The sequence below is a fragment of the Bos indicus x Bos taurus genome, chromosome 6 (assembly GCF_003369695.1).
Source record: "Bos indicus x Bos taurus breed Angus x Brahman F1 hybrid chromosome 6, Bos_hybrid_MaternalHap_v2.0, whole genome shotgun sequence".
Classification (NCBI taxonomy): Eukaryota; Metazoa; Chordata; class Mammalia; order Artiodactyla; family Bovidae; genus Bos; species Bos indicus x Bos taurus.
The window spans coordinates 47,118,572-47,190,660 of NC_040081.1; positions in this window are offsets into that span (position 1 = coordinate 47,118,572).

The window sequence follows — 72,089 nt, forward strand, 5'->3', positions numbered from 1 at the left end:
GAGGAAACTATTGCTAGTGAAAATCGGGTCTCCTGGAGACTTCCCTCCCTACAGATGACAAAGGGAGATTGTAGTTGAGGTCAGGTTGCCCCTGTTTGATTAACCATGGAGATGTCCCCCCTTGATGTATAATCATTGTTCCCCTCCTTTAAGCTTAATTGTTTGTTCTCCTAGCACCTACTTGTTGTAAAACTCAATCATATATACAACAAAGAGGTTGCTAACATGTAACCGGTCATGTAGTAGTGGGTATAAAACTGGGCCTCTCAGAAACATCAGGGTCCTTGTTGGGAACTGATTCCCCTTGGACCTGCTGGCGTAATAAACTGTTCTCCACTGCTTTGATTGTCTTCTAAGGTGTGTTTTGCGATTCTGGATTCCACAACATTTCTACTCTCAGGTATACAAGACAATGATTGGATATATGTATTTATTGCAAAATAATCACCACAGTAAGTCTAGTTAACATCTGTCACCATATAGTTTAATTTTTTACTTGAAATGAGAATTTTTAAGATCTCTCTTAAACTTTAAGAGAGATTTCAGGTCTCCTGCATGACAGGTGAGTCCTTTACCAACTGAGCTATCAGGGAAGCCACACAATCACTATACATTGTATGCGGTGCTCGGTTGCTCAGTCATGCAACCCCGTGGACTGCAGCCCACCAGGTTCCTCTGTCCATGAGGAATTCTCCAGGCCAGAATACTGGAGTGGGTAGCCTTTCCCTTCTTCAGGGAATCTTCCCAACCCAGAGATCAAACCCAGGTCTCCTACAATGCAGGCGGATTCTTTACCAGCTGAGTCACAAGGGAAGCCCAAGAATACTGGAGTGAGTAACCTATCCCTTCTGCAGTGGATCTTCCCAACCCAGGAATCCAACTGGGGTCTCCTGCATGGCAGGTGAGTCATTTACCAACTGAGCTATCAGGGAAGCCACACAATCACTATACATTATATCCCTATCGATGGTTTAATTATTTTGTAACTGGAAGTTTGTACTAGAATCTTTAATTTTAACATGTTTTTTCTCTCCAAGTCAGTGTAAATGTATATCCCAGACTCTAACTCATATATCAAATCGAGTATTTCAAAATCATGTCCAAAACTCAACACTTGATTTCTTTTCCGAAACTAACCTACTCCACTCACAGGTCAGGTCATATCCAACCAGCTCATTCTCTTGAGTAATTCTCATCCCTTTCATTGCTGGTGCCTAATCCAAACCACCATCTCTTAGTGAGATGATTGCAGAAATGACCTAATTGGTCAACTTGTTTCTACCCTTGCCCCTACATTCAATTCTCATCACTGAAGCAAGAATAATCTATGTAAAGCATGAGCTGGATTCTACCATACTGCACCTTTTTCATGAGTTGTTCCTTGTCCCTCAGGTAGTAAAGGCATATGCTGTTTTGGAAGGGAATAATTACAATGTGCTCAACCTCTGTCAAGATTTGTAGACCCAACTGGATCACTCCTTTTCTTCCTCTCACATTCTGTGTTTCCCACTTTTACTCCACACATAATCAGTAATGATTATATAGAATAAGAACAATTTCTTTTTCCTTTGTGTCATTGGGAATTCACTATCTTCTATTCTCTATAGGAATATTATAAATTGTAAGGTATGAAATAAATCTTAAGACATTGAATAAGTCATGAAAATTGAGAAACACCTCACACTTTAGTTCTCATCTTTATTGAAACTTACATTGTTTACTATTGAGAATGCAGGAGCTCAAGCCTTATGGCACTGCTGCTGCTAAGTCACTTCAGTCGTGTCCGACTCTGTGCGACCCCAGAGACGGCAGCCCACCAGGCTCCCCCGTCCCTGGGATTCTCCAGGCAAGAACACTGGAGTGGGTTGCCATTTCCTTCTCCACTTACGGTACTAGGTTTTCCTAATGGCAGCCTATGAAGTGAAAGTTGACGTCATGGGGAAGTGGCTATGAGTCTGTCTTACGTCTTTTCCCATTGTACTTGGGTACTCACACAAACACACCCATACACACTTGTATGAAAGCTGCCTCCTTTCATTTACATATGTGTGTGCATCTCTAATAACTTTCTATTATATAGTATTGCTGACTTTTAATATTTCTGTGATACACATTATTTTAATATCTGCAGATATTATTTCACCATTTTCCTTAAAAATTATTTTAATCATATAATGAAATATTCTTTTTTTAAAAATTTTATTTTATTTTTAAACTTTACATAATTGTATTAGTTTTGCCAAATATCAAAATGAATCTGCCACAGGTATACATGTGTACCCCATCCTGAACCCTCCTCTCTCCTCCCTCCCCATACAATGAAATATTCTTATGTATGTGTATTTTACTGTATTTTTTTCCTTTTCAGTTTACTTTTTCCCTTTATTACATTTATCAAAGTGATGTTTCAAAGACTATAAGATTGTACTACAGTAGTAGAGAAATCAAATACAATTGCTTGCAAATATCAAATATTGTTTACTTTTATCAAATTTCAACCTTTAAAATTGCCAATATATTTTTATATTTGCCAATTTCATTTGATATTTGCTACTTTTTGTAAAATAGAACTGATTTTACCATGTAACTTCTAATTTTTTTTTTTTTTAAAGTCAGAGTAAGCCTTGTACTTGATTTAAAAAAAAAACACATAGTGTGTGAAGGCTTGTAGCAGTGTTATTCAACATTTCCCAATCTGAAGAATAGATATAGATAGGTTAGGCAGGAGTCAATTTAATCATCATTTTCTTGTGAAGCTAGTAAGGAATGCTTTTTCTGATTGTGGAGCATTTTTCTATTTATACACGTAGAACTGTGCTGAAGCATTTGTCATATATGTTGGAAGACTGTGTTTCTAGCAAAGCCGTTGTATTTGCATGCAAGTCAGAGTTACTTTCGAGTTTATGCAGCTATTCAGTAGATATGTAGGGTGTCTTGCGTGAGTAAAACTTTGTATAGAGATTTACTGAAGGATAAAATGACAGTTTTGACTTTGAGTTTGTCCTCAATGGGTTGTAGTGTAGAAGAGAGACATTAAAGGCAGTAAATTCCAAACATGAAATCTTGGCCAGTCTGCCTCTTTCCATTGGTTGATCTCTTTCATTTGTTTGTCATTTTGCCTCTTCCTCTTGAAAAACAGTGTTCTACATCATTTTGGCATCCTTTACAAACTTAACACCTGAAGGTAGTTAAGGGTTATATTTGATTATATACAGTAATATCTGCCACTATTTGTATATTCAATAAGCATTTGTGGAGTCAATGAATGGTGCATTTATTCAAAAGATCTGTGTATACTTATGAAGATTCTGATCATGTGCAGTGTGGTATTCTGATTCATAGAGGGATCTAAGATTATTGGTATCTTCATAAGAAGAGAAAAACTATTTCTTTCATTTGATGAAATGTTTTCATTTTTCATTCATTAAGTATTACTAAGTAATGCTAATCCATTTTCTCTATAGAAATTTTTCTCTGAGGATTCTCTTGCTCTCTCATGTTCTCTTTGCTTGTTGGTAACCATCTTTGAGATAGTTTAGTGGTCAGCTTGAACCACCTGTACACTGAGACTTTTCTACTGGGCAACCATTATGGATAATATATTGTTACATAAAAGCCTGTAAGTACAGTTTCCTCATTTATTACATTCTTTATGAATAAAATTTATGGGCAAGAACATCTCTCAACCCAGTTTAGTCTAAATAATTTTGTAGATGTACTAAGGACCAAATACATTAATTGACAAATAGATCAATTTGTTTCTGAGTTTTCCTTCTGGGACTGACAAGAAGTTTTGACGAATAAGTATGTCTGTGAATAGACTCCATGAAAAAGTCCCCTAGGTCTAACAGTACGCTTTCTTATTTCAGTGATCTTCACATAAATACTCAAGGTGAAAGAGGCAGCCAAATGATGTTCCATCATACTAATAGCCACTTGAACTAGTTTGGACCTTGGATAATTAGTGGCAGGTATTATACTACTGCTGTTGCTGCTGCTAAGTTGCTCCAGTTGTGTCCAACTCTGTGTGACCCCATAGACAGCAGCCTACCAGGCTCCTCTGTTCCTGGGATTCTCCAAGCAAGAACACTGGAGTGGGTTGCCTTTTCCTTCTCCAATGCATGAAAGTGAAAAGTGAAAGTGAAGTTACTCAGCCATGTCCTACTCTTAGTGACCCCATGGACTACAGCCTACCAGGCTCCTCTGTCCATGGGATTTTCAAGGCAAGAGTACTGGAGTGGGGTGCCATTGCCTTCTACAAACCTTAAATGAAATCTGTGAATTTAACTGAAAACCTGAAACTTTTTAACCATTGTTAATTACTCTCTTGAACAACATATTGACCTTTTATGGTGAGGTTTTCTAATGTGATCATCAGCATCATGATGATATGATGAAATGACAGCATCTAAAACAGAATCTGGCCCATGCAAATTGTTCAAGCTTATAATAATCATCATGGTTCTCCTGTTATTATGATTATTCACTTACATTCACTTTCAGTTCAGTTCAGTCACTCAGTCATGTCCGACTCTTTGTGACCCCGTGAACTGCAACACGCCAGGCCTCCCTGTCCATCACCAACTCCTGGAGTTCACTCAGACTCACGTCCATCGAGTCAGTGATGCCGTCCAGCCATCTCATCCTCTGTGGTCCCCTTCTCATCCTGCCCCCAATCCCTCCCAGCATCACAGTCTTTTCCAATGAGTCAACTCTTCACATCAGGTGGCCAAAGTACTGGAGTTTCAGCTTCAACATCATTCCTTCCAAAGAAATCGCAGGACTGATCTCCTTTAGAATGGACTGGTTGGATCTCCTTGCAGTCCAAGGGACTCTCAAGAGTCTTCTCCAACACCACAGTTCAAAGCATCAATTCTGTGGCACTCAGCCTTCTTCACAGTCCAACTCTTACATCCATACATGACCACAAGAAAAACAATAGCCTTGACTAGATGGACCTTTGTTGGCAAAGTAATGTCTCTGCTTTTCAATATGCTATCTAGGTTGGTCATAACTTTTCTTCCAAGGAGTAAGTGTCTTTTAATTTCATGGCTGCAGTCACCATCTGTAGTGATTTTGGAGCCCCTAAAATTAAGGTCTGACACTGTTTCCACTGTTTCCCCATCTATTTCCCATGAAGTGATGGGACCAGATGCCATGATCTTCATTTTCTGAATGTTGAGCTTTAAGCCAACTTTTTCACTCTCCACTTTCACTTTCATCAAGAGGCTTTTGAGTTCCTCTTCACTTTCTGCCATAAGGGTGGTGTCATCTGCATATTGGAGGTTATTGACATTTCTCCTGGCAATCTTGATTCCAGCTTGTGCTTCTTCCAGCCCAACATTTCTCATGATGTACTCTGCGTATAAGTTAAATAAGCAGGGTGACAATATACAGCCTTGACATACTCCTTTTCCTATTTGGAACCAGTCTGTTGTTCCATGTCCAGTTCTAACTGTTGCTTCCTGACCTGCATGCAGATTTCTCAAGAGGCAGGTCAGGTGGTCTGGTATTCCCATCTCTTTCAGAATTTTCCACAGTATATTGTGATCCACACAGTCAAAGGCTTTGGCATAGTCAATAAAACAGAAGGTCTGATGCTGTAAAGAGCAATATTGCATAGGAACCTGGAATGTCAGGTCCATGAATCAAGGCAAATTGGAAGTGGCCAAACAAGAGATGGCAAGGGTGAATGTCGACATTCTAGGAATCAGCGAACTGAAATGGACTGGAATGGGTGAATTTAACTCAGATGACCATTATATCTACTACTGCAGACAGGAACCCCTCAGAAGAAATGGAGTAGCCATCATGGTCAACAAAAGTGTCCAAAATGCAGTACTTGGATGCAGTCTCAAAAACAACAGAATGATCTCTGTTTGTTTCCAAGGCAAACCATTCAATATCAGAGTAATCCAAGTCTATGCCCCAACCAGTAACGCTGAAGAAGCTGAAGTTGAACGGTTCTATGAAGACCTACAAGACCTTTTAGAACTAACACTCAAAAGAAGATGTCCTTTTCATTATAGGGGACTGGAATGCAAAAGTAGGAAGTCAAGAAACACCTGGAGTAACAGGCAAATTTGGCCTTGGAATACGGAATGAAGCAGGGCAAAGACTGATGGAGTTTTGCCAAGAGAATGCACTGGTCATAGCAAACACCCTCTTCCAACAACACAAGAGAAGACTCTACACATGGACATCACCAGATGGTCAACACCAAAGTCAGATTGATTATATTTTTTGTAGCCAATGATGGAGAAGCTCTATACAATCAAGAAAAACAAGACCAGGAGCTGACTGTGGCTCAGATCATGAACTCCTTATTACCAAATTCAGACTGAAATTGAAGAAAGTAGGGAAAACCACTAGACCATTCAGGTATGACCTAAATCAAATCCCTTATGATTATACAGTGGAAGTGAGAAATAGATTTAAGGGCCTAGATCTGATAGATAGAGTGCCTGATAAACTATGGAATGAGGTACATTCATGTTAGATTTCTCTAAACCTCAGTTTTCTTATTAGGATAATTAAGACTATACTCTCTACATTAAAGTACATTTTGTAAGTATAGATTGGTTATGGCTAGCTGATAGAAAACATTATACAAATTGTGACCAACAATTTATTATTATTATAAATGCTATTATTTTATAGAATTTTATTTACTTACCAGTTAGGTAAAATTTTGGCAAGATTATTTAGTTCTTCTAGGCTTTAATCTCTTCATCTGGGAAATTGGAATATTATTACAACATAGGGATTTAAAAAAAATAAGACAAATAGAGCTCATAGTAAGTACTCAATAAATAAGGGCTCCAATTATTTTCATATTGTTAATGCAGGTTATTTTGATAATTTGCTATGAAATAACTACCCATAATATAAAATAATCTGATTTTCATTCAACTCAATGAAATTATATCCATCATTTAAAGAAATCTAGAGAAGGCAATAGCACCCAACTCCAGTACTCTTGCCTAGAAAATCCCATGGATGAAGGAGCCTGGTGGGCTACAGTCCATGGGGTCGCTAAGAGTCGGATACGAATGAGTGACTGCACTTTGACTTTTCACTTTCATACATTGGAGAAGGCAATGGCAACCCATTCCAGTGTTCTTGCCTGGAGAATCCCAGGGATGGGGGAGCCTGATGGGTTGCCGTCTATGGGGTCGCATGGAGTCGGACATGACTGAAGCGACTTAGCAGTAGCAGCAGCAGTGATTGAAGAGACAAGATTCTTCCATTATCAAATAGTTTTAATGTTAGACTATGAAGTATATTTTATAAATCTAGAAATGTTTGCTCATGGATGTGATGGAAATATTTTTCTTATTTGCTATAGGAATTATATGGTACTTGTACTATTTTTTTTAAAAAAATGTCATCTTCCATGGGAAGATGAAAATTGAAGCTTCAGATATCATAATTGTTAGAGTCATAACACATTAGTTAAAGATTAATAGATGAACTGGAAGGTAAGGGAAATATGACCTTAATTATCTCATGAATAATTCAATTTACTGGCAAATAATGTATGTGTGTTGTTCCAGTGGCTGGTTGAGTCTCCTTTATGTTACCTACCAAGCATCATTTCCTTTAGCTAAAGACACTGAAGAACTCTTTTTGAAGTTTTAAATAGAACTTAATCAATTTTAGATGAAATAATTCTTTTGATCATATATCTTAGTATCTAGGACTGATATTGAAGAACCAATTCAGAAAAAAGATACATTATACATGTTATGTTTTTAATTTTCATTGATTTTTACTGATAATGTGAGCCCTTTTCCATTTACACAGGCCTTAACATTGCTCTTGTTTAATTCTAAATTTTGATGAATGTACAGGGAAACTGAAAGTAAGCTACCTTTTTTATTCTGGAAATGAAAAACTATAGGTTTTTTTTTTTTAATTTAAATTCTCTCACCTTAAGCACATCTGTATAAAACTAGAATAAATAATGGACAATTAAAGTACAGTAATTTGAAAGGTTTATTCATTGAGAAGACTATTGCAAGAAGAACTGAGGTAGTTATACTTCTTACCTGTAATCTATTGTGCTGTGAAGGAAAATAGACAATGGTGCCTTCACTTTCCAGTTTGCCTGGGATGTGTGCTGCTCAGTTGTCCTACTCTTTGTGACCTCATGGACTGAAGACTCCAGGCTCTCCTGTCCATGGAATTTTCCAGGCAAGAATCCTGGAGTGGTTTGCTATTTCCTCTTCCAAGGGATCTTCCCAACCCCTATTTGAGCCCATGTTTCTTGTGTCTACTGCTGCTGCTGCTAAGTTGCTTCAGTCGTGTCCAACTCTGTGCGACCCCATAGATGGCAGCCCACCAGGCTCCCCCATCCCTGGGATTCTCCAGGCAAGAACACTGGAGTGGGTTGCCATTGCCTTCTCCAATGCATGAAAGTGAAAAGTGAAAGTGCAGTCGCTCAGTCGTATCCGACTCTTAGCGACCCGGTGGACTGCAGCCCACCAGGCTCCTCCATCCATGGGATTTTCCAGGCAAGAATACTGGAGTGGGGTGCCATTGCCTTCTCCGTGTGTCTACTGCACTGGCAGGTAAATTCTTTACCACTGTGCCAGCTGGGACAGTCCTAGTTAAAAGTTATTATGTAATCATTAGCAACATGTCCCTCCTGATTTAGATTGTCTTACTTTGAATGACATATGGTTACTCTACTTAAAGGAGACAAAATCTGATCTGCTTTTGGAAAGATGAATAAAAGTTAGAAGAAGGCTGCAAAGCAGGGAAGAATACACACAAAGAGGGAATCACATGTTCTAAGACCTATAAGAATGAGAATTTTTGATGAACTATAAATTCAGGGTGAATGGAGTATGGCATTTGAGGGGTATGTAGTGTAAGTATAAATGTCAGGTCACGATCATCCCCATTCCCTCTTCTTGGGGAAGACTTTAGTTATTCTTTTTTAAATTAATTTTCTTGTATTTGAAATTTATATTTGCACCAGATCTTCTGGCATTGTGGTGCTGATCACTCAGCTGTTTGCCAACAATAGACATACTGTAAAGACACTGATTCTGTCATAAAAGAGATTTTCTACATGGTTCTCCATTCTTTTCCCGTGAGCTCTATATAACCATGAAGTGAAATGAAATTTGTTCAGTCATGTCTAAATCTTTGTGATCCCATGGACTGTAGGTCACCAGGCTCCTTGGTCCATGGGATTTCTCCAGGCAACAATATGGGAGTGGGTAACCGTTCCCTTCTCCTGGGGATCTTCCCAACACATCGATCAAACCCGGGTCTCCTGCATTGCAGGTGGATTCTTCAACATCTGAGAGACCAGAGAAGCCCATATAACCGTGAAGATGTACCTTTATATAGACTGACTGTTTCAGTTCAGTTCAGTTCAGTCACTCAGTCATGTCCGACTCTTTGCGACCCCATGAATCACAGCACGCCAGGCCTACCTGTCCATCACCAACTCCCGGAGTTCACTCAGACTCACATCCATCGAGTCAGTGATGCCATCCAGCCATCTCATCCTCTGTCATCCCCTTCTCCTCCTGCCCTCAATCCCTCCCAGCATCACAGTCTTTTCCAATGAGTCAACTCTTCACATGAGGTGGCCAAAGTACTGGAGTTTCAGCTTCAACATCATTCCTTCCAAAGAAATCCCAGGGCTGATCTCCTTCAGAATGGACTGGTTGGATCTCCTTGCAGTCCAAGGGACTCTCAAGAGTCTTCTCCAACACCACAGTTCAAAAGCATCAATTCTTTGGCGCTCAGCCTTCTTCACAGTCCAACTCTCACATCCATACATGACCACTGAAAAACCATAGCCTTGACTAGACAGACCTTTGTTGGCAAAGTAATGTCTCTGCTTTTGAATATGCTATCTAGGTTGGTCGTAACTTTTCTTCCAAGGAGTAAGCATCTTTTAATTTCATGGCTGCGGTCACCACCTGAAGTGATTTTGGAGCCCCCCAAAATGAAGTCTGACACTGTTTCCACTGTTTCCCCATCTATTTCCCATGAAGTGATGGGACCAGTGCCATGATCTTCATTTTCTGAATGTTGAGCTTTAAGCCAACTTTTTCACTCTCCACTTTCACTTTCATCAAGAGGCTTTTTAGTTCCTCTTCACTTCCTGCCATAAGGGTGGTGTCATCTGCATATCTGAGGTTACTGACTGACTGTTTATGTCCCCCTCAAATTCATATGTTGAAATCCTAAACCCCAATGTGATAGTATTTGGAGGCAGGGGCCTGTGATCAGTGATCAGGTTCAAGAAGTGGCACTTTTGTGAATGGGATTAGTGCCTTTAGAAAAGAAACCTCAGACAGGTCTTCAACCTCTGCACTAGACACCAAATCTGTGGGTAACCTGGTCTTGGACTTCACTGTCTCCAAAACTGTGAGAAATAAATATGTGTATAGCAGCCAGAACGGACTAAAACACATGTGAAGTGCAGTTTTTGAGTGTTTTTCCTTCAGCAACTGTTATCCTATTACTAATGAATTTATTCCTCCAGCAGAAGGGAGTACAGATGTTCCATGGTCCACTGGCATGATCTACATAGTATATGAAATCCTCATTTAGCAAAAATGTGTTTATGTTAGGTGCCCTACAGAGAATTTTGAAAATGGAAGAGAAGTTAAGTGGAGTTTATGATTCTTTTGTTATTTTATGGATTCTCTGCATAGAAACTATACTCATATGTTCCATCATCTCCATAAAAATAAACTTCTCTAAATGGGGCCCTATCACAAGGCATTTTGAAATGAGGAGTTAGGAATTAAGATTCTACTCAGGGGTTCTTATATGTGACCTTGAGCTAATACTAACCCTTTCTTAGCTGCAAGTTTTTCTTTTCCAGTATAAGTGAGTTGAATATATAATGACTTAACCCCTCTGGGCTATAAATTTCTGCAAGATTCAAAAATCTCTTTAAATGTCCTGTGCCCTGGGAAGAGCCTCAAGCGCAAGACTGTGTTTGGCCTGCTGAACCAAGCACAAATAATTGCCTGAGGCTTTTGGTCCGGGACTTAGTGTGCTTCTCTGACAGCTTTCAGATGAATCATGAGACTGTCTCAAAGCTTCACTGACAGTGCTGACCTGTACTACAGACAAGGAATTTGTCCTGTTCAGCCCCACAGGGTGACAACTGCTGCTTCTGTGTTAAATTCACAGTTTGAGCCGAATTCACACAGGGCAATCAGCACAAGTGACTTTGGATTTGAGAATCTTACATGGAAAAACACCAGCACCAAACAGGTAACAACCTTATCGATGTTAAGAGTCAAGTTCTTCAAGCACCCATGAAAGACAGAAATTGAAAAAAAAGTTTATGAGATTGCTTTTGTTCCAGAGAAGAAAATTAGAACATTCTGAAAAATTCTGAGACTTTAATGACTCCTTTTTTGGTGTATTTTGGGAATTGTTACTGATGTAACCAATGTGTAAACTTGTTGGCGAGCATATTTTCCACATAGCTCTTGTTAATTCCTAATATGACATAGATGTTTTAGAAAAGGAAAAATCAAGATCAGACCTGTTTACTGACTGAAACTATTTAGCAAATGGAAAATTAACAGAAAGAAAATATTGTGTGTGGTAATGAATACTGTTCTTTACTTTTATTTATTTTTAATTAGAGGATAATTACAACATTGTGGTGGTTTTGGACATACATCGACATGAATCAGACATATGAATACACATGTCCCCTCTCTCTTGAACCGCCCTCCCACCTCCTTCCCTGTCCCAGCCCTCTAGGTTGTCACAGAGCACTGGCTTTGGCCTTGGGCTCCCTGCCTCCCAGGTCGCTCAGTGGGTAAGGAATCCGCCTGCCACGCAGGAGATGCAGGAGATAAGGGTTTGATCACTGGGTTGGAAAGATCCTCCAGAGGAGAGCATAACAACCCATTCCAGTATTCTGCCTAGAGAATCCATGGACAGAGGAGCCTGGCGGGATATAATCTATGTGGTCGCAAAGAACTGGACATGACTGAAGCAAATAAGCACACAAGTACGCACTCCCTGCTTCACACAACAAGCTCCCACTGGCTATCTGTTTTACATATGGTAATGTATATGTTTCAGTGCTATTCTCCAAAATCATCCTTCCCTCTCCTTCCCCACTGCATCTAAAAGTTTGTTCTTTAAGTCTGTCTCCTTATTTCTTTTTAAAAACTTTGATCTTGGAGGTTTTGTTTTTAACAAGTTTTGAGGAATTGTAAACCAGGACTTTTATGAATGATTTCATTAAGGATATTTTTCAGGATTTAAATCCAAGTCTCAAAAAATGTATAAAATATCTCCTCTATCTCACAGTGTTTTATTCATATGTGATAGTGGAGAAATAGAAATATTCTTTGTAGCAAATTTAATATTAAAAAGTATAATAATGTTAATGATAAATATGTTGGCACATTTAACAAGTGATTAATTTTTTAAAAAAAATAAGAATTATATGTGTTTATATAGCATAAGGAATCATTGGGCTAATGGTATTGATCTTAAAGACATGAGGTATGGCTAAAAATTAAGAAGGGTAGCTAAACCTCTTCGTTGTAAAAATTCTCTGCTATGTACTCATAAAAGCTACCATCTCAGTTCTGTCAACAGCCTCTCTTTCCAAAGAGATTTCTGCTATTGGAAAATAGGGTTTTTACTTTGCAGTTGTTCTGAAAAGTCATGGCCAAAGATCTGTTCCATACATTGCTTCACCTGTAATAATTTCTCGTAAAACTGCTTTACTTGACAACTTAGGGAATTCTTCAGGTATGTCAAAACATTAGAAGTAAACATAATAAACCATATTCATTCATTTGTTCATCCAAAAAGTATTAATTTCACACAGGCTAAACGACACTAGCAACCCTGTGCAGGGCCCAGGGAATGCTTAGTTCCATCCAGCATGGTGCACATACTCACAGAGCTTGCAATGTAGTTTTTATTTTTCTGTTGCCCATTCTACCTGTTTGCATCTCCAGATTTTAGGATAATGCTTGGCATGTAGTGTGCATCTAATACTCACCAATTAAAGTTGAATCATGCTGACTGTTCTCTGATACCCTGCTTCACCAAAATAAAATGCTCAAATTAAAAAGGACTTAATTGTTCATTTACCCAGATGCCTTAATTCTATAGAAGAAAAAGCTATCTATGGAGTGAATAAGCACAAAGAGCCCCGTTATATTCAGGGTCACACATTTAGAGCAGAGATGGGACAGACATATTCATTCCTCTGTCCCATATCTATTACCTAGTTTCCTTTCGATATGATCTGCTTTCTAAACTAAAGATTAAGTGCAGTGCAAAATTAGTAATAATAAAAATTTACAACTCAAAGTACCTTATGAATTCTATTTACTAAAAAGCTGAGATAATCTAGTGCTAGGCTTTCATACCATAAGATTTCATTTGATACCCATAGCAGGTATAATACAGGCAGAACTTCAGTTATAATTCTGTAGGTGTCAACTGACACCTGTCATCATGTCTCAGCAAAATGACTGTCACTGGGTATCGACAGAAAAATGAGCTTTACAATGAATCTCTTTATCAACAGTAGGATAAATGACTCCTTCTTATGCCATCTCTGAAAATGTAACCTGGAGATATTCGCATTTTGGGTCAAAATGATGCGTTTGGGGGAAAAGGATTGTTATTTTCTTGAGACAAGAGCAGAACACTTGTGCTCTGAGGGAAATATATTTAACGTGTGAATTAGAGAGATTGAAAAACAATGATGATAATTGTTCCGTGTACTTAAAAGTTTACTCTTATGGCTATATACCTGCTTTGTTTTGTCATACTTTTTTTTTTTTCCTGGTTGTTTTTTGGTTTTAAGTGGTCTTATCTGTATAGCATTTCCTTGTCCCTGTGGGTTGTGGTGTGTTATTCAGTAAAGACTGTGACATTTCTGTGTCAGAATCTAACCCTGGGCATGGTTTATTCTCACATAGAAAAAGCCTTCATGGCTTATTTCTGAGTACGAATAGCTGTAGAAATCTGTATGAGAGTGAAAAATTGAGTACACTGGATTTCGCAATGATATTAATAAAATTAAAATATCACATTTATTAAGGATTTACTCTTTTCTAGATTTTATGTTAAAAACTTAAATATCAATTTGTATATTTAATCCTCACAGCAATGTAAGATAAGTTATATTATCATATGCATTGCACATGCAAGGAAAACTATATTTAAAAAGTCCGAACTAAAATATATTATTCACTTGCTGCTGCTGCTGCTAAGTCACCTCAGTCGTGTCCAACTCTGTGCTACCCCATAGACAGCAGCCCACCAGGCTCCCCTGTCCCTGGGATTCTCTAGGCAAGAATACTGGAGTGGGTTGCCATGGGCAGCCAGCAATTTGAAATAATAACTAACCCTTATTATATGGACTGTTTTACACATTCAGACAAAACGACTCTATGGATTAGTCTTTATTATTATATGAATCATTTTAATTGAGAAATAATGGAACTTGCCTAATCTGCTAGAAAATAAGGCAGCTGGTGTGTTGAGCCCCGTGAGATCTGCTATGTCATGTTATTTCAACTGACATAATTGGCAGACATTGACTAAATATACTGCCATCCCAAAGACTGAATGAAGTGCTAAATTACCTCTAATGTAATAAATAAAATATAAATAGATATGATGTATACTAAAACTTTATCATAAATTACTAGTTCAATTTTTAAATTTAAAGCTGGAATATAAAAAAGAAATTAGTTGTATTATTACTCAAATTCTAAGTTAATTTTCTTCCATCACTAGTGGAGATTACTATATACTTTTATGAGATTATTTACAGTCATTTCATTATCATGTTGAGTATAAAACCTATGATTTGACAATTTAAAATGACTTAAATTTGCTTTGAAATAAACTTCAAAATCTTTAATAAATATTCATTTGATAGAAATAAAAGTCAAATAATACATGACTTAGTAATAATCTCTATATTTATTAATATAATAATATTATTGTTAATATTATTAATAATACTTCAAAATCTGTAATAAATATTCATTTGATAGAAATAAAAGTCAAATAATACATGACTTAGTAATAATCTCTATATTTATTAATATAATAATATTATTAATAAATGTAATAATCTATATTTACATAAATATATGTTTATATACATAATCTCTATATTTATAATCTAGGTATTTCTAGATCTTGAGAAATATCCATTCTTAGAACTCAGATATTCTGCATTGAGACTCTAACAGAAAGTCTGTTTCCCTTTATTTTATGTAGGGAAAAATATAATACATTTAAACATCAACTCAAGCCTCCAATCAACATAAAATATAGCTAAAACACAAGACACTCTTGCTTATGTATAAGTAGCAAACTGTTACCTTAAAGCATAAAATTCTTAAAATATTATTTTCTGATCACCAATTAATTGTGTGTTATTTTTTTCTTCTTTTGCTTCCTTCTTACAGTTTTGTTTAGGACCTTCTCTTTTTTGGGACCCATGAAACACTAAGCTAAAACAGGGTTATGTGAGAAAGGCCCTGTAGAAATACATTCAAGATGAGCACATGATAATTGTTTTCCCTGATTATGAGACTGTGATGCCTCAGACTCACTAATATCTGAGTGAGACACATACTGATTTAGGCACTCAGTGATCTTTTAAAATGTCTAGATATAATTGTGTCTTTTGACTAATGGTGCTTGGAATTTAACTTGAGGTTTTACCACAATAATTTGTGATAAATATTGTACTGAATTTTGGTAACAAAAATACAAAATGTTCCTATATGCTAGCTGAGTAACATTTTTTAAGATGTAAGAATGTTCTGGAATACTAAAACGCCTTCTACTAGGAAGATGTTTACTTGGAAGAAGTTCTCCAGAGCATGCCTGTATTTCATTTTGAAAATTAGTTGGCAGATATTAACACATATTTATGCAGAGTGTTTATATTTCTATCCTTCTAGCTGTTTGGCAGTGAAATAGAACCAGAGAATGTGGCAGTCATACATTTGCTGTAGTGTTCTCTTAAATTTTGTCACTATAGAGAAGCGTTTTCTCTCTGCAAGCTAAATTCTGAAATTGCTTCGAGAGTTTTTCAGTTGCTTCCCCAAAGTTTGAGCAAAACTCTCTTTGCCCTTGTGTGAGTTCAGATGAGGAAGATAATCTAAATGGGCAATAAGAGAGGGTAGGCAGTGCTTATTTCTGAGCCTACAAATAAGAATGCCACATTTCCTCATGTTCAATGAGGTCACAGTCTCCACATTTTGAGGATTAGGGATATTTAACACTGAGGATGTGGTAAAGGTGGAATAAACTAGATTTTCAAGGTGCTTCATGTTTGTTTATGTAATCTTTGCACCACAGTCTTACAAGGAAGTCATATACCCTTTCATATCAGCAAAGAAGCATAGTAAAATTAATACAGTAATTATAATTGACCATGCTTTCAAGGAGTCCAGGAAATATTATTGTACCATAAGTGGAAAATGTTACCACATGTGCAAATTTTACTTAAGGTTTGTCTGATGCTCAAATTGAAGCAAATTAACAATGAGCGAATGCTTAATGAAAGCATGAACAGAGATGTGTCTGTTTTCTGCTTTCCACTGTGGCTCCTACTATGAATCATGGAATCTGGATTGTCATCCCATGACAGAATACATAGATTGACTGCTTTAGAACTAGTGTTTCTTCACAGTCATTCCTAGCTGTAACTGCACACTGAGAAAGTTTTGATTTTTTTTTTCTTAATCTCAAAAGATGGTATTAGTGAGCAATGATCACTGTGAAATGGGATTGAAATGCGATATTGACTTTTATTCATATATTTTGGGTTTACTAAGTATAATTATATAGGTAACCAATATTAAATTTAAATTTAGAAATGCTTCTGGGCCTTTTCTTATCTTTTCAAGAAATAGAGTTCCTGAATATTTTTAAGCTGTTGCTCTTATAATTATTAGAAAATAGTTCCTTTTATCCTAATTACAATTTATACTTCAGATCTCAGGGTTTACAAATTTTGTGGAATAAAACAGACTGTTATCAGTAGCTCTATTCATCACTCACTGTTTGCTAAGGCTAAATAAAACAGCCTCAATGCCATGGATCACTAATTCTAAACATAAGGAAATGTTATGAATTTATACATTCCTTGTTAGTGCGTGAACCGTGCTCCTTAAAGAAATTACCAGAGTAGATGATTGGGGATTTAAGGTTTTAAAAATAACACCAAGAAGCAAAGAGTCGTAGGTTATGTTAATGAAGTCTTTTTGATGACAATATATTTTCATAAAAGCCAAATTCTTAGGCACATAGAGTTATTTCTTTTTGGTAGTATTAAGTAGTATAACCATTCCCATAGAAAAGAAATGCAAAAAAGCAAAATGGCTGTCTGGGGAGGCCTTACAAATAGCTGTGAAAAGAAGAGAAGCAAAAAGCAAAGGAGAAAAGGAAAGATATAAGCATCTGAATGCAGAGTTCCAAAGAATAGCAAGAAGAGATAAGAAAGCCTTCTTCAGTGATCAATGCAAAGAAATAGAGGAAAACAACAGAATGGGAAAGACTAGGGATCTCTTCAAGAAAATCAGAGATACCAAAGGAACATTTCATGCAAAGATGAGCTCGATAAAGGACAGAAATGGTATGGACCTAACAGAAGCAGAAGATATCAAGAAGAGATGGAAAGAATACACAGAAGAACTGTACAAAAAAGATCTTCACGACCCAGATAATCACGATGGTGTGATCACTGACCTAGAGCCAGACATCCTGGAACGTGAAGTCAAGTGGGCCTTAGAAAGCATCACTAAGAACAAAGCTAGTGGAAGTGATGGAATTCCAGTTGAGCTATTCCAAATCCTAAAAGATGATGCTGTTAAAGTGCTGCACTCAGTATGCCAGCAAATTTGGAAAACTCAGCAGTGGCCACAGGACTGGAAAAGGTCAGTTTTCATTCCAATCCCAAAGAAAGGCAATGCCAATGAATGCTCAGACTACCACACAATTACACTCATCTCACACGCTAGTAAAGTAATACTCAAAATTCTCCAAGCCAGGCTTTAGCAATATGTGAACCATGAACTTCCTGATGTTCAAGCTGGTTTTAGAAAAGGCAAAGGAACCAGAGATCAAATTGCCAACATCCACTGGATCATGGAAAAAGCAAGAGAGTACTAGAAAAGCATCTATTTCTGCTTTCTTGACTATGCCAAAGCCTTTGACTGTGTGGATCACAATAAACTGTGGAAAATTCTGACAGAGATGGGAATACCAGACCACCTGATCTGCCTCTTGAGAAATTTGTATGCAGGTCAGGAAGCAACAGTTAGAACTGGACATGGAACAACAGACTGGTTCCAAATAGGAAAAGGAGTATGTCAAGGCTGTATATTGTCACCCTGTTTATTTAACTTATATGCAGAGTACATCATGAGAAACGCTGGACTGGAAGAAACACAAGCTGGAGTCAAGATTGCTGGGAGAAATCTCAATCACCTCAGATATGCAGATGACACCACCCTTATGGCAGAAAGTGAAGAGGAACTAAAAAGCCTCTTGATGAAAGTGAAAGTGGAGAGTGAAAAAGTTGGCTTAAAGCTCAACATTCAGAAAACAAAGATCATGGCATCCAGTCCCACCACTTCATGGGAAATAGATGGGGAAAGAGTGGAAACAGTGTCAGACTTTATTTTTCTGGGCTCCAAAATCACTACAGATGGTATGGTGACTGCAGCCATGAAATTAAAAGACGCTTATTCCTTGGAAGGAAAGTTATGACCAACCTAGATAGCATATTGAAAAGCAGAGACATTACTTTGCCAACAAAGGTTCGTCCAGTCAGGCTATGGTTTTTCCTGTGGTCATGTATGGATGTGAGAGTTGGACTGTGAAGAAGGCTGAGTGCCGAAGAATTGATGCTTTTGAACTGTGGTGTTGGAGAAGACTCTTGAGAGTCCCTTGGACTGCAAGGAGATCCAACCAGTCCATTCTGAAGGAGATCAGCCCTGGGATTTCTTTGGAAGGAATGGTGCTGAAGCTGAAACTCCAGTACTTTGGCCACCTGATGGGAAGAGTTGACTCATTGGAAAAGACTGTGATGCTGGGAGGGATTGGGGGCAGGAGGAAAAGGGGACGACAGAGGATGAGATGGCTGGATGGCATCGCTGACTCAATGGACGTGAGTCTGGGTGAACTCTGGGAGTTGGTGATGGACAGGGAGGCCTGGCGTGCTGTGATTCATGAGGTCGCAAAGAGTTGGACACGACTGAGTGACTGATCTGAACTGATCTGATCTGAAGTAGTATAACAGTTCTAAAATATGATATTAATTTACAAAGGTGGATTGAGTAGGAAGTAAATTGGAATTACAGCTAGCTTCCTGGGAATTTTATGTATCATAATGATTATCTTATGAATATAGCACCCCATAGTGAAAAGTATTGAACATATGTCACACAGGTGAATGTGATCTCTGGTCTATCACTTGAGGAAAAGCAAGTTTGAGACCCACTTGTGCAGCAAATTGGCCTCTTCTCAGAAGGGTCTTTTTTTTTTTTTTTAAATCCACCCTTCCAACTTAAGTATTTATTACAGAATAGCAGTATGTGCTAAGTACTTCAGTCATGTCTGACTCTTTGTGACCCCATGGGCTGTAGCCTGCCAGACTCCTATGTCCATGTATTCTCCATGCAAGAATATTGGAGTGGGTTGTCATGCCCTTCTCCAGGAGAGTAGTAGTACAGTAGAAGTTAATACAACATTGTATAACTAAACTACTTGAATAAAAAATAAACCTTATGCTGATGCTGTACTACAGAGTAGCTGTCATTCACACAGATCATATTATAGCTCTAATTCTGCATTAAACTGTGAGATCCTTAAAGTCTTATAATATTTCTGATCTTTTTTCCATATTTGTATGATTTGAGAGTATACTCAGGTGATCAAGATTCTCTGGCTAGAAAGACCTGTACATTCTGCTGCTGCTAAGTAGCTTCAGTCGTGTCGGGACTCTGTGTGACCCCGTAGATGGCAGCCCACCAGGCTCCCCCGTCCCTGGGATTCTCCAGGCAAAAACACTGGAGTGGGTTGCCATGTACATTCTACGTAGGCTCAAATCAGTTGCTTCAGCATTTTGAGAGCCTCATTTATTTTCCTATTCTTGCCCTTATATATCATTTGTTGCCCTGAAAAAGAGCTGGATCGAGAGCTTTCACTGGAAAATTAACTCTTGTAGTTTACTGGCCAACAGTATTTTCAGTCTTAGTAAATGTGCGTTCTGTGAGCTTAAAAGAAAGCCATCTAGGCAGCAATATTGGAAAAGCAGGGGAAGCTGCTATATATCACATTCCTAATAAAAGAGCAAGATATATTCAAAGTAGTAAACAACCAGAAGCATAGGCATTGACCAGTCAAGATGGAAACCTAACCAGTTCAAGCACTCATGGGTCAGTATGCTGTGTGGGTACCTAATGACCAAGGGCCAGCCCTAATTTAAAAAAATATAGTACTGACATTTAAAAAAATACAAAATTTGTGTGAATGATTATATTTACAGTGTAGCTTTTATATCCTGCTAAACAGTTGTACATTGTTTATTCTCAGTCTGTATTAGGCAGAAACTCTGTGGCAATCAAGGTTTCTGCATATATAGCCCTTTTTTTTTTGAAACAGCAATTTTATGGTTGTGGGCATGGCTTTACCCATGGTGATTTCATCTGGAGCAAGGTGCAAAACAGAAAATTAAACAGAAAACCTGCCCTGAACTTTGCAAACATCATCAGTGAGTTTTTGAAATAGAACATATTACATGATGAAATATATGTTCCCAGAATATTCGTTTTTTAGATTGAATGGCAGTCTGTGTCAGAGAAATGACTAAAGCTTTTAAATACTGTGTGCTTCACCATTAATAATTATTTAAAACATTTTAATAATATAGGATAATTACCGTTCTTCAGTTCCAGAGAAATTGGGCACTAATATATTTTACTATAAAGTGCTGTGTTTTTAAATTTATTTGATTATTTTCACTTTTGGTATTAAGATTTATGCCCTTATGATGTTATCCATCAGATATATAGCCTTATTTTATGTTGTATACAAATCAATATACAATTTAGAAATTGTCTTTTAATTTATTCATCAAGCTCTCATGCATACTGAAAGCATATTACCACATATTTAGAGGAAGGGAAAAAGGATTTTCCCCTCTACATTGACCCATATTTTTTCATTTCATAATGATATTTGGCCTCTCAAGAAACTAAGATATAGGGAAATAAAGTCTATCGTAGAAACCAAGACATAAGAGAAAATCCTCGTAAAGCTTGAACCAGAAGGTGTTTGAAGCTGAATGTTTATAATGATTTAAGGTTTTCAAATATAAACATCAATTGATACTGCAATTTTCAAACATTCTAGGTTTTACAGATTTTTCATAATTTGAGCAGTTTGAGCAAATGACCAATTCAGAGACTTGAAGTATTGAATTCCAGGAATTAAGAGTAATGAAGCCAAGCCATGTGCTGAGTGGGTCTCTGTACTTTTCCAAGTATTATTTTACTGGGTCATCTAGGCCACTGGTCTTCTAAAGTCAGCCCTTGTGCTGGAGGCATGACTCATTGGATTATTTATTAAAGAGGTGGGTTTCTGGACCTCACTCAAAATTGACTGGCTCAAAATCATCCATGATAGGCTCTAGATCTTAAAGTTTTTAAGAAGCTTTGTAGGTAACCTGTTCTAGATGCCCTGCAGCATGATTTTTACAAAGTCTCTTATTGTGTATTTCAGCTTTGTTGCTTTCCCTTAATGGATACATAATGCATAGACATAACCGCACAAAGCTTCCTGCCAGACACACTTCCCTCAGAGCTCTGCACCATTTGTTCCTGAGCCATTACTCTTTCTAGCCATCATTTGTTACCTTTTGGTGAACTCATCCTGTGATTTGAGGGCACAGAGAAACCCCAAACTTGTGTGAATAACAGCTTTAGAAGTTTTTAGCTGTTTTTCTATTTGTTGGAACAGCAGAATTTCTCAGACCCCTTGACTGCTCTGTGCTTGACAGAATGACACAATAAAGAAGATTGATATCAAGGTCTTTCAGATAATTGTGCAGGGAGAAGCTTCAGGAACTGCACATTAGCTCAACTATATTTGTCAACAGTAGATAGAGTTAAGTGATCCATAAGAAGTCATCTAAAACAAATGACACTAAAATTTACTTTAACACCAATGTTGATAATAGCATTAAACACTGACTTGGCTTGGCACCTTAAATAGACTTTAAATCTTAGATAGTACATGACTGTTAATCAACAGCAAAGAAATTTGGAAAAGAGACAAAAAGACTCACTTAATTTTGATTCTAATATATGCATAGTTTAGAATAGAATAGTTTGTTATAAAGAAAAACACATTCAAAAGCCTTCAATCCTGTTCCATTGAACTTCTCACAAACTAAAAATCCATTTCTTTCTAGAGAGTCCATCTGAAATATTTGCTATTTTCTTTCTTGTATGTCTTAACTTTGCAGGCCAATATCCTACATGTCAAATAGGTGGAATTAAACCAAGTTACTTATCACACTTTGACTGTTGCTTTACTTTTTATCATCCTGGAATATAATTAGTTAGGAAAGAAAGGCAAAATGGTTTCTCTTCACATTAATTTTTTTTGTCTCTTAAGTCTATGAAATAGAATTAGACTTCAAAGGTACTTATATTTTTAGGGCTACAACTGTAAATTGTACATATCTGAAAATGTGTGTGTCACCAGGAGTATAGTGAAAAAGTTCAGAGATGACTTGGTTATTACCTTTACACTTGAGGGAACTACTTGTTTTGACTTTACATATAAAATATTACTATTATAAAGGGCAAGCATCAGTTTGACTATTGAAAGGAAACAGACTAGAAAGTACAATGAAATAATTATTTTTTAATAATTGACATACCATAATATTGTAGTTAGGCTTTTGAGTTCCTCTTCACTTTCTGCCAGAAGGGTGGTGTCATCTGCATATCTGAGGTTATTGATATTTCTCCCAGCAATCTTGATTCCAGCTTAAGCTTCTTCCAGCCCAGCATTTCTCATGATGTAATCTGCATGTAAGTTAAATAAGCAGGGTGACAATATACAGCCTTGACATACTCCTTTTCCTATTTGGAACCAGTCTGTTGTTCCATGTCCAGTTCTAACTGTTGCTTCCTGACCTGTATATAGGTTTCTCAAGAGGCAGGTCAGGTGGTCTGGTATACCCATCTCTTTCAGAATTTTCCACAGTTTGTTGTAATCCACACAGTCAAAGGCTTTGGCATAGTCATCTGGTCCCATCACTTCATGGGAAATAGATGGGGAAACAGTGGAAAGAGTGTCAGACTTTATTTTTTTGGACTTCAAAATCACTGCAGATGATGATTGCTGCCATGAAATTAAAAGACGCTTACTCCTTGGAAGGAAAGTTATGACCAACCTAGATAGTACTCTTGCCTGGAAAATCCATGAACAGAGGAGCCTAGTAGGCTGCAGTCCATGGGGTCACTAAGAGTCAGACACGACTGAGTGACTTCACTTTCACTTTTTACTTTCATGCACTGGAGAAGGAAATGGCAACCCACTCCAGTGTTCTTGTCTAGAGAATCCCAGGGATGGGGAAGCCTGGTGGGCTTCCATTTATGGGGTCACACAGAATCGGAGATGACCGAAACGACTTAGCAGGAGCAGCAGATGGCATATTAAAAAGCAGAGACATTACTTTGCCAACAAAGGTCCGTCTAGTCAAGGCTATGGTTTTTCCAGTGGTCATGTATGGATGTGAGAGTTGGACTGTGAAGGAAGCTGAGCGCCGAAGAATTGATGCTTTTGAACTGTGGTGTTAGAGAAGACTCTTGAGAGTCCCTTGGACTGCAAGGAGATCCAACCAGTCCATCCTAAAGGAGATCAGTCCTGGGTGTTCATTGGAAGGACTGATGTTGAAGCTGAAACTCCAATACTTTGGCCACCTCATGCAAAGAGTTGACTCATTGGAAAAGACTGTGATGCTGGGAGGGATTGAGGGCAGGAGGAGAAGGGGATGACAGAGGATGCGATGGCTGGATGGCATCACCAACTGGATGGACATGAGTTTGGGTAAACTCCGGAAGCTGGTGACAGACAGGGAGGCCTGGCATGCTGTGATTCATGGGGCCGCAAAGAGTCAGATACGACTGAGCGACTGAACAGAACTGAACTGAACTGATTATTGTAATTTGCACAATTAAAAATATATTTTAGATTTCCTATGGTTCAGGCTGTCTGTTAATTTCTAGGATTATAAAGTACTAATAAGAGTGACTACAGCTTAAAAAGACCTCACGATAGAATACCGCTTTATCCTTTCATTTCATTGTTTACAAGTTCCAGAAGATTGTATGAGGCTTGCCCTTAATATTTGAGAGATAGGAGTAGGAAAAATATAAATAAAATATTTAAAAGTTACGTTTAAAAAGTGTTTGAATGAAGTTAATGCTTTCCTCTTATCTTGAAAAGTACCATTATAATAACCTGTACTTTGGGTGTGAATTTATACTTCTCTGACTTTATGGACCTTCATGATGAGAAATATGGCCTAGGGAGAGCTGGCCCTTGGGTTCTGGAGCACACTCACCATCTTTCCAAGTCTGGTTTCCATCTCTGCTACCAGAGTGGATGCCCAAGACATTATGTCCCACTTAGTAACAGCTGTCTCTCAGCTACTCTAAGTCCTAGAAATTCAGACGTTGACAAAGACCTATGAGCCTTGGGAAGTAATGTCTGTGTGTAATGTGTAATGTTGGATTATGATAAAAAAGATAAGGAAGGACAGAAACAAGTTCTTAATGTTAGTTTAATATTCAATAAGAAAAGCAAGGTAATAAAGAATGTCAGTACAAAATGAGTGATTATAAATTGCATGTGACAGAAAATTAAAAAGCATGATATAATTGAATTATTAAAACTTTAGAGGAAACTCCCAAGATGGTGGAGTAGAAAGACCCTGAGATCACCTTCTTTCATGGGCACACCAAAATTACAGCTATTTATAGAACAGCCATCAATGAAAAAGAACAGGGTTCAACTGTTGGTGCGAATATAAATTAGTTGATTTTAAAACTTCCTTGCATATACAAATATATTTTTGACCTTTAATGTAATGAGCATGAGTAATAATATATTTTTATGGTTGCAAAATAGAGTATATTCTTTATAATTAAATATATGTGGGTCCTGTGCTTACTAATGCTAGATTTAAATCAATTTTAAAACCTCTCTTAGCCTTTCTTATCTCTTGTGTAGCATGAATGTACTGTAGGTATCTTTCTGATAGAATTGTTGTGTATGTTAGCTAAGCAGGCACATATCACAGAATCTTGCATACGGTAACCAAAAATTAAAAGTATGCTGCTATCATCATCATCATCCTATCAATTAAATGGTGAGAATTTTAATTCTTCCTCTTATTATCAGCATATCTTAGAAATATTAGTGGTGACAAACTAGCCAGTTTTCCTGTTTGAGTCTATTTTCCTGAAGTTAAGCCTGAATTAGGAACCTAATGAGCAGAGCCATAGTTCTGCCACGATCTAGCTTTGTGATCTTGACCATGACATGAACTCTCTAGTCTTCCATTTCCACATAGATAAAACACAATAATTTGAATAGGTTAATTCCAAGCCCTTATCAATTATGGTGCCAATTTAAGTTATCTGTATGTGTTCTAAATGTGACTTCTATAGCTACACCCCACTCAGAACATCTAGATCAGTATCATTGCTTCCCTGAAGTCTTATAGAAGCTTCCTGCCTAATGTCCTTGCTTCCCCCTTGGTCTCTTGGTAACCCACAATCTATATACAGCAGCCCAACTGGTAACTTGAAAATGGAAATCTGAATATGCTTTTCTACTGCTTACACCCACCAATGCACTTGGAATAAAATTTAAATACCTTATCACTGCCTACATGTTCTGACAAACATAACCTCTAAGTTTCACTACCATCTTGTCTAGAATCATTGTCCCATCATTATACATGGTCCAGTTACATGGATGTTCTCATTAACCAAATAGTCCAGTTTATTTTCCAACTTAAGATCTTTGAGTAACCAAATTCTTTTAACAACAATGCAGTATTACTGATTCGTATTTGACTGGTTCTTTTTCAGGCATCCAGATCTCATCTTAAATGCTATCGTCTTAAAGGGGTATTTCCAGCTGCTTTATCTATAGAACTGCCTCTGCTGCTGGTGGCTGCCACAGCTATTATGGATTTTAGTTCCCTATTAGGTGGAATAAAACTAATTTTATAAGTTCAAAAAACACTTTAATCTATTTTAAATATTTTCTTGGTTTATTCATTGAGTTTAAGTTCTCTGAATTTAGATATCTTAATATTAACAGACAAGGAATCATTTTAGTCCAGATATCTTTTCTGTTTCCAGTATCTAGAATGGTGACTGGTGATAGAAGATGTTAAGTAAATATTTGCTGATGAGTACAAATAAACTATATATGAATTCATGGGTAAACAAGTGAGTAGTGAGTAAACTAGTACATGTGTGATGTGTGTGCATATGGTGAAGTTTAGTAATAATCCAACACTATCATTTAATTTGGTTCTGGCACTGCCTTTCCCAGAGAGTGGATATCAATAGTGTCATAATTGTCTATTACTCAAATGGAAAGTTTCAAATAAAGTAGAGTCAACTGTACTCAGTGTTCTGTAGTGATCTAAATGGGTTCAGTTCAGTTTAGTTCAGTCGCTCAGTCATGTCTGACTCTTTGCGACTGCAAGAACTGCAGCACACCAGGCTTCCCTGCCCATCACCAACTCCTGGAGTCCACCCAAACCCATGTCCGTTGAGTCGGTGATGCCATCCAACCACCTCATCCTGTGTCGTCCCCTTCTCCTCCTGCCCTCAATCTTTCCCAACATCAGGGACATTTCAAATGAGTCAGCTCTTTGCATCAGGTGGCCAAAGTATTGGAGTTTCAGCTTCAACATCAGTCCTTCCAATGAACACCTAGGACTGATCTCCTTTAAGATGGACTGGTTGGATCTCCTTGCAGTCCAAGGGACTCTCAAGAGTCTTCTCCAATACCACAGTTCAAAAGCATCAATTCTTCAGCACTCAGCTTACTTTATAGTCCAACTCTCACATTCACACATGACCACTGGAAAAACCATAGCCTTGACCAGATGGTCCTTTGTTGACAAAGTAATGTCTCTGCTTTTTAACATGCTGTCTAGGTTGGTCATAACTTTCCTTACAAGGAGTAAACATCTTTTAATTTCATGGCTGCAATCACCATCTGCAGTGATTTTGGAGCCCAGAAAAATATAGTCAGCCACTGTTTCCACTGTTTCCCCATTTATTTGCCAGGAAGTGATGGGACTGGATGCCATGATCTTCGTTTTCTGAATGTTGAGCTTTAAGCCAACTTTTTCACTCTCCTCTTTCACTTTCAAGAGGCTCTTTAGTTCTTCACTTTCTGCCCTAAGGGTGGTGTCATCTGCATATCTGAGATTATTGATATTTCTCCTGGCAATCTTGATTCCAGCTTGTGCTTCTTTCAGCCCAGCGTTTCTCATGATGTACTCTGCATAAAAGTTAAATAAGCAGGGTGACAATATACAGCTTTGATGTACTCCTTTTCCTATTTGGAACCAGTCTAGGTTGGCAATCCAGAAAAGAAAAGATATATATAGTTGATTCACTTTGCTATACAGTAGAAACTAACACAACATAGTAAATTGTTGTTGTTTAGTTGCTAAGTTGTGTCTAACTCTTTGCGACCCTATGGACGGTAGCCTGCCAAATTCCTCTGTCCGTGGGATTTCCCAGGCAAAAATACTGGAGTGGGTTGCCATTTCCTCTTCCAGGGGATCTTCCCAATCCAGGGATCAAACCCTCATCTCCTGCATTGGTAAGTGGATTCTTAACCACTGAGTCACCTGGGAAAACTATACTCCAATTCTAGTTACTTTTTAAAAAGGAACAATATTTAGAGCAAATGGTGACATTAGCTCATCTGGCCTCTCTCACCCCTCTTTCTCTTTCATATATGCATAAATATGTAAAATATGTAATTTTTTCTCCTTGTCAATTTAAGCTGTGATACACTTATTTTTGTTTTGAAGGCTAGAAACTTTCCTTTTTAAAAAATTGTTACCGTGCAAATTTCAATAAAAATTAAATCAGTTATACACATGCTGTAAACTCAACCTGTTTTAAATTCTTGGATTAATTACATTAACAAAATTATTTATAAACATGTTAAACACACAAAAAAGAAAATCAGAATTGGGAGTTTCATGAGGATAGAGACACTATTTGATTTTGTTCCGTACTTGTAAATAACAGTATGTCTGACATATCCCAAGGGCTCATAACTGATTGATGAATTATTTACATATAGAAAACAGGATTGTGATATTTCTGCATAAAATCATCAGCTATAGATATTACTCAGGATGGTTTTACAAGCGATCTAATGCCTAGTCAGCAGTGATTTTTATTTTACATTCCATAAATATTCTCAAACAAAAAGTTCTAGATTTTGCCATCAGTTTACATAATGAAACAAGAATGAATTTCTGATTCAATCAGACACAAATTCTAAGATCTTGACCTTGAGCATATCATAAAACTTGTAAAATTCAGTTTTCCCATCAGTAAATTGAGATGAACAAATCTACATCCCATAATTTTGTCATACACCTTAGCAGGTACCAGAAATACATCTCACTCCTATGAGACTGAAAAGGCTTCCCAGATGGCTCAGTGGTAAAGAATCTGACTGCCAATGCAGGAGTTGCAGGTTTAATCCCTGGGTCAAAATATCCCCTGGAGGAGAAAATGGCAACACATTTGTCCTCTTGCCTGGGAAATTCTATGGACAGAGGAGCTTGGCAGGCTATAGTCCATGGAATCATAAAGAGTTGGACACGACTTACTGACTGAGCACCCATATAAGACTCAAAGTTTAATAAGATTTAACATTACCCTTTAGTAGACATATGGCCCATGCATATCTCTTTGTCTTTAACCTACCTCAAAGCATATACAAGTTTTACTTCTTTTATATCCATATTACACCACTTACTAGCTATGTCATCTGGAGTTAACTGTGAGTATGTGTTTCTCATGTGTTCTAAATGTTATCTGCATTAGTAAACTCAGAGGGCTATTTTGAGAAGTGAAGGAGAGTATTCCTGTAAAAGTGTTTTATAAATGCTAACATATATAAAGGACAAGCTGAAAACAAGATTGCCAGGAGAAATAGCAATAACCTCAGATATGCAGATGACACCACCCTTAGGGCAGAAAGTGAAGAAGAACTAAGAGTCTCTTAATGAAAGTGAAAGAGGAGAGTGAAAAAGGTGGCTTAAAGCTCAACATTCAGAAAACTAAGATCATGGCATCCAGTCCCATCACTTCCTGGCAAATAAATGGGGAAACAGTGGAAAACAGTGGCTGACTTTATTTTCTTGGGCTCCAAAATCACTGCAGATGGTGATTGCAGCCATGAAATTAAAAGATGTTTACTCCTTGGAAGGAAAGTTTTGACCAACCTAGACAGCGTATTAAAAAGCAGAGACATTACTTTGCCAACAAAGGTCCATCTAGTCAAGGCTATAGTTTTTCCAGTGGTCATGTGTGAATGTGAGAGTTGGACTATAAAGAAAGCTGAGTGCTGAAAAATTGATGCTTTTGAAATGTAGTGTTGGAGAAGACTCTTGAGAGCCCCTTGGACTGCAGGGAGATCCAACCAGTCCATCCTAAAGGAGATCAGTCCTGGGTGTTCATTGGAAGGACTGATGTTGAAGCTGAAACTCCAATACTTTGGCCACCTGATGTGAAGAGCTGACTCATTTGAAAAGACCCTGATGTTGGGAAAGATTGAGGGCAGGAGGAGAAGGGGATGACAGAGGTTGAGCTGGTTGGATGGCATCACTGTCTCAATGGACATGAGTTTGGGTAAACTCCGGGAGTTGGTGATGGACAGGGAGGCCTGGTGTGCTGTGATTCATGGGGTCACAAAGAGTTGAACGTGACTGAGTGACTGAACTGAACTGAACTGACTCAACATACATAAATAAAAGGCTATTGATTTGCCTGTAACTCTCAAAAGATAACATGATGTAGTATGAAGATCACAAGTCTAGGAGGCTTCTTATTTATTGTGAAACCATCAACAAGTTATTAAGCTCTTTTTTTTTTTTTTTTAACAAGTTATTAAACTCTTGATCGTCAGTTCTCATGCTGTGGATACTTCAGTCATATCTGGTGCCATTCTACCTTTAGAAGATATACCCACTCTGTCCTTGGTTCTGTTTCCAAGAAACTGAGATATTACTTGCCTCAGGTCTTTTGCACCTACTTTTCAGAATAGCCTGGTGGCTATAGCCCATGGGGTTGGTAAAAGTGGGAAACAACTGAGCAATTAACATTTTCATTTTCACTTTTCACTGACCCAGAAGACTCTTTTTCCTACTAATCCCATCCTTTGTCTCTTAGCTTAAATGTCACTTCAGTAGGGTGACATTCATTGACCATCTTGTTAAAAGTACAATCCCCCAGTTTTCATTCCTGTTTATTCTTCCAACCTTGCTCTGGGGTTTACTCTTCCAAAGTACCTACATCTTCAAAATAATGAAAAAGTAGTTTAAGCACAATAACAACTGCCAATTATTTATTTCTTATTATGTGACAAGGACTGGAATAAGCTGTTTTGAGCAATATCTTGCCTGACCTTTAAGACGTTCCAAAGTAGCAACAGTAATTATCTCCATTTCATAGTCAAGAAATTTGGAAGTTAGGGATGATGTGTAATTGATCAAGATCTTACAGTTTGTGGATGGTGAAGCTAGAAGTCAAACCCAGTGTGTTTTGCTCTTATGGTGAAACAATTAGTTCCTAAAGTAACTCCTGAGTTTCCTTCCATTTCCCAATCTTATTTAATTCTTTTTTTTGTTTGTTTGTTTTTAATATAAATTTATTTATTTTAATTATAGGTTAATTACTTTACAGTATTGTATTGGTTTTGCCACACATCAACATGAATCCGCCACAGGTATACACGTGTTTCCCATCCCGAACCCCCCTCCCTCCTCCCTCCCCGTAAATTCTGGCAAGTTAGAACATGAAAGAAGGTGAGTTTTATCACTTCCAGCCAGATGTATTTGTTAGGTAGAAGAGAGATCCCACTAAACCTTTTGGGATTTTCATGACTGAGAAATAAAATTGTATATGTCAATCCACTGAGATCTTTTCTGTTGTCACTGGTATTACTCACTCTGACTAATACGACTACTGAAGTTATACTGTCTCCTCAGGAAATGAGACAGTAGAACGTGGTCTTCAGTTCATTGGAGGTACTTTCTACTGTAGAAAAACTTGTGATGTCATTTTATTTTTGAACATTTTATTAGGGCTACAAAAACATTTGCTTTTGTGAACAAGCAAATTTTGTTCGGGTAACAAGATATACTTTATAATTCCAGGTTTTTCAACAGTGCTTAAAAGCTTTATAATGTTAGGTATGTTCCCTTATTCAAGGATATTGGAGGGAAAAATGTACAAATTACACTTTAGTAATCTAGAAGAAAGTAATGAAAGAAGACATCTTTACATGTTATGTATTTTTCTTCTACTTCTGCCTTGGTCAATGGTAGGTTAACTGTAGGTGGGCCATATTCCACATCCATTCTTCTACCTTTTTTTTTGAATAGGAGGGAGATCATTGCCTAAAGAAAAAAGATACTAGCTCATATACTTGCTATGTTTCACAGGATATTCTTGTGCCTTAAGAAACTGATCAAATTCCTTCTGCAAATATACAGCTATTTATAAAGGGATAGGAAAATGGGAAACACAAATTCATGCTTAGGTTTTTGTTATTAGAGGTACATTAAGTAAAATCAGAAGGCTATCTAACTTATTCAGAATTAACTCTGTGCTACATATCAGAACACGTGCTGCTTTTAATTCTACAGTTCTTGGAGAATACAATTTGTCTCATTTCTACCCAGAAAAGATTAGAGAAGTTAACTCACTTTCTAAGGAGAGCAGAGCCAATTAGTGACAGAATTTAATATAAGCTCATGGAAATGAGGAATGATGCTGGAAAATTCCAAGATTTCTGCTCTTATATACTGACTCCCAAGTGATCCATGTGCCTATAAAGTAAAATTGACTGTTCAGAATTTTGTTAGTGCTATATTTAAATAAATATTCCTTTCTTTCCTTTCTTCTGTCTTGAAATGATAATTAAATGAGATAACACACACCGTCGAGCACAAAAAATTGATAGTCCTTCTCATTATACTCTCTCATCATTGTTATTTCTTTTTTAAAAAAGAACTGTAATTCTTTTCTATCTTAGTTTTCCAGTAACTACAAATCCAATTTCTTCTGTACTTTAGGTATTTAGGACTACCTAATCCTTTCCATGGTCTTCTCAAGTAACTTAACTGGTAAAGAATCTGCCTGCAATGCAGGAGACCCTGGTTCAATTCCTAGGTCAGGAAGTTCCCCTGGAGAAGAGATAAGCTACCTTCTTCAGTATTCTTGGGCTTTTCTGGTGATTCAGACGGTAAAGAATCTGCTTGCGTTGCAGGGTTCAATCTCAGGGTTGGGAAGATCCCCTGGATGGAGGAAGGCATGGGAACCCACTTCAATATTCTTGCCTGGAGAATCCCCATGGATGGTAGCCCAGCAAGGTCCTTTTGTCCATGGGGTTACAAAGAGTTGGACACGACTGAGCAACTAAGCACAGCACAGCAATCCTTTACCCAGAGCACTTAGAATATATTTTCCCCCTTCTATCTACATTGTTTTATTTTCTCCTCACAACCACCTTATGACTAGGTATTTTGCCAATCCTAGTTTAGATTGGAGGAGAGGAGAGGGAAAAGATCTCAAGAGATAAAATTACTTGTTTCAGGTTATAAAATAAGTGGCTAATCTGGGAATAGAATCAGACATTAAGATTTTAATTCTTCTGAATTCTAATGAACTAACTATATTAAAAAGTTGCTCAGCTTACATTATTCCCCAGAAAGATACTAAGGTGCTTTCTTCACTCACACAACTACGCAAGCAGAGTCTTGAAATGCACTTATGTGGTTAGTCTTGCTCTCTTATACTTTTTACAGCAACACTTTATCTTGGGAAACCATTGGCCCTTTAGCTTTGGTCCTAGAAAAACATGCTTGGAACAGACCTGAGCCCCACCCTTTGTGAAAAACCAGGCCCAGCTCAAATACCAGCATCTTGAAGAGACCTGCCAGCTGTACATGGGCAAGATTACCCAACCTGCTGAGTCATGCATGGGTGAACAAGAATAAACGATTGCTGTTTTATGCTACTGAGTTTTAGGTCATTTATAAACAAACACTGTCCTGGCAAGTCTTAGCAGTGACTAAGCTTTGAATAACAGGAGAAAAAGACTGCAGTGCTTTTGGGCCAGGAATGCTAGATTCAGTACCTTCAGTGTGACATAAAATACAAAAAAATTTAAGAGCCACTGTATTTCAGGATCATTTTTCAGTTTTAAGCTCTGGAATGCCTAGAATTATCTGGTTTAGCAAATAATGATACACAGAACAGAACAGAACAGCTCAGAGGGGTCTCTAGTTCTCAAGAGAACTTGGTTGGTATCCCAAAGATGCCAAATAATATTGTTTAATGGCTCTGTTTCCTCGGATAATACCTAATCTTCAGGCTGCACATAACGATCACTTGGAAATTCCAAGCTCTTGCTCCTGGAATGCTTGAGTTTTAAGTCTCACAAATTAGAATCACCAACTCCAGTGGAGTTCTGAGAATCTTATCCCAGTGTTCCCAGTAAAAGTTCTAAGATTCAGGCTGATTGCATAGACCTGGGTCACATGCTTACATCTCTGAAACTTTAGACTGTGCTAATTGGCTCTCTCCTGTAGTTTCCTATTAATCCTTTTAATCCTATTCATATCATTTGGGCAGAAAACAGGAGGTGACCACAATATTCTTGCTATTCTTATCACTTAAACGCCGTGTAACATGAAGCGAAAAACAATCCATCAAAATTACGACTGTGGCTTGGAGAGAAATCGATTGATTCATCATTGGTTTGCACAGGGTCGTGTATTTCCCAGTTTGGACAAGTTCCACAGCACTTTGCAAACACTCTGATATAATTGAAGACCATAAGGCAGACTTTCCAGGGAGTCCAGAATATTGTTTTCACTGTTATTCCCGTTTGAAAAAATAAAATATCTATGATACCCCAGAGTCCTCCAAGTTAAAGCTCAGTTGTTTTCTGGGATGATTTACACACAGAAAAAAATCCTTCAGCTTAACACTATGACATACTACTCTCTGAAAGGATGCCAAAAGCTGTGGCTCTTCCTGCGGGTGCTGTGGGAATTGCAGAAACATGAAAATCAAGAGTAAAGGATATAAAATAAACTTCATTGGGAGTAATTATTTTTAAAAAGAAAAACAGGCCCAGATTTATATATTATTCATCAAATATTTTATGTATATCAATTAAAAAAAACATTAATATCCATCATAAAACTGAATGGAGAAGGCAATGGCACCCCACTCCATTACTCTTGCCTGGAAAATCCCATGGACGGAGGAGCCTGGTAGGCTGCAGTCCATGGGGTCACTAAGAGTCGGACACGACTGAGCGACTTCACTTTCACTTCACTAAAACTGAAACTTAATGACCTCATGCTACATTCTAGATTATGTATTAAGTTTTCTACACCATTGCATCCTCATAGTAATGAATCATTGTCTTCATTTTTCATGAGCCATTAGTCAAGTTATGTGGCTGGTAAGTGGTAGGACAAAGAATGAACCCCCACTGTCACATATCAGTCCCAATGTCTTCATGATACACTAGATCATCAAGGAAGCACAGAATATTACCACAGAATAAAGTAGTAAACTATGTGTAGTAAATTTAATTTGATTTTATTTGAAAAGCTTTCATATATTTTGATCTGAGTTCTGAAAACAGATTGATACAGGTTTGAGTGAAGGGGAGATGGGTCATGTTAGTTACCCAAAATAATGGATTTCTCCAAATTCTCTAGTATCTTTATTAAAAAATCATCTACTTGAGTGTTTGTTTGCCATTGTAAGACCTATGCACTAGTGCTTAATACATATCTGTTGAATGAAAGTAATATTCAGTATGGGATTAGCCATTCACTAGAACCTCATTTTGGAGAAGGCAATGGCATCCTACTCCAGTACTCTTGCCTGGAAAATCCCATGGATGGAGGAGCCTGGTACGCTGCAGTCCATGGGGTCGCTAAGAGTCGGACACCACTGAGCGACTTCACTTTCACTTTTCACTTTCATGCATTGGAGAAGGAAATGGCAACCCACTCCAGTGTTCTTGCCTGGAGAATCCCAGGGATGGGGGAGCCTGGTGGGCTGCAGTCTATGGGGTCGCACAGAGTCAGACAAGACTGAAGAGACTTAGCAGCAGCAGCTGCAGAACCTCATTTTATTATAGTTCACCTGATACAGGATTAACTAAATTTTAAGACTTAATTTAAACTAACTCTCTGGATTCTTTGATAAAATTTAAAGTTTGATGAAAGAAAGTGAAAGTTAGTCACTCGTGTCTGGCTCTTCTGTCCATGGAATTCTCCAGGCAAGAATACAGGAGTGGGTTGCCATTTCCTTCTCCAGGGGATCTTCCTGACCCAGGGATTGAACCCAGGTCTCCTGCACTGGCAGGCAGATTCTTTACCATTTGAGCCATTAATTCTTAGGAAGCTAAAATTAATTTCACAAACTTGCTGAACAAAGCTAGTTAATTGTTGAAATCCCCATACTATATCATTTTTTTAAATGACCTTTATTAATGATTGGATTACAATGTTAAGTATATTTTTAGTTGGAAAATAATTTTAAAATAATCACTTTGCAAAGTTGTACATTTAAACTGGAAAAATTTGATATTGTTTTCTAATGATACTGCATTTTCTCTTTCTACTGATCAAAATGCCAAAAGCACATTAAAACTGTTCTATGGAAACCAATGGGTATGTGTATTGTTTCTGGTCAGTTTTGCTATTGTAGGCTTTTGTTGTTTTCATTTTACACAGTATTGATGAACAGACAATCTATTGTGTGTTTGCAGCATTTGACTTTGCGGTGGAGATAATTTCTTAATGTTTGCCGCCTCCCCTTTCTTTTACTTCTATCAGAATAATTTGGGAACCTTAATTTTCCTCCTGCTTTACAAGTCAGTCTTTTTGTTGTTGTTGATAATCCCAGCATTTGTACAATACTTCCTGAGGAAGATCTCTGATACCAATGCGTAACAGGCTTCTTAAAATAATTCTGATGGACACATTTAGTGCTATTTTTTCCCCCCACAAACTCAGTTCTTGTCTTAACCATGAAATTGCTTTGCTATGCATTTTATTAGGCTTGAAGTCTTAATACTCTTTTTCCGGCTATGAACTGAAGAGGATATAGGTCCCCGGATAAACTTATCTGCTGGGAAAGGAACATAGTAATGTAATCTCCTAACTGGCCTCATATCTTTTGGCTGTGCTCTGCACAAATGCATCTGAAGACATTTATCTGACTCAAAAGCTGAGATCTTCATGAAAGCAGGTTAGCTCTCCTAGATTCAAATAACTGGGTTTATATCCTGTGACCTAAGGGTGACTTGTGAGTATTAAGCCAACCTGTGGGTGAAAAGAGAAGTGGCCTTAAAATAGTTTAGATTTACTGTGAAAGGCAAAGAGGTGAGCAGTGCAGAGGAAGAGAAATGGCTGTACAACACTTCCTGCTGTAAAAGAGGCTACCTTGAACTTGCTGATTGAGAAGAAATAATGCAGTGCCTTGCAAATAAACCATGCTGATGGATGTCTTCTGCTAGAACGGAGCTCACTGTATTTACTCTCTTTCTGTTTGATGTCAGCATCTTAGCACTCAGCGTGAACTCTGCTACAGCTAACTGTCGAAATAAGTTATTTCTAGTCGATAATGAATGCTTCCCTAACATGTTATTATTGAAAATAACAGGTTCCAAATGTGTGACCGTATGGTATACAATTCATTTTCTTCCTCTGAAAGAATTGGATTTTCTTGTCATTAGAATTGAATTGTGTGTCGACACAGTACTAAGTCAGAACATCCTGAATCCAGACCAAAGGCAAAAAGTTACGATGAAAGATTATAATAACAATTGCAATTGAACAGTGGTTTACAATCTGCAAAGAGCTTTGAAAGTACTGCTTTGGAATGTTTGGCCACTAAGGAAGATAGCATATGTATTTTTATTCCCATTTAAGTAAAAGGTGGATTTAAGCATAGGGGATTTAAGTTACTTATCCAACATCATCACAAAACCGATAATTGAGAGCGGTGAGGCTCAAACCCTGAGTATCTGCTTCCGAATCTAATGTTCTGTCTTTCCTTCCTCTAAAAGTAAATACAATTACCTGAATTTGCTTGGCTATTTTTAACAATAGAAAGAGAGAAGCATAAAGGCCCTTGTTGTGAGAGTGACTGCAAACAGCTGAGAGAATGTCAGCTACTACATGCTGGTTGTTGGGTCACACAGATAGTTAGAGTGGCATGCTGCTGCTGCTGCTGCTAAGTCACTTCAGTCGTGTCCGACTCTGTGCGACCCCATAGACGGCAGCCACCAGGCTCCCCTGTCCCTGGGATTCTCCAGGCAAGAACACTGGAGTGGGTTGCCATTTCCTTCTCCAGAGTGGCATAGACAGGGTTTAAACACATTTCTGACATGTTCAAAATCACACTTCAAGGTATATACATTTAAGAATCAAATTTTGAAGACATGGTTTTCATCTTTTCTTGTTTTCTTTGCCCTCTAATATGTTAAATGATTACTAGAACTAAGTATGCTTCGTAGAACCTAGGGCACACTCAGAAATTTTCTTGTTTTAGGAACTTAGGTCCATGTAAAGAAATGTATAGTTCTTCCCGCTCTCCTTCTCTTTCTTTCTTCCATTATTATTTACTGAGTACCTGATATGCACCTAGGTATGGTAAACAGTAATCATTGCTGTTAACTCTTAGTTGTCTATTTAAGATTATTCTACTGTATCATCTAAGGAATTCCTTCTTTTGCTTCAGTTTAATAGGACATTGAAGAAATTGTTTTTCCTGAAATGTTGATATGGCTGCAGTCCAGCTAGGAATGAAAGAGAGCAATAACCACTCATTCTTACATACATCAGATTCACCTCCTATAACAGGGTCTGTACTTGGCATAACACTGGGTTTCAATTAGACTCTGAATATCAAAATAGCATCATAGGATGGGTAAAGTCTGGTGATGAGAAATGACAGGATCGTTAACAGTGAATCTGCAGTTCCATCCCACTAACTGGTTGCACTCAATTTAGCAAGGAAATTATAGGTTCACTTTTGCAGAATATATGCTCCTGAAAATGGAAAGATGCTTGTAAATAGAATACTCTTACCTTCAAAGTCAGGGAGTTTTCTCAAAAAAAAAAAAAAGGAAACTAGGAAGTGTCAGACTATTTCTAATAATTAAATTTTATTTAAAAAATCTTTATTTTCATGACCTTGATACTTCATGGAAGAAAGTAGGTTATGTTTATTCATTATCATCTTACTTAGTCTTCACCACAAGGCAGGAATCAGGTCTATTATCATTGCCATGTATTCGTGGTGCCCTTTGAGGATTTTCTCACCTCTCAAGAATGCTGTATCTTCTGGCTTTGATGATTCCATCACTAGCATTTAGTGTTAGATTGGACCATTTTTCACTAGTCTTCCCTCTTTATTATAGAAACAATGCATATATTCACTTTGCTATGTGATTCAACTATACCTCTCCATGTGGTAAACTGAGTACCCTTTCCTGCCCCAGTGATACTGGGTATGGCCAGTGACTTACTCTGGGCACTAAATGTTAGCAAATATAATTCCAACAGAAGCTTTAAGTATTTTGTAACTTGGCCTCTCATCCTTCTGACATCCACCATGAGAGCACACTTCAACATTGCTATCAATCTCAGGATGAAAAGACACTTGGGAAGACCTGAATTAAATCTATGACCAACAGCAAAGCCCAGCTGAGTACAGCCGAGCCCAGCAGAACCAACATTTAACTTACAGATTTGTGAATGAGGAGGAACAACAAGGTATTTACTCCTTTGAGTCATTAAGGCATTGTAGTATCTTGTTACGCAGCATTACTATAGCAAACCTAACTAATGGATTTTCTGAAGAGTTTGCTTTTATATGCTATTGGACATATCATTTTATTTTCCTACGTCTTTCTAGGCCATTTAAAATTAAAACACTTCCACACACCATATGTTTGTTACCAAGGACAGCCTGCCCATTCTCTAACTACAGGTAGACTCCCCTACAGGTATTTCCAACCATTGTTGTACATGTGGCTATATGGAAAACAGACAACAATAGGTGTTTATTTTAAGGAAAAGATGAGTAGTGACTAGGTTGAAACTGGCTTTAGCGATTTTCCACATATCCCTGATCAATGCTTGGGAAGAAGTACTCAAACCTGTAGAAATATTTATAAAGAAATAAATCTTATGTTTTCTTTTTCTCAATTCTAGTAAATGTTAGTCTAGCCTCTGAGAGTATTCATATCTTTTCTACCTACTCTCCCTCAAATATATGACCTAGTGTCTTACTTATTGTACTTTCTAGTAAAAGTTTTATGTTCTGAACAAAATTTATTGGATGTCATTATTTCCCTGTAGTGATGTCATATGTCTTGAAAATGCAAGGAATACTTTGCTTTCTGTCTGTTAGGAACAATGCCCTGCAGGCTATGTTCTGGACACTCTGGAATTCTCAGCCCTTTCATTTCACTGGCCTTCCTGTTGAATGAGGGTGAGCACATTGCCTTTTACTGAAGAATTAATATCCATGTAATTGATTCTGGTGAATTTTGTTTTCTTACTTTCTATCCCTTATGAACTGTATTTAAACAACTTAAGTTAATAATAACCCTTTGAACATCTTTATTTTTTACAAGCTTGTTTGATCTTCAAGTAATGTAGTTAGTAAATTGTTTTTCATTGTTTTTACTGAAATGTATAATTGATACCCAAGCAATTTTAAGTTGAGTGTCCAGGAGAGAAGGGAAATAGAAATGGAACAGAGACACCTTATATTTTATGACTGTACTATTCTATGCCCAACACAATTTGCCTTTTAAGTACATGAAGAGAAGGTCAAAGAAGTAAATCAGATTACCCTTTCGTGTGTCTACTTCTTTTTAAAATTTCTGAAAGTCTGCTGACTTTGAAATAAGTTGCATATTATACAAATAATAAATGGATCATAAAGGCACAATGTGCCAAAATTTTGGACATTTGACTCTGTATGAAATTGTTGTGGGAAAATAACAGTTGCTGGAGAGGTTTGCCTATATAAGTATAAATTCAAAATACTATTTGGTTTGGCCACTTTTAGTTCCAAATGAAAACCTTAAGAGTGGGTAATAACTCATTGGTCTTTACTGCTTCTTTGTGAGAAACAGATCCACTTAACAAATTTATCCAACTAAAGTTCAGTTATAGAGGAGGCCTTTTATACAAGATGATGACACAGACATTAACACCAAATGGCTCTATTATGATTACAAATAGATAGATAATGAATAATTTGGGGAGCTGTAATTTTGGTTGAATCAATTTTCTTATATTACCTTCACTGGGCTTTTAAATACTAGTGTCACATAGGAATAGTAATAAAATACTCACAATCTAAGTATTTTAACTTCTCTATGGTTGTCAGTCATTTTCATACCAAACTTATTTGTTGAATGGATTAGAACCAAAAAGACAGAATTTGCTTTTAATAAAATGTCTAGATTTTCCTCTTTGCTATTGTCTTACATTTATTTAAGAAGAGAGAAATCATTATCCAAATTGTAGTCATTTATTACTACATTTTTTTCAAATATATTTCATTAGTCTAATTTAGAAAATAGATTATTCAAAATAAAAACAAAGCTGGAATCATTAATGCAGCATTTTTTGAGAATCATTTTTTAGGTCAGTTCATCATAACAATGCCTTTCAGATCACTTTCTTTGTAGATTAAGATTTTCTTACACCTTATCTCTTCCAGTCTCACATAGCAGATTTGACACTCTGATGACATTATTTTAGTGTCAGTTATGATTAGGTTGAATATTCTTTGAGGTCAAATGGCTTCCACATATCAGGTGGGGAGTCCTTATGATAATATTGCTTTCTTGAGGCAGACTTCATAGTAGTCCCTATTGAGGTGCTTTGGAAAATTGTATTACCTATGCCAAGGCAAACAGGAAGATCCTTTAGTACCTTCTGGGGTAGTTCTGCTTTAAATTGGCAAAAATAAAAAATGTGCACTAAATTTCTTCTTTTTAAAGTTATGTATGTGTATGTGATGATGTGCATGCTTGCATATGTGAAATATGTCAAATAAAAAGAATATATTTACCAAATGTGTACCACTTAATAATATAAACATCCAAGCCAGGTTTACAAATGGGTGTGTACAAATACCATTGCAACCTTCTCTTAATCCTTTCATTCTATAACTCCTGGAGAACAGAGTAGGGTAGCATTTAAACCCAGATTTTAAAGAACAGAGACTGTCACTATAACCCAGCCTATTTCTGTAGCTTCTACTTTTGTTATTCAGTTACCAAGTTGTGTCCAACTCTTTGCAGCCCCATGGACTACAGCACACCAGGCTTCCCTGTCCTCCATATCTCCCAGAGTTTGCTCAAGTTCATGTTCACTGAGTTGATGATGCCATCCAACTATCTCATCCTTCTACTTTGAAAGAAAAAAAAGATACAACATGCATAGAAAAGACAAGAGGTGGTCACAAATTGGGTCAAAGAAGAAATTAGATAAGAGAAATAAAGAAAGGATTGATAGTCAAATATCAAAGGATAGAAACATTTTAATCAAATTGGTGTATGAGAGAGTAAAAAATATTTGAGATATTCTTTTGTTCTAAATGTTAGAAATTTCTCCAAGTTTTTATCATTATTACAGTAAATGGAATTCTCCAGGCAAGAATACTGAAGTGGGTATCCTTTCCCTTCTCCAGTGGGTCTTCCCAACCCAGGAATCAAACTGGGGTTTCCTGCTTGCAGGCAGATTTTTGACCAGCTGAGCTACTAGGGAAGCATTAATTCCAGACTCTGGCTTATTAAGTTTTCTTTCTGTTGTGCAGTTGTACTTTTTTTAACCTTCTAAATGTACACTAATCTGTGAAATAGGATAGTATTTTATCATAGCATATTGTTAACCTCCTGTACATTCCTTTATTTATTTGTTATTCTACCTTATTTATTCCTTTTATTGCTCTAACATACTTTGATGATAAAAGCAAAGAAATACATGTAAAAATAATGAGCTTCTGGTCAAAGGTGAAAAACACATGTTGTGTTCTTGCCTACCTGACATAGAGATTGTCAGCACTGTATTAATTGGATCTTATTATAAGATCAGACTGTCTTGTTTACGTCAAAACTAAATTACATAAGACATCTAAAATTTTGGCACATCTTTGCACTTATTCTGTGCCATAGGACATTTTTTGCTTTAGAAATCCAATTCCTAACCTGGTTTGCAAGATGAGCAATTTACTGATTTCAAGGGAGGCTTCAGGTAACTACTTGTTAACTTAAAAGATGACCTTTCACTTGGATACATTTAAAGATATTTTCTTCCTATGCTGCCGAACTTTTACCTGCCAACATTTTATCAACATGTTTTCAATGGGAAACTTATTTCATATTTTCTTGTAACAGCACCTCGATAGCCCACACATCTCCAATTTGATAGGTCAGAATGTGCTGCCTGTGTATTGCTATGATAAGGGGAAAATTCCAAAATGCCAGTTTGGATTTTTTCATTCTGGGGTACTGAAGGCAGTATTTTCCCCTATCATCATTTATTGGTTGTTATAAGTTGAATTGTAGAATAAAGTGTAGCAAGGGGATATTCATGTCAATCAGATCCTCAGAGCTATCCTACCCTGGCCATAGAAGTGCTTAATTAACTGAATAGTAAAAATTAAGATTATTAAATCCTATAGCCAAAGGCCTTTGGTTTTCAGAAAATGTTGAAATTAACATGATTCCTTGCTGCTGGGTTAGTGATAAGGAAGCTTGAGCTCTGGTCCAGGGTGCTGGTACTCAGTAGCTGTTTGATTTTCATCAAGTCATTTAACTTCCCCAAGCTTTATTTCCTTCATGCAAAATAGTGTTACTAACCCCTGCTTTAGGTAACTTGAACTTGTATGATGCAAAGAGGTGATATTTATTTGAAAGTCAGGGATCATATATTGTTTTAACTTCACCACATCCAAAAATCAAATAAATTGTATGCTTTATCTCATTTTATCTTTAAACTGGAGCCATAACTGATAAATGACAAAGTAAAGATTCAAGTTTGATTGCCTATACTCTTTCCTATCTTTGTGACTTGAGTTAGAATTTAGTACCAAAACTGAAATGAGGAAAAAGTTTCTCTAAGTTCATTAAGAAGAAAATTCTGGAAATGTAAACAGACTCTTTCATTCTCAGCTCCAATTTTGAGTCAAAGGGCTACAGGTACATTTAAAATTATCTCTTTAAATACAAATGCATATATTAATATATAACAAATAATATAATAAAACAAAATCCAAGAGTTCATACTGATTCCTTTAATTCCTACCCAAAACTGCAGATTTCTTTGTAGTCTCTTTCCTCTTCAAGCTTCTGTAGTGCTTTTCTAACCTTGAAAAACCTAACTCAAGTTTTAATCAGTATTCTTATTTACTGTCTGATCCTTTTACTTATTTGTTCCATGTTCCCAATCTCCCAGTGATGCCAGCTGTCTTGTTCCATGGCCTCTGCACTCATTCAAAGGTGCCTGCTAGGCTCTCAGAAACCTCTTTCATGGGCACCTCTCTTTGTATTCACCTCCCACTTGCCTCCTTGGTCATTGTGAAGTGAAAGTTGCTCAATTGTGTCCAACTCTTTGTGACCCCATGGACTATACAGTCCATGGAATTCTCCAGGCCAGAGTACTGGAGTGGGTAGCCTTTCCCTTCTCCAGGGGATCTTCCCAACCCAGGGATCAAACCCAGGTCTCCCACATTGCAGGCAGATTCTTTACCAGCTGAGCCACAATGGAAGCCCAAGAATACTGGAGTGGGTAGCCTGTCCCTTCTCTAGCAGATCTTCCTGACCTAGGAATCCAACTGGGGTCTCCTGCATTGCAGGCATATTCTTTACCAACTGGTCTATCAGGGAAGCCCACACTGGCAAATCCTCATGGCTCATCTCCCACTGTCTCATTCCTTTGTTTCTCGCACATTGTTGCCCTTCACCAACCCCTGCTCTTACCGCCCGGCTTTCTTAGTCACCAAGGACACTGATGCTTCAAGATAACATCTCCTTTCCCAGTTCCTACTTCCCCACCTGACATCCTGCCCTGCCACTCTCTGAGTCTCTGCCACACAGGTCCCTCTAGGAAGGGGAGGATGGCAAAGGATGAAGGAGACTAAGAGAGAGGGAGCATGGAAGTAAAGAGAGAAGAGCAGAGAAGAGAGGAGGAGAGGGAAAAAGGAAGAGATGGAGAATGGGAAGAGACAAGCAGGAAGGAAAGAATTCAAAAGTAGAGAAAACAGTAGGGATGGAAATGGAGAAGAGAAGGGAAGTAATAGACTTAAAAAAAAATAGTAAATAAGCCAGAAGAGAAAATTCAAGATGAGGAACATAAATATTTAAGCAAAGGCCCTGCTATAACTGTAGAAATATCTGTTCATTCATGTAAACTTGCCCATGGCTTCTCATCACATTTAGGCTATGAACTAGAGCCAATATTTGAACTTATGACAATCTCTAGAGAACTTGTAAACTCTAATATTTTAAAATAATACTTTAATAGCACTTTAAGACTCGAATGTCATTTGATTCAACTTGCAAAGAAGAAAATACTTCCAGTGATTACAACTGGAATTGCTTTAAATATATACATCACTTTTTGGCAAATGGACATTTTTCTAAGTATTTAATTTTAAAATAGAGAATACCTATTGATTTTGAATACTTATTCTGATTCCAGTCATTTAATAATTAATTAATTTTAGTGGTAGTATTTTAGGATCTCTTACTCACCTAATTATATAAACATATCTTAATTACTTTTCTTAAAAAATTAAAAACAACATATTTTAAATCACCTGTGTTTAATTAGTATTAGTTAAGATTGATTGGATTCATCTAGCTTAAATTTTCATGTAAAATGTAGACTAGAAAAAGAAGAACATAATAAATTCTAGTTATATAGTATATTAGAAAGCATGGTATAGTAAAGTTTATTGTATAGAAAATGTAGAAATACCTTTTACATGCTGCCTGAGACTATTTCAGAAATAATGTTGAATCATAAAGGGGATAGGAAGGGTGTTAGAAGCTTTCTGTGACAATTATGTCATAAGTGAGGCTTAGAAAATTGTGGTCTAGACTCCAAGTCTCTTGATTTGAATTTTGGTCCTTAGAACTGTGATAGCTCGTTGGAACTTATAGTGAGATGACTATTTGACCATTTGAAAATCTAGAGTGGAATTTATGTACATAACTTACATGTATGTACAGAAATATGGCCACCAGGGTCGCCTTCACAAAGCACCACTCTGATGCATATATATAACCATGGGAGCTAAAGCTGAATAAAACATAAAACAAGAGACACAAAATGCCTTAGAGTCAAATGATTTACCGCGTGACTATAGAATTTTACAATAAACAGTCAACCTACGAGTACCTTGCTATGCCTACCATTTACCACTGTTTGTGTAGGTACTAAGAAAGCAGGATGAATGTGACTTGTCCTCTCTTAATTTTTCAGGGTATTTGGAAGACTACCAAAAGTAACAGAGAAGCAATTGGTGTATGACTAAATGCTTGGACTTTGTTTCTAAAGGCTTTGCTTTCTGGTTTTGCCTCTGCCTCTCACACCAAGTACTAGTGGCAGAATCATGTATTTACATTCTCCAAGTCCTAGCTTTATCATTTTCAAAATGAGGAAAATAATATTCATGCTGATAACTTAATACATTAATGAGAATGAAATAAGCAATGTGAATAATCAGTCATTAGAGAAAAGTAAGATCATTTTACAAGGTTGTTTCAGATAGTTTTGGCTTTAAATTTTGTTTTCAGAAGGTAATACCTTAGCTTACAAAGCACTTTGGATTTTACAAACAACTTCAGTGCGAATCATCTCGTTTAATATTCTGAAAAACTTTTGTAATGAAGTCATTCTCTTGTTTTTTGAAATACTTGCATTGGAACATCCAATATTAAATCTGTAGTCAACAAGAGAACTGGGCAAGACTTAGATTTTCTTACTCCAAACCAACAGCTTTTTCTGCTTCTATTCAAAGAATCATTGTTTTATAGTGTAAATCTTAATGCCACTAGAAATAAAATGTCACTTAACCTAAGTATAGTGATTTTCTTTATTCCTCCAGGGAAAACTGATTACTCTATAAGTACACAATTATATAATGTTAATATGCCCAATGTACTTCTAGCAGTTTCCAAAAGGGTTAACTCATTGGCATTTTCATTGTGCAAATACAAAAATGTAATAGCTTAATAATTTAGAATAATATATCCTACACAGCTCTGTTTCTAATCACCCTCTAAATGTGCTTTCTATTTGCAAATTCATGTTCCATTTCATCTCTCCCCAAACTCCCTTCTAAAGCTTTGACTTGAATGCTTATGTCTAAGTGTTTCTTATTCTTTGAAGAGAGGAATCATACCTATTCATTAATGGAGCTGAAAGCAGTGAGGTCTCCCTGATCTTTTACTTCTAAAAACTCTTTTACTTTTGCATCTAGGATAATGCTTGCACATAATGAAAAAAATATATACTATTGATGAGCAATCATATGTGTAATGGTACATTTCACAAATGAAGTCATTTAATACTCCTAACAACCCAAAGGAGATATTGTTGTTATTATTCCTATTGTATAGATAAGAACACTGAGGCTTAGAAAGTTTAAGTAATGTCCCCTTGTTCAGAGTGCTTGTAAGCTTAAAGCAGGATTTTAGACGATGTCATCTAACTCCAAAGTCTTTGTTTTTAGCCACCATGCTACATTACTTTCCATGATAAGCAATTATTATTTATTTATCAGATATAAGAAATATTGTTTAAAATTGAAACTGATCAAGCCAAAGTCATGCCTGGATGGTTGGTTTCTGCATTTATTTGATCTAAAAATTCAATTAAAGAGATAACTTAATGCTAAAATGAATAGAGGAATTTGGATATTTGTGTCAGATTCAGTAGAATGTGTACACATTGCACCTTAGGAGTTGACAAAACACATTTCTAACGTAATATAATAAGAAAAGTGTCTGAATCATAGTATGACATTTTAAAGTCCTCCATATCTCTATAGATATTATTTATTACCTTAAATAAATAATACAACATCAGGACCCCACACACATCTCTTGAAAAGAGATTATTATTGTTTGCATTTAGTTTTGCTCTTTTTGTAAGATACTTATCCATCCTTCTAAGAAACAGATGCGCAAAAATGATTTTGAGTACTCCTCTTTCAATTATGATACCATTGTTCCCCTGAATTTCCTTTGCCACAGTTCACACACTGGTCTCAGAAGTTACAAGAGTTTATTTCTGATTGTGGGATTCTAACAAAATGCTCAGATACACAAATGGGAAGTTATGCCCAACCTGAGCAGTTCAATGGAAGTAAAGAAATCTGCTTTTTTCTGTGTGGTGTTTCTCACTTTGCCATTTTAGTGGCTTTTTGGTTCGTTCTGGGTTGTTTTCGATTCTTTTTTCTTCAGTACAATTGAGGTTGAAGAATACACTCAAGAGTCTTTCTCCTCCTCCAGAGAAGGTGACCTTCACATAGAAATTCTGATAAGTAGGTTGGAATGAGGGAAGAAAAAGAAGGAAGCATTTGATGCTCTCCCTAGTTAGAAAGATCTGGTACTAATGCTACCTGGATCTTCTTTTTCATCCTGTGCTTTTAGGAGGGTCAAGACTCAGAAAAGTCATCATTCAGTCCCAGCTCTAATACTTACTATTTTAACACCATGGGAAAGTTACTTTTAAGAAGGTGTTACAAAACCCAGGGCTTCCCTGATGGCTCAGGGTTAAAGAATCGGCCTACAATGCAGAAGACACAGGAGACACAGGTTTGATAGCAAGATCAGGAAGATTCCCTGGTGGAGGGCATGGCCACCCACTCCAGTGTTCTTGCCTGGAGAATCCCATGAACAGAGGAGCCTGGTGGGCTATAGTTCATGGGATTTCAAAGAGTCAGACACTACTGAAGTGACTTAGTGTGCACACATAAAACCCAAATTCCATGAGGTTTCCAAAGGCACTCAGTTGTTGGGAATATTCTATTTTTGACAGCACACAGTTAATTTTGATAGCCTGTGTTGATACCCTCCAAGTTTCCAAGTTTGTGCTGTTAATTTTCATAGATTCACCCATTAGTGACTCTACAATAGCAAAAATACCACTCTTTCTATTAGAAAAAGTTACATATGCATAAAATATTCTATAGTGAAAGAGCACAGTAGAACATAGATTAAATTTCAACTTTCTGGCCATATAACTTTTGGGCAAATGATACCATTTCCCTCATCGTCTTTAATTTGTTAAGCAAATTAAGTCACACAATTTTTGAGTTTTCTAGCAGTGCTTCTGCCTTTTTCTAAATTAGGAATTACTTACACTTGCACATTCTAGGAAAATGATGCAGTCTATGTCACACTGTGATTTATGTCAGTGCATTTGCATGAAATGACTTTATGTGCCAATTTAACAATCATAATTTATGTTTAGCACTTCCCTTTTAATGCTTCTTATTATGGTTTCATACAAACTTTAACTCTATGTGTTTAGTGTTTTCAATTAATCAGTTCTGCAGTTTGCTCACATGTCACTCCCTCTAGCAGGACTGTTTCCATTATCAACAAGACTTTACGGGCAGTCCACAAATCATTATGTGGTTTGGCACAAACTCTTAGGTTAATGAGATAAATCTGATTTCCCCTGGTCTTCTTATATCTAAAATATCTTTTCTGAGAGTCATATTTGTGAAAGTGATTTGGCTCAGAAAATCTGTTTAAAAATATGAAGGTAACATGTCCCTTAGGTAAGCATGATAATAGGGTTCATGCAATTAAGTTTAATTGGATTAAGTGGAGCAGACTGACTTTCATAATTAATTTAGTCTCATGATTGGTCTTTGGGGGGACTATCCCAGATGAAAAAGATGATTGTGGTAAAAGAGCATGAAATACTTCAAGATATAAGCAAAACCACAGATGATCCGGGTATCAGGAAGAATAAGTGATGATAGCAAGGGCATAAGAAATAAGATTGTTATACAAACGTAGATTATTTTCTTATATACCAGCAATGAACAATTAAAATTTGAAATTTAAAAATCTAGTAGCATTTACATTAGCACCAAAACATGAACTACTTAGGCATGAATCTAAAAAATATATTTATAGGAAAATGTGTAGAAAACTATATAACTCTGATGAAAGAAATCAAAGAAAACAAATGAAGATGTACTTTGTATTCATGAATTGAAAGATTTGATATTTCTAATGTGTTAGTTTTTCTCAAGGGGATCTATAGTTTCAGTTGTGGTCACTCAGTTGTATCTGACTCTTTGCAACCCCATGGACTGCAGCACACCAAGCTTCCCTGTCTTTCAGCATTTCCCAGAGCTTGCTCAATCTCATGTCCATTGAGTCGGAGATGCCATCCAACCATCTTGTCCTCTATTGTCCCCTTTTCTTCCTGCCTTCAATCTGTCCCAGCATAGTTTCAATGCAATCCCAAAATCAATTTGTGGATATCAACAAATTGTTCCTAAAATTATATAAAGGAGCAAAAAATGACCCAGAATAGCTAACACAATATTGAAGAAGAACCAAGATGGAAGACTGACACTATCACATTTCAAGACTTAATATAAAGCTACAGTAACCAGGGCAGCATAGTGTTGTCAAAAATTAGACCTATAGATCAATGACACAGAATAGACACACCAGAAACAGATGCAAGCAAATACAATCAAATGATTTTTGGAAAAAGAGTAAAGGAAATTCAATGGAGAAATGATTTGATGCCCAAATAACTGGGTACTGGTTTGTGTGTGTGTGAAATCGCTACAGTCATGTCTGACTCTTTGTGATCCTATGGACTGCAGCCTGCCAGGCTCTTCTGTCCTGGGATTCTCCAGGCAAGCATACTGGAGTGGATTGCCAGGCATGCCTTCAGGGGATCTTCCAGACCCAGGAATTGAACCTGTGTCTCTTATGTCTCCTTCATTGGCAGGCGGGTTCTTTACTACCAGTGCCACTTATGAAGCCCAGATACTGACATGCCTCTCACTAAAAAAAAAAAAAAAAGAATCTAGCTAAAATGTTACAATTGTCACCAAAGTTAACTCAAAAATGAATCATAGACCTAAATGTTAAAAGCAACACTATAAGACTTTTATAAAATAGCATAAAATGGAGCCAATACTATCTACGTCATAGTTTTGTGGTGAGGAGTTAATGATTATTACTAACCATAAAGTGCTTATTTGGCACACAGTATATGTTAAGTGAATGGTTTTTAGTATTATTGATAAAGAATAAAGGAGAAAAGTATTGACTTAAAAAAATAAAAAAATAAAATAGCATAGTAGAAAATCTCAGTGACCTTGAGTTTAGCAATAATTTTTTTAGATAAAACACCAAAAACATCATTTGTAAAAGAAAAAAGTAAGGTAAATTGGATATAATTAAAATTACCTTCAGCTCTCTTGAATACACTGTAAAGGAAATGAGACTAGCTACAGAATAGAGAAAATATTTGCAGAACACATATCTGATAAAGTACTAGTATCCAAAATATACTAAGGACTCTTAAAAGTAGACGTAAGAAAACAAACAACTTGAAAAACAAGCAGAGCTCTGAACAGACACCTCCCCAAAGACGATAAATAGATGACAGGTAAGCATATAAAAGACCCTGATGCTGGGAAAGATTGAAGGCAAAAGGAGAAGGAGGCAGAAGAGGGAGAGATGGTTAGATAGCATCACCAACTCAATGGCTTTGAATTTTGAGCAAACTCTGGGAGTTAGTAGAGGACAGAGGAGCCTGGCATGCTGCAGTCCATGAGGTCACAAAGAGTCCGGCAGAACTTAGTGAATGAACAAAAATGGCAACAAAGAATATAAATGGATACTCTACTGTATTTGTCATTATTAACTTGTTAATAATGTTAATAATTAAAATAACAGCGAGATGCCATTAATGACACAGCAGTTGTAATGGTGAAAATCCAGAAAACTGATAATATGAAACACTGATGAGGATGTGGAGCAACAGGAGTTCTCATTCATTGTTCTGGGGATGCAAAATGGTACAGCCACTTTGGAGAATAGTCTGGAAGTTTTATACAAAGTGAAATGAAATCTTGCCAGACAATTCAGAAATTGCTCAAATATTTGGCCAATTGAATTGAAACATTTATCAACAGAAAAAATGTATAGTACATTAGTGTTTATAGTGGTTTATTGATATTTTCCCAAACTAGAAGCAACCAAGATGGCTTTCAGTGGGTGAATGGATAGATAAGCTGTGATATACCCATGTAGTTAACTACTATTCAGCAATTAAAAAAAAAAAAAAAAAAGAGCTATCAAGCCAAGACAAAACAAAGAGAAACCCTAAAGGCATGTTGTTAAGTGAAGGAAGCCCAGCCAGTCTTAAAAGGCTATATAGCTGTTTTATTCCAATTATAAGACATTCTGAAAAAGGCAAAATTTTAGGTAGTGAGTCTATCATGGTTGCTAATCTTTCAAGGGTGAAAGGGAGATGAATATGTGAAGCACAGAAAATTTTTAGGACAGTGGAAGTGTTCTGTGTTAAACAGTGATAAGGGATTCACAACATTTTGAATGTGTCAAATCTCATAGAGCTTTACATGACAAAATCAAGCTTTAATGTATGCAAATTAAAAAGAAACCATTTAAGAAGTTAGTCATCCCAGGAAAGGATGAGGTTATTATAAGAGGATATAAATATATTAAAATATACCAATAAAACCCCCTCATTGAAGGTGGTAAGAAATAAAGTGTGATCTCAATAACTTGGGAAATGAAAGATAAATGGCAGAAGAGATTACATATAACCACTGAAGTCTAGTTGGTGAAATTGTTTCCCAGGGAGTATGAGTTAGCAATTCTGATACTGCTCTACATGTATACTGGAAATAAACAAGTCAGTAAATGAATGGCAGAAGCCAGGTTTTCTACTTTTGTTGTGGAAGGTTACAGATCAAGGAAAGGTAGGTAGAATAATCCATATGGTAACAGAAGAAATTTGGAGACTTCTATAAGAACTCATGTTTAATTTACTATAAATACAAACACAGTGATGTTTATAGAGATGAGCATATACAGAGGTTAGTGTACAAACATATATTTCTTTGCTCCACATCTGAGAAGGCTTAAAAAAATGATACCCCAGGAGCAAAGAGGACACCTAGCATTCAGAACTTGGTTTCTAATACCACTCTCCAATAAAAAAATCAACAACAATCTTTTGAGAAATGACTGATTCTAGAATTGGGGCAAAAAATATACAAAATAATCCTGGAGCAACTTCAGTGCCAGAAATAAAAACTTTCTAAGCAAATGGGCAAACAAAATAACAGCAACAGCGATGCAGATAAAAGGCACATATGATATTTCATTTCAGTTATGAAAGTTCTGTTATAGGTTAAATATTATCTTTCCAAAATTCATATGTTGAATTCTTAACACCTAATACTTCAAAAAATGTGACCTTATTCTGAAATAGGGTTATTGCAGATATAATTAGTTAAGGAGAAATCACACTGGAGTGAAACTGGCCCATAATTCAATATGACTGTTTTCCTTATAGAAAGGAGATATTTGGATATCTGTAAGGGAACACACACATGCTACCTTAAAGGGCAGGGAAGTTGTTTAGTTTTAGTTAGACTAACGCCAAGACCAAAGGAGATACATATCTTTTCTCCACCGAAAATTCGTACTTCTTCAAGGAAGATGCAATTTGCTCACAAATAGCATTCCTAAATGTATAGAGTTTTACTCAAGCTAGGTCAAGGGGCTGTCTACTCTTATATCAAATCTATCCTTATATTTGCTCTTATAACCTGCATGGATCCTCAGTTGTCTTTTGGCTGTGGCCAAAAATAATGTTATATTTTTTAATTGGCAGTCTAAAGCATGGCAGTTTTTACAGGGAAGAACCCCTCTCTTGAAGAAGAATCCGCCTGCAATGCAGGAGACCTGGGTTCAATCCCTGGGTTGGGAAGATGCCCTGGAGAAGGGAAAGGCTACCCACTCCAGTATTTTGACCTAGAGAATTCCATGGACTGTATAGTCCAAGGGTTCACAAAGAGTCGGACATGACTGAGCAACTTTCACTTTCACCCCTTTCTTGAAGTTTCTTGAGGAGTCAGACTTCCTGGATCCAGTCAGCAGTGTTCAAGCCAAGGCAACACCAACTCAGTCATTTTTGTTTCTATTCAAATTCTTTTATAACTAAAATAGTATTGCTCAGTTTGATCACTCTCTATGCCAGTTCAACTCAATAAACATGTTTATTATATGGACTCTTGTATGTTAATCGATGCTGTCTCTCCTGTGGGAGGTCAAAATCCTGCTTGGTAGGCATAAAGTTTGTAAAAAAAAATTAACTGTTACACAAAACAGCACATAAAAATTCTCTATGGAGAAGCATAGTCTTAACTGAAAATAGGGCATGAGCTCTCATAGGATCATAGAGATATAAGGTCCTTGTGTAAATTTACTGGAATTTCTTGGAGTATAATTTTCTAATTGAGTATAAAACCTGAACTCATTTGATTGTGGCAAGCCTACCAGAAATTAATGTTAAATAGTTTTATACCTTGAGAATGAGTTCATTCTTCTAAGGGAATCTGGAGCAGCACTTTTCTCTGGGAGATGCAAGAGTGTCCTTTGTTCCTGTTGCTTAGACTGAAGCTTTTTCTAGCAAGTAATGGCTGCTTATTCTTGATGTTGTCCTCTACTTTTCTGTAATTAACCTTACCTTTGCTTCTGTTATGTGTCTCGGAAAGTTCTAGGGAAAGCATCTTTCTCTTTTTCTCTCTCTCTAACCCCCTTTTAAACAGGTGCCACGCAGAACTATAAATATAATATCTGAAAAACTTTCAGACATGTAATTGAATTTATATTGAATTCAACTTATAATTGAATTTACCTGCTGGGCATTACGGAGAAGGCAATGGCAACCCACTCCAGTACTCTTGCCTGGAAAATCCCATGGACGGAGGAGTTGGGTAGGCTGCAGTCCATGGGGTCGCTAGGAGTCAGACACAACTGAGTGACTTCACTTTCACTTTTCACTTTCATGCATTGGAGAAGGAAATGGCAACTCACCCCAGTGTTTTTGCCTGGAGAATCCCAGGGATGGGGGAGCCTGGTAGGCTGCCGTCTATGGGGTCACACAGAGTCAGACACGACTGAAGTGACTTAGCAGCAGCAGCAGCTGGGCATTAAGACTCTATATGAACATCACGAGGTAAAATCCAATATCATGTGGCAGTCTAGCTGTAAATAGGCACACTTCACATATATTTTAGACTGATTATAGGCATAGAGAGATTATAGGTACACATAGTGATATGTGATATGTTTACTCATTCATTATTAATTTACCAAACCTTTATTAAGCTACTTAGAATGTATAACTATAACAATATAATAACAAGATAATTGTTTTTATATTCAGGGTATTCAGTCTAGTTAAAACAAAATATCAACCAGTAACTAAAGTGTGAAGTGTTTGAGAGAACTTTGTATGTAGGTGGTGCTATAGACTGAATATTTATATCCCCTCCAAAATTCATATGTTACATCTTAACACTCAATATGATGATATCTGGAGATAAGGCCTTTGGGAGGTAATTTGGTCATGAGGTTGAACCCTATGAGTGGGGTCAGTAACCTTATAAAAGAGACCCCAGAGAGTCTTTGCCCATTCCAACATGTGAGGACATGGTGAGGAGACAACCATCTATAAACTAATGAGCCACCCCTCATCAGGCACCAAATCTGCCAGGAGCCTTGATCTTGGACTTCTCAGCCTCCACAACTCAATGAGAAATAAATTTGTTTGTTGTTTATAAGACACAGATGCCATATATTTTTGTTGCAGCAGTCTGAATGATCTAAGGTGATTTTAGAAGATATAGATGAAGCTGAATTGGTGGTTGGAGAGATTATTCAGAAAGGAATAATGAGTCCCAAAGAGTTGGACATGATTGAGTGACTAACACCTTCAGTCTTGAAAGAAAAGTATGAGTTGTCCAGGTTGGAGATGGGATGTACGTGCCCCAGGCTTTTACGGGGTAAAGGATTAGTGTGTAATACAGCCTGATGGAGAAAACTTGGAAACTTAATACTTTGTCAGACCACTTTTCATAATAAACTGACATGATTTACCTCCCTATCCTGCCTGGTGTCTGTTTCACCTGACTAGTGGTGATTCTAAGGTTAGTACAACAGTTGCTTCTGGGTGTATCTTATTCTGTTCTTCTGAGAACCTTCTACAATTTTAATTAATTTGGTCAGTATGCCATGTCTCCTCCTTGGTTAAGGGCTTACACCTTCAGCCTTCTTCATGGGCAGTTGAAGACTCTAACTGCCTCATGGAGACAAGGTATTAATACAAAGTCCTAGCACTTTTACCTCAAGGCAGGGCCTACCTACTGTGTTGCAATTCATACTTCAGAGATCCCCCAAGAGTTAGCCTAAAACTAAGCTTTCTCTAAGAGTTCTATTTGCTTAGTTTCTTCCATTTCCTGGCTTATGCCCCTTCTACTCATCCAATTTTTTCCTAAAAGCATTCTTTAATGAATCACTTTCTTAAATCCCCATCTCTAACTCTGCTTCTGTGGGCCACAGCCAAGACAAGTGGGGTCTGTGTTTCATTCATCTTTATGTTAGAGTAACAAAAAATGGAAACGTGTTCTAAGCACTGAAAAATGAATTGTTAAATAAATGGATCTAAAAATTACATTTGGTAGGATGCAAGCATACACAATAATTTGAAATCAGATAATAGTTAACATTTGTTGAATATTTACTATGCTCTAGGCATCTTGTTAACTTTTTAAAGGTACAATTTCATTTAAGACTTGAAAGAACTCATGAGGCAGAGTGAATATTATCTACATTTTACTGATGAAGAAAGCAAGGATTAGAAAAATTTATTCTTTTACCTAGGACTACCAGGTAAGAATGATCTATACAATTCTATTTAAGGTTTTTTTGTGTGTGTGTGCTGGTGGAAATCTGATAATCTGAACTTCATTAATTGAAATTTAATTGATTTTAGAAAAAGTTTCAAAAGCCCTGGATGTCAAATGTGTAAGACATTTTTTAAAGACATTGACAAGAGCTGGATGCACTGAGTTATTAAAAAACGCTTTCGTTAAGTTTATTTCCTTGGAAATATTTTAACTTTTGCTCTAAGATTCATACTTAAAAAATTGTCCTCTTCTCACCTCCTTTCCAAAACATGGGATAACAACACATTTTGTCCATAAGCAGCACCCTAAGTGTCAGTTTGGCATCTGGATTATGTAAGGCATAATTGGATTTACTCTATGCAATTAGAATTGGGATTTTTTGCTGCCGAAGCACTACCTTGCAGTTTTTGACTGGAAATGAATGTTAAGCATTTTGTTTGGTGCTTGGAAAATCTGCCTTGACAGTGCTTCATAACAGAACCAATTATCAGGTGTGCTGTTATACATAGCCTTCCAGACCCCAATTTAAAAAAGAAAGTAGTAACAATTTCTTATGTAAAATAGTCTCCATAACACTTAAAATAAACCATAATATGAAGACCTACATGCTTATCAAGGTGACAACAAGGAACCAAGAATGTTTGTTACATAAACATTTATTTTGAGTTTGAGATGATTGAATTGCCTACTAAAGAGAATGACGGATACTATCATCCTCTTCCAAAGCCAACTCTTGCTGAATTTCTTTAATAACTATTACCACAGTTAAACATATACTCTGCCTGTATTTTTCCCTAAATGAGAAAAATACTCTTATTGAAAGATGGCTATTATACGTCTATACTCTGAAACAAAACATATTTTGATCTTTTGCATATTGACTTAATGTGGACATTGAAAGAAAAACTGCCCATTTGCTAGAGAAGCAAGTACAATGCATGACACATATGTGAAATTAAACACAATAATGAAATGCATTACTAATTTCTCTGTATCATATGCAAGCAACAACAGTCCCCTGAAAATTACTGACAATTTGTATATATGATCACCTACATGTCACGAGGGACTGTTGCACCGAGGAATAATTCCCAAATGCATATAAGAAGGCCGGTGCTTAAAGACTTTTTTGGTTTCACTCTCTGAGATTTTGATTCAGTGGATTTGAAATGAGAGCCAGAAACCTATATTTTCATTTGTATTTTTTAACTGTCTAGATGACTGACATGCATAGCCATATTAAAAAACCAATAGTTTATATGTGAATGTGTAAATATTTTGAGATACGTTAATAATTATACTACATATTCTGACTGCTGATATATACAATTATCAACATATCTGAAAGTAATTATGAATATATTAATAGAATATACTCTTAAACTTTGAATTACAGGTAAGCCTTTCTTGTTTTTATTTGTATATTTGAATATGGGTCTTTAAGGAGTTTTAGTAGTATCTTATGACTGGAATGTAATATGACTGGAATGTAAATATGATTGGAAAAGATTCCAAAGTCTCACCATGCCAACTCTATCACCTCAAGACAAAACTATGTTCAGGTTTCAGAAGAATCCAGTAAATCCCATACTGACTATAAGATCCTGATTATTTTAGTGAGCTGAAGTAAGGTGGCTAAGGAAAACAGGAGAAAACACAGTTTATCTTAGTGCAGTGGACATAAAAGTAGCATATGTTTACGCTTCGGAGAACATATGAAAACATCCCAAGAGTTTCAGAGATACGAACAGTTGTAAGGGATTCAGTGCCAAAATTCTCATCTCCTGTACTTACTTTTGCTTACAACTTATCTGCCTTTGAGTGCTTACATCATTATTCAGATTCAAATTTCTGTCTCCTCCTTAAAAATCACCCTTCTCACATTTTACACAACAGTGGAAACCCTCTAATCTACTTCTAATTTATTATAGGAGATTGTGCTGGGATGTAAGAATCTCAGAGGCACCAAAGGAACTATTCACAATATTGATGTAGAAGTTGAGAAAATAAATTATTTGAATTGCTATGTAACAGATCCTTTTTCTAATCAGTTGTTTTCAGTTTTTTTATTTGAACAATATTGATGGAAGATCAAATTGATTTGTCAGTGGAGAGTTCATTAATAATAATTTTGATAAGTGACCATGTCATTTGGGGATATAATAGAGATAGATTAAACAATTGAACAACTAATTTTTTCTTGTCCATCTACTTGTTAGTGTAAACAAGGGATATCACAATTTACATCTATAAACAAAGACTGCACAGATCCAGTTTTAAGGAGTATTTCCTTACATATTTTAAAATAAAAAGTGCCCATCTATTTTAATTCCAATTCTAGATTACTTTCATAGTCTGTAAACTTGCTGAAGTAAAAGACCAAATGAGTTAGATCTTCAAATATCCTTTTACAAAAACTGATTTGGAAATGGTTTTATCTTCACAATATCTAGTACTGTAAGTACTATAATAGCTAGCTTATTAGTTGCTCCTTTCATGGTTTGTGCCTCTGCTGTTATATCTAAAAAGATATCACCATGCCCAAGGTCATCTAGATTTTCTTCTGTATTATCTTTTATACATTTTATAGCTTTGCATTTATGCCTGTGGCCCATTTTAAGCTAATTTTTGTGAAGGGTGTGTGTTCTGTGTCTGGGTTCTTTCTTTCCTTTTTGCATGTGAATGTCAAGTTGTTCCAACACTATTTGTTAAAAAGATATCTTGGGTCTATTGTCTGCTTTTGCTCCTTTGTGAGAGATCAGTGGATTATACTTATGTGGGTCTATTTCTGGCCTCTATTCTGTTCTATTATTATATTTGCCTATTCTTTCACCAGTACCACTGTCTTGATTCCAATAGCTTTATATTAAGTCTTGAAGTCCAGAAGTATCAACCCTCCAACTTTGTTCTTCTTCGATGTTGTGTTGATTATTCTGGGTCTTTTGCCTCAGCAAGTTCACAAAATAACTTGCTGGGATATTTTTGAGGTTGCATTGAATCTATATATCAATTTGGGGAGAACTGACATTTTGAAACTGTTGTGTCTTCCTATCCATAAAAATGGAATACCTATTTAGTTTTTCTTTGATTTCTTCCATCAGAATTTTGGTAATTTTTCTCGTTGTTGTTCAGTCACTCAGTCATGTCCAACTCTTTGTGACCCCATGGAGAGATGTATATATTAGAGATGTATATATTATGTTAGATTTATATCTAAGTATCTCATTTTGAGGTGCAACTATTAATGGTACTCTAATTTCAACCCCCATTTATGCATTTAAGATATATAGGAAAGTGATTGACCTTTATGTATTAACCTTCTATCCTGTAATTTTATTATAATCATTTAGTAGTTCTAGGAGTGTTTTTGTTGATTCTGTCAGATTGTCTGCATAGAAAATCATGTCATCTGTGAAAAAAGGCAGTTTTATTTTTTCTGTCCTAATTTGTGTACTTTTCTATGTCTTTTCTTGTTTTATTACATTTTATTGCTTACAGTAGGCAAGACTTGGAAGCAATCTAGATGTCCATTGACAGATGAATGTATACAGAAGATGTGGTACATATATATAATGGAACATTACTCAGCCATTAAAAAGAATGGAATAATGTTGTTTGCAACAATATGGATGGATCTAGAGATTGTCCTATTGAGTGAAATAAGTCAGACAGAGAAAGGCAGATACCATATGATATCACTTACATGCAGAATCTAAAAATGGCAAATGAACTTATTTGCAAAACAGAAACAGACCCACAGAGTTAGAGAATGAACTTATGGTTACAGGGGGAACATAGGGGAGGGGTAGGTAGGGAGTTTGGGATTGACATGTACACACTGCCATATTAAAATGGATAACCAACAAGGACCAACTGTATAGCTCAGGGAACTCTGCTTAATATTATGTAACAACTTATATGGGAAAACAACTTGAAAATAAGATATGTGTATATGTATGGGCTTTCAGATGGTGCTAGTGGTAAAGAATCTGCCTGCCAATGCAGGAGACTCAAGAGACGTGAGTTCGATCCCTGGGTCAGGAAGATCCCCTGGAGGAGGGCACGGCAACCCACTCCAGTATTCTTGTCTGGAGAATTCCATGGACAGAGGATCCTGGCAGGCTACAGTCCACAGGGTCACAAAGAGTTGGATGTGACTGAAGCTATTTAACACTCACACACATGTATGTGTATAATTGAATCACTTTTCTGTACATCTGAAAGTAAAAAATGTTCTTAATCATCTATACTCCAATATAAAATAGTTAAAAATAAACAAAACTAGTGAAGCAGAGTGCCATATAGAGAGCTGTACACAGAGCAAACATCATAGAAACAAAGGGGATTGCTCTTATCTTAACCTGTATATTGACAAATGCATGTGTGTGAGGAAATTTGAGTCCTGGGAAAGACCCATAGGAAGAATAAGGCAGAACAATCCTTGGTGTTCACATGGCATCAAGAATAATTTGTGTTCCAGCCAAAGGGAAAGACCTCCTAAAACAAGGGACATTCGTAAGAGTTTTCAGAAAGAAATTTCTTCAGTAGTGGGGCATAATTTTTTCTTCAATGCTTTTTTGGAACTGTCTGCTGCTGCTAAGTCGCTTCAGTTGTGTCCGACTCTGTGCAACCCCACAGATGGCTGCCCGCCAGGCTCCTCTGTCCCTGGGATTCTCCAGGCAAGAATATCGGAGTGGGTTGCCATTTCCTTCTCCAATGCATTCATGCATGCTAAGTCGCTTCAGTCATGTCCAACTGTGAGACCCTATGGACAGCAGCCCTCCAGGCTCCACTGTTCACAGGTTTCTCCAGGCAAGAATATTGGAGTAGGTTGCCATTTCCTTCTCCCTAAGAAAGCTTAAAAACAAACTGTGAAATAATGAATCAAATTGTTCCTAAGTAACTTAGTGAAAGTGAAGTCGTTCAGTTGTGTCCAACTCTTTGCGACCCCATGGACTGTAGCCTAACAGGCTCGTCCGTCCATGGGATTTTCTAGGCAAGAATACTGGAGTGGAGTGCCATTTCCTTCTCCAGGAGATTTTCCTGACCCAGGGATTGAACCCGGGTCTCCCTCATTGCAGGCAGACCCTTTACCATCTGAGCCACCAGGGAAACTGCACAGCAAAATGAAGCCTCAAAATATTTAGAAGAATGAACATTCATGAACATGCAGACATAGCTCCAACACCCAAAACAAAATTCTGTTTCATTCAATAAAATTAATAAGCATGAAAAATAAGAAATTATGACCTATGATGAGAAGATAAATCAGTTAATAGAAATAGAACTAAATTTGACACAGATAATAGTGTTAGAAAATAGGAATGATAAAAAGGCTATTATAAATATATTCCTTATGTTTAAGTGAATAGTAGAAAAGTGTGTGCATACCAAGTGGAGTAATAAAAGACATAAAAATATCCAGATCAAACTATTAGAGGTGAAAAATAAAATATATGAGTGAAAAATATGTAAGATCAAGAGATCAGACATCGCAAAACATTAGTGAATGTAAAGACATAGAAAAAAATGTATATCTAAAATGACAAATAGAAAAATAAAACCTTGAAAAATAAACAGAATTGGTGATCTGTGAAAAAATATTAATCTAATATACAGGTACCTAGAGTCCCACATAATAGTACAGTCAGCTGGATGGTAAGCTAAGGGTTGGCTGGTCTAGAATTACTTCAGATGAGATAACCCATCTCTGATCTACATGATCCTTCATTTTCAGCAAGATAGCCCAAACTTGCTCAAATGATGGCTTCAAGAAAGTGAACAGAAATGTGCAGCACCTTTTTACACCTCCATTTAGATCAAGGTCACCTTCACTTATACCACACTACTTTTGCCAAAACAAATCAAGGTCATCCTGGACTGAATGAGGTGGGGACATCGACTCCGGCTTTTGATGGCATCATGTTCTAGGAGTTTTTGTTGGTAGGACAGCAGACTTGGAACACTTAAAAATAATCTATCATAAGTATTTTAAAAATAATACTCACCAAACTCATGTATGTTGAGTGGTATTTTGTGGTCTCAATGTTATTCTCCAGCTTCTGTTTAAAAAAAAAAATAGGTGGTTCAGAAATAGAGAGAAGTCTTGGTCTGAGTAATACTTTTAATTTTTTGAGAGTTTATCCTGTGGACACATTTCCACTTTGAGTGGGAATTCCTCTTTCCACATTGTCCGTAATATTTCATATCCCTCACTATTTGGAGTGTTGTTGTACCCTGAGGTACTTTCTGATTTTCATATTAGCTAGTTATTTTGTAAACCAAAACTGTGTATCTCTCAAACAGCCATGCAACCAGTATTTGATTTGGGAATAATTGGATGGCATTTTAGTTTCTTTCTGAAGCATTCTGAGTACAAAATACCATAAAAATGAATTGTCTGAACAATGTATAACATTCCAGTGGAATGCTGCAGTGAGCTGATAGCTCATGACTCAAATCTCTGAATGCCAAAGCCCTCTAGGCTTGCTTTGAAAAGCTCCATATATACTATCATTCACATACTGTAGAAAGATAAAATGTAGAAAAGCCCAAGAGTTTCCTATAATTATATAATTTATTCTCTTTATCTAAAAATAAAAATGGTTAGAAAAAGAGTTTGAACATTTGGAAGAAATAACACATTTAAGGACTTAATTGGTTCTTTATTAGGACATTATTTTCAGGGAGCTAATATTTTTTCATTGAGTATTCTAAAATGGAGAGAACTGGCTGTCCACAATGCTGAATAATTTTCCAATGTGGGAGAATTAACGAAGAGATATTTTAATTATTACTTGAATATAAATTACTTATTGTTTCACTTTAAAATATTTGAGTTAAAGTATTTCACTGTGATTAAATCTAATAACATCTAATGGACTAGTGGAGGTACACTCACATTTCGAAGACCCAGCTGCAGAGTTTCATGGACGTTCATTTGTTTAGCTACCCATTACCTTTGAATATCCTCCCTATTTTCATTAATTGCCTAGTTTGTGAGTTGTGTCTTCCCGAGACAGAAAATGGGGCTTCCCAGGTGGTGTAGTTGGTAAAGAATCCGGCCACCAGTGCAGGAGATGTAAAAGACTTGTCTCAATGCCTGGGTAGGGAAGACCCCCTGCAGGAGGAAATGGCAACCCACTCCAGTATTCTTGCTGGAAAATTCCATGGACAGAGGAGCCTTGATTGCAAAGAGTCAGACATGACTGAGCACAGAGCATAAGACAGAAAATAGGAAGCTCACACGGCCTTGGCTCCTATCAAACTTGGATTAACACATGTGACTTAGGTTTTACTATCAGATAAATTAACAAACCAAATTTAAGTGAGCAACAAGTATGAGCGAATAAATCTTTTAACAAATAGATTGTAAAATCCACCAGATTCTTTAAGGGAGATAGGTCTATTGCTTATTTGAAATGCAGTTTTATCTGATGTCCTGTATTTTTTTTTGCTAAATCTGGCAATTGCATTGCTTGGGCATTTCTGACAACTTAGCCTCAGAGTTGTTTATATGCCATCTTGAGACTCTGTGAGCCACCTAAAAAAAAATAAAAAATAAAAAATTACTTTTGGTTAAAACTAACTAGGATTAATTTCATTTCATACTAAATAAAGTTGTGATGACAAACCGTCTTCAATATAGTAGGGAAGGAACCAGATGATGTACAGAAATAGGACTACTTGAGTAAACTTTGCAAATTAAACCAACTTATTCTCTCTTCATCAAGGCAAATTGTATTGCTCAGTGATGACTAACATCATTGAGAAGGGTTATAGTTTCTCTCCTTTGTAAGCTGAGAAGATGGCTGACTCCTGGAGCCTAGAAATTGACTTTATGATGTAAATGAAGAGGATGGGGCTTTGAGGCAGCAGAGGCTTCTTTGTCACTGTGGCTCTAAAATCTACTTGAATGATCATACTCACCTGGCCACTAACTAGAGCATTAAGTGCTACAAAGTGGGTATAGTTTTGCATGTAGATTTCAGAGCCAAGGTTGCAACCAGAATGTCCCAGTCTGCAATGATCTTTGGCTGTGGTTAATTTATCATTGGTAACTAGCACCAAACAAAATGGGCCGTAAGAAAAGTAAATTTCTCAGAAATTTCTTTCTGCAAAAAGATCTCACTAGACTCATTATTAAAGAGTCAGAGAATCTTGATAATTTCCAAAAGGCAGCTTAGAAAAGGGAAGTTTGAATAACCTTGAGGAAGGAGTCTAGAATAATGTTGCACAAAGATTCTGTAAACCTTCCACCTAGCTTGTCAAAGGAGACCTGTGCCTATTTCCTGGGGTTATTGTGCTCAAAGAAAGAAAGATCCACAGAATACTCACAGAATGACACGGATTCTTGAACTAACACTTTTATCCAGTTGAAACTGAATAAAACTGCAGTTTACATGCTTCTGGGGGCAGATGGTAAATGTAGTTTGGCCCAAGACTCCCTCAAAGTAGCTCAGTTCATCTATAAATAAATTCTGTGGATATATCTCAATTTCTAATGTATGGTTAGAAGAAATATAATCAACTGAGAGTATCTATGTGGCTCTTTGACTTATGGGATGGTATAGCCAACCACAGAGAAGGCAATGGCAACCTACTCCAGTACTCCTGCCTGGAAAATCCCACGAACAGAGGAGCCTGGTAGGCTGCAGTCCATGGGGTTGATAAGAGTCAGACACGACTGAGTGACTTCACTTTCACTTTTCACTTTCATGCATTGGAGAAGGAAATGGCAACCCATTCTAGTGTTCTTGCCTGGAGGTCCCAGGAACGGGGGAGCCTGGTGGGCTGCCATCTATGAGGTCTCACAGAGTCGGACACGACTGAAGCGGCTTAGCAGCAGCAGCAGCAGCACAGACAACCAAGTGGAAACTTCTGGACTGTATCTTTCATATCAGCATAGTAAACCAAAATCAAGACTGCATCTTTAATAAAATGTAAAAATTGGTGGCAGCATCAAAAAATTGAAAGTTGCAGTGTTCATGATTCTGTTTATTTTCAATCCTCCATAACTCTGGGATCTGCTAGTTTATAGTACCCAAGGATACAGCGCAGTTCCAGTTAATTGGTAGCTAAAATTTCTGCCTGGTTATCTGAGAATCCCTAGAACTAGAATTAAAAAAAAAATAAAAAGTTTATTGTGCTAGAAGGGTAATTGACTTTGATTGTTAAAGGAATATAGGCTTTTTGGTAACCCAATCTGAGAAGAAAGATTACTAATAAGCCCAGAGAATCCTGAAGTTCTTCAAGTGTTTTCATGTCTTTTGGAAAAATTAATGGATAGTAAGAGCTTCTAGTAAATGTAAAATAACTAAAGGCCTCCATAGGAAATTCAGTTTTGTGTCACATTTCCAGGTAAAAATTATTGACCAATTGAGCCACTAGGTGAGAGCTTAATGAACATAAAGTACATATTGGGAAAAGTAGACTCAGGACCAACCATGGTCTTATTAAAAAAATTATTGAAGCATAAATATAATATTAGTTTCAGGTGTGCAGCATAGTGCTTTGCTATTTTGTGGTTATATACCACACCTTGCTTATTTAACTTATATGCAGAGTACATCATATGAAATGCCAGACTGGATGAAGCACAAGCTAGAATCAAGATTGCCAGGAGAAATAACAATAACCTCAGATATGCAGATGACACCACCCTTATGGCAGAAAGCAAAGAACTAAAGAGCCTCTTGATGAAAGTGAAAGAGGAGAGAGAAAAAGTTGGCTTAAAACTCAACATTCAGAAAACTAAGATCATGGCATCTGGTCCAGTCACTTCATGGCAAATAGATGGGAAAACAATGGAAACAGTTTCATTTTTATGGGCTCCAAAATCACTGCAGATGGTGACCGCAGCCATGAAATTAAAAGATGCTTGCTCCTTAGAAGAAAAGCTCTGATCAACCTACAAAGCATATTCAAAAGCAGAGACATTACTTTGCCAGCAAAGGTCCATCTACTCAAAGCTATGGTTTTTCCAGTGGTCACGTATGGATGTGAGAGTTGGACTATAAAGAAGGCTGAGTGCTAAAGAATTGATTCTTTTGAACTGTGGTGTTAGAGAAGACTCTTGAGAGTCCCTTGGACTGCAAGGAGATCCAACCAGTCTGTCCTAAAGGAAATCAGTCCTGAATCTTCATTGGAAGGACTGATGCTGAAGCTGAAACTCCAGTCCTTTGGCCACCTGATGCAAATAACTTTTCACTAGAAAAGACCCTGATACTGGGAAAGATTGAAGGTGGGAGGAGAAGAGGACGACAGAGGATGAGATGGTTGGATGGCATCACCGACTCAACGGACCTGAGTTTGAGTAAACTCCAGGAGTTGGTGCTGGACAGGGAAGTCTGGCATTCTGCGGTTCATGGGGTTGCAAAGGGTCAGACATGACTGAGCTACTGAACTGAACTGAACCACACAAAGTTATAATTATATATAAAATTATAATTAAAATATTGACTATATTTCTTGTGCTCAACATTATACCCCTCCATCCATCTATTCAAATATTTCAGTTTTCCCTTTTTCTCCCCTTCATATTTACATAGTATGTGTTGGGTATTGGTTAACTTTATTTTGCCTATCAATTAAAATATGTCCAGACTAAGCTATGACTGCTCTATAGGAGGAAAGGATATTACTCAGACATTTTGGACTTGTACATTCAGTAACTGAATTGACTTCTTTATAGAAAAAGGTGATCACTTTTATCTGTATAAAAGGTAGTATGTTTGTTTGGATACATGCTATTGTTTGGAAGTTTAAATAGGGAAGAAGTGCAATGGCACCCCACTCCAGTACTCTTGCCTGGAAAATCCCATGGACCGAGGAGCCTGGTAGGCTCCAGTCCATGGGGTCGCTAAGAGTCGGGCACGACTGAGCGACTTCACTTTCACTTTTCACATTCATGCATTGGAGAAGGAAATGTCAACCCACTCCAGTGTTCTTGCCTGGAGAATCCCAGGGACAGAGGAGCCTAGTGGGCTGCCGTCTATGGGGTCGCACAGAGTCGGACACGACTGAAGCGACTTAGCAGCAGCAGCAGCAGTACATATTGTATGTATGAATAATGTGTGGCCAGTAAGATCTGAGTTCTAATGGACATTTATGATTTGCAGTGACATAACAACTGTATTTAATGCTGTATCTATTTGAAAATAATATTCCTTTTGAACCTTGCCTCACTAAGTCAGAAGTCAGGAAATTTTTTTTTAAAGAATCCCTTGCAGTTTAGGTGCAGTGTGGCAGTTCATTTTCTTCTACTGCTGCTGCTAAGTTGCTTCAGTCGTGTCCAACTCTGTGCAACCCCATAGACAGCAGCCCACCAGGCTCCCCCGTCCCTGGAATTCTCCAGGCAAGAACACTGGAGTGGGTTGCCATTTCCTTCTCCAATGCATGAAAGTGAAAGTGAAGTTGCTTAGCCCTGCCCGACCCTCAGCGACCCCATGGACTGCAGCCTTCCAGGCTCCTCTGTCCATGGGATTTTCCAGGCAAGAGTACTGGAGTGGGGTGCCATTGCCTTCTCTGTCATATTCTGCTAGTCAGAATTAAATAAGATTTGGAGGTAGGCAAAATAAAATTACATGAAAGGTAATAATTGCTCTTTGAAAGATGTGCTGATGGACATACCTGGCCTTTGTAAAAGGCAGGGACTGTATTTCTTTGCTTGTTCTTAAGCATATGGTTCCCAAATGGGAATGGTTATGGGGTGTGAATAGAGAACCCAACAGTGACCTTGGCTATAGATTCTGCCTTTGTAGACATTCAGAATCTGGAATTTCCAATATTGCAGATTCTATGCACAAGTTAGTATATTTTACTAAATTACTTTTGTACTACTGTGAATTCTTTTGTTTTACTTAAACCAGTTGGTAATATGGATATCATCTGTGAACATTTAAATTAAGTTTATGCTAGAATGACTATACTCTGTTATCTTTGCAGTTAACTCATTCTCATGAATTTACCAGATCTAATAATGCCAGCAAAAGTTTAGAGAAACAGGCTTTTAACTTTCAAATTCATCATCAACTTCCTCTCCTTTTATGTCCCTCCATACCAATTGATGCAGTTTGAAGATTTCACGTGTCATATGAGAGAAATAAAAGAACCATGTCACCATGGTCAATTACCACGGGAACTGTTCCAAATTATATACACAGTGGTATTTAAAAATTCTGCCCATATTTCCCGTATTTGTAAATTAGTAATGGGGTGAGAGCATAAGTGTAGCATACAATACAGCTTAAAAAAACTTGTTAGTTTAAACAATACAATGATTAGAAGTTTTAGGTTCTAATTCTAGAACTTGTTTCTAATAGTAATTCTGCCACTTATGTGTATGCTCAAACAAGTTCCTTAAAATCTTTGTCAATATCCTTATCTGCTCAAAGATAATAATAATATCAACCTCATATAGTTGTAAGAATAATCAAATTATATAATTGTATATAAATTATATAATTTATAATTACAAATTATAATTTATAATTGCATCTAATGACTGAAACCTGGAAAGAATTTGAGACTGCTCTTCCTTTTCTTTCCCCTTGCTTTTCCTCTCCTATTTCCAACATTCATCTTCAAAATCTACTTAGTTTTTTTTGCTGGACTGTTGTAAGAGGCTCTTGATTTTTTTCTGTTTTGGTTTCTTTTCATTATTCAAACTGTCATGTCTACTGTTGAAAAAAATAACTTCAAGTGCAGTTGAAATCACATTTCTCTTATTTGGTGTTTTCCTATTGTCAAATTTTTCTCTTTATAATTTAATGATTTCCAAAATATGGTCTCATTTCAAATTTCCAGATAAATTTATCTCTACTCCGTATGATTTGTCAAATAGGCCTCCCAACATTCTAAATTGTGCCCCCTTCCTTACCTTCGTTTTTTCTGAGTGCTCTTCAGCTTTGTCTGATGTAGATACCACCCGCTGTCAAAGGCAAACCTTCAGGATGACTTTCTTAAATATCCAACCTTGATGATTTCTTATTCTGTCTTAGTCTTATATTATGAGTATCTCTGTTTTTGGTTGTCATATCCATTATCTTGCTGTTCTGCCTTTGCTTTTCATATGCAATTTAATGTTAAATTCTTAAAAATCTTCAACATTCAGAATTAGAGATTTTGAAATCATCCAGTCCTATTCAGAAGTAAATGATCATTTCAAATACTGCATCTAGACATGAGTGCAGAGCTACTATGTGATCCGAGTATGAAGCCTACCTTTGAAACTATTCCAAAAATCATGCCTTTATAAATTCAACTGAAAATCAACTCACAAGGTTAGTTTTGAAATGTTCTGCTACCTATATCCGGAGAAGGTGATGGCACCCCACTCCAGTACTCTTGCCTAGTAAATCTCATGGGTGGAGGAGCCTGGTAGGCTGCAGTCCATGGGGTCGTGAAGAGTCAAAGAGACTTCATTTTTAATTTTCACTTTCATGCATTGGAAAAGGAAATGGCAATCCACTCTAGTGTTCTTGCCTAGAGAATTCCAGGGACGGGGAAGCCTGGTGGGCTGCCGTTTATGGGGTCACACAGAGTTGGACATGACTGAAGCAACTTAGCAGCAGTAGCAGCAGCTACCTATATCAGTGTATTAAATAGCATAATGTTATAGATCCCAGGTATTCATAAAAGGGGTTGTGTTTGTAAATTTTCCCCACTGGTGTTATAGTGATTCTTCAGCGTACTATAGTTTCATAACTATCTGAGGAGTTGAGAAGTAATACAGTTGTGTGTTGGCCACTTAATATTTTATTATTATTATTATTTTTTTTATTTTATTTTATTTTTAAACTTTACATAATTGTATTAGTATTTTAAAGTTAAGTCTAAAATTTGTTTATTGCCGGTGCCAGCTGGCAAAGTCGATCAGGTCCCGAGAACGTGCATGGCGGGGCTAAGAAAGAAACTCAAGCAAGAGACTACAACAAAGATGGGGTCGAGAGGTTCAGACACGTCTCCACGAAGGGACGCAGTCTGACACAAACTTTATTCAGCATCTCATATTTATACAGAAGAGCGTGAGAAAGACAAGACAGTTGACATATTTTCTTGGTTGGCCTATACATCTTACAAACAGTCACAAGAAATCTTGAGAGCATTGGAATGGCTCCCTGTTATTATTTCTTACACCAGATAACATTTCCCTGTGTGTGAGAAGTTTGCACAGAACTCCAGGTGCCTGCAGTAAATAAGCGCCTAATCTCTGGGGTGGCGGGACAGAGAGCTATGTTTGCAAGCAAACCCTCAAGGACTGAGGCAGCTCCCAGAGCTGTGTCCTTCGGACAAAGGATCCTGTTCTCACGGGCAGCTCCCCGCAGTTTATGGCTACCTGAGATGCTTTGGTTTTAAAACTTTACTGCATTTTTAGAACCCTCAAATATCCTCTGTTTGCAGGATTGACTTACTCTGCCTAGTCAAAAACAATGAACCCCCCAAAATGCTATATTTCTGAGGAGGACAATGACACAAATGCTTGCATTTGGGTTGGAATCATTTCTGTCCTTGATAAATTCCAAAGTCTCTTGGTTATTATACCCTTTAGAACTTACCAGAATCCCATCTCCCAGGCCAAATTGCAAAGAAAACTCATAAAAATGGAAATTTATAGAAGAATGACAGTGTGCTGCCAGTGTTCAATGGGAAAGAATTGCTTGGCCAGCAGTCCAAACACAGGAATAAGCATTATACTATTGTATGTGGACTGTCCTCATCAATTTATATTGAGGACAGCACTGGAGGAAAAAAAAAAATTACCAGTCACTACAGCAAAGATGTAGAAATCTAAACATTCAAAACATGCCTGAAGGGCCAGCTTGACTTTAAAACTGTAGTTGAAGGACTTTAAATGGTGACTTATTTCCTTAGCTAATATTTTAGAATTTTAATTAAATCAATGTGGCTCAGGGTTGAAATCTTCCCCAAGGATCCAAATTGGACACAGATAGCTCATCAAATTGACATTCTCTGATTCTTTTCTGTTAATGAAAGCCTGTATATATGCTTTAACTGTCATCTGATACTCCTTTTGGGAAAGAGCAATTAGGGGTGCAGAGTAGCATATTTAGCACTTAAAGGTCTGCCATGTAAAAGTGTCTTAATATTTCCTGATGACTCTTGAGAACAGATCTAGGACCAATGAATTGCACTGAGAGAGCAATCATGTTTGGCTTAATAGAGAAGATACCCTTGGAATTGCTCATTAGCTAGAATAATATGTCTTTCAAGGTCATAAGCTCCCCGTCAAAAAGATGCTTAATATGTGTCAAATTTTATATTTTTGAATTATGTGGGGCCACTGTAAAATTATGTCGAAATTTCAAAGATATACTTTATTTTTAGCAGGATTAAGCTAAACATGTGTAATTTTGATGGACGCCACAAAGCATTCTTATTTCATAAGCATCAAATATTCTTTTATTTGTGATATTAAGCAGATTAGTTTTAATGCAGTGCCCTTGAAATTATACTGAACAGGGGATAAAACTTTGGATAACATGAAGTTATTTTCATGTATTGACCCAATTTATAATTAGGCTAAAATGGAAATCAATATATTAAATAGTTTTAAATGCTTAGTTGTGGTATTATATGCATTCACAATTGTCTTATGATGCAGTCATGTTTATACACATTTGGATTTCCACATTA